This window comes from Homalodisca vitripennis, chromosome 4, assembly GCF_021130785.1.
Source record: "Homalodisca vitripennis isolate AUS2020 chromosome 4, UT_GWSS_2.1, whole genome shotgun sequence".
Classification (NCBI taxonomy): Eukaryota; Metazoa; Arthropoda; class Insecta; order Hemiptera; family Cicadellidae; genus Homalodisca; species Homalodisca vitripennis.
Window position 1 is genome coordinate 166,473,284 of NC_060210.1, and position 56,717 is coordinate 166,530,000.

Below are 56,717 nucleotides of genomic sequence, written 5' to 3' on the forward strand. Positions count from 1 at the left end.
TCTTCGCGAAGCCAATAGAAGCTTTTACTCCGGCTATTGGCGATCACCTTGGAAATTCCTTATGTCCAAGTTTCAGTCCACAAGAGGTATTCGATAAGCTAAAAAAGCTTGATGAGACCAAAGGTTGGGGACCTAATGAGATTCCTCCTATGATTTTAAATTTGCCGAACCTTTTAAAAGAACAGTTCGTGACCTTTTCAACGCATCACTGGCTACTGGTGTTTCCCCGGAAGCGTTCAAGTCTGCCTATGTTGTTCCAATCCACAAAACGGGACCTGTCGATGATGTTACAAATTATAGACCAATTTCAATTCTAATGTTATTTTCTAAGGTATTTGAGGCACTCTTCCTGGACCGCATTAAGCTAAAGCTAGCTGGCATAATCTGTTCTCAGCAGCATGGTTTCACAAGCGGAAGGTCTACCGTGTCAAATTTAGCACTTTTCAATCAAGAATCCATGAAGCCTTTGTCTCTAACACTCAGATGGACGCAATATACTTATTTTTCTCTAAGGCCTTTGACACGGTGGACCACACTTGTCTCTTGAGGAAGATGTTTGTCCAGGGATTTGGGATAATGGAAGTTAGATGGTTGTCAAGCTACCTCTCAAATAGACGACTATTTATAAAATTTGCATCGGCCACCTCTTCGTAATTTGTTTCTGGCTCTGGAGTTCCTCAGGGTTCGTTGCTTGGACTTTACCTCTTCTCACTTTTTATAAATGATCTGCCTGGGGCACTTAAGGGGAATTCCCTTCTTTTTGCAGACGATGAAAAAATGGATCAATCATATCGTCAGAAGACGACTGCTTGCGGATCCAGGATGATCTACTTATGATCGAAAGTTGGTGTGAGACTAATAGAATGAAGCTCAATATTAAAAAATGTCAAGCAGTAACATTTCATCGTTGTCATTCATATATATAACCTTTGAGTAATTTGTAAGTGGCGAACCCATAACTCGTGTCCAGGAGGTAAAAGATCTTGGTGTTTTATTGACACCTTCATTGAACCCTGAGCCCCATATACTGAACATCTGCGGCAGGGCGAACAGGATGCTTGGTTTTGCTCTCCGCTTCTCTAGATACTTCTGCAACATATCAGCACTTAAGACTTTATACTCTGCCTTGGTACGTCAAAACCTTGAATATGGCTCCCCTATCTGGAATCCACATCAGAACTCTCATAGATGAACTAGAGAAAATCCAAAGAAGATTCGTCCGAGCGGTGGGCGTCAGGATGGGTTTCACCTATCAACAATTTCCCTCCGAAGACCTGTTCCGTGATCTGGGGCTCCAGCCGCTTGTGAGTTGCAGATTTGCCGCAGACATTATGTTGCTCCATAAGATCCTCAATGGCAAAATCGATTGTCCTGATATACTACAAATGGTCTTACTCAAGACTCCATCATCTACCCGATCTAGCGACCTGTTTGTCAGACAACATCACTGCACCAACTACGCTGCAAATAGTACGATGGTCCGTCTTCAAAGATACGGAAACAGTGTTTCCGATGTTATGGACTTTTTCCAGGACAGTACAAGAACACTCAAGACGAAGATTGCAGGTCTTCTAATTGGAGTAGAAATGCATGAATGACTTTTCTACTTACTTTGTTACCTTTATATTGTTATTTTATGTTGCATATTTATCTGGTTATATTTTAATGTTATTTTTATTTGAAGTTTATTTATCTCTTTTTCACTACCTCTAATTGCTAATAAGTAGTCTAAGGTACGGTATTTCATAAATATTTCACTTGCTATCAAAGATTAGGGTAGGTACCTGCATGTCCTAAGTTATTATCATCAGTTTCTGTTTTTGGCTTTTTCATATTTAGTTTAGTCTGGTTTTCTACCGTTAAATTTATTAGGATGAATTATCTATTTTTCTTGTTTTGCTTGAATGGGCTCTATATGTTTACTGTTTTTTAATTGTTGATGTTGTATTGATATATATTGTATCTTTTTGTAGGCCTATTCATTTTTATATTTATATTGTTATACATTTTATTGCTAGATGTATCTTTAAATTTATATCCTTATACTTGCATGTTACATTTATTTAAGTCTTTATTCATTTTGCACTATTACTTACTAATTGCCGAATAATGATGCCTTTCACTTAAATCAATCTTTTGCTACCATTGATCAGAGTGTACTTGCAATTTTTTTATAACTATCAGTCACTATTTTTTATTTATAACTAGGATACAGATAGCAATGGTTTACATGGTCTAACTTTTTCATAATTTTAGTTTAGCATCTTGAGTAGAATTATCTAATTCTTTGTCTAATGTTTGTAAAAATGGATATATGTCCGTTGATATGAAAAATAAAAATAAAATAAAGAATGCTAGGTAATCCATCAACGACCTCCGCATATTGAAAAAGTGACTGTATGGTTTAGCGTTGCAAGTTTTGGTGTTATTAGGCTTTGTATTTTTGTTACTGTACGTAATTATTGTATATATGTTAAAGAGAAAAAGGATAATAACAAGATTTAATACAGAAAACTACTACAACATTACTAATAATAACTTGGCTACAGAACTATAGCACTAGTGTACACTGAGGCTTCAAAAAATGATATTTAAGCCTGCCACGAGGCAAATGTGCAAAACATTTCTTACTCTATGTCATAGAGAAAATAAGTTCGTTACAAAATAATTCCACCAGACATGAAACAGGCAACAGATTCAAATTTAAAGTAGTGTTAGAGACCAGAGTTAGAGTTCAGCTAGTCAGCTGATCATAGTTCTTTCTAAGGTTCAAAGGACTGAGAATCAAGGAATAGGAAAAGGATTTTAACTAGACATTACATTGTGGAGAAAGTAAGTGGTGGGTGAGACTTGTAGTATTAAGTTTTATACCTATGTTTTAAACACATATTTAATTTTGTTTAACTTTAGGTACACTCTAATTTTAAGATTAAGATGTGTGTGGTGTAGTAAATTAAACTAAACAGGTAAAACAGTGATTAGGCCTAAACCTTTGAGTCATTTGAATTTGGCATGTCTTATTTAATTTTAGTTAGGACTAAAATGCTAATTCAATATCTACACTAGTTCTAGGTTACATAACTTTTTAACTTGATTGGATATTTTGAAGGGTATTACTTAACTCTTTTAGTTCCAAGACCATTTATATAGGTTCAGCCTGTTAAGTCATAAAACGCCAAGAGCCTTTATTTAGGCTCTCAACATTTTCATGCAGTACACAACCATTTATTGACTAGCCTAATATCAATAACATTATTACTGATTTATGCATTTTATGTGAAACTAGCTGTTTCCCGCGGCTTTGCACGCTTTTCGTAAGCTTTGCCCGTGTATTGGTTTAATTGAATTATATTTACAACGCCGATGTAGAGTTTGCCTTGTTGCCACGATCAAGAAAATATGTTTATGTTTATAGCCATTGTGCACGTACATGTACTTTATTATAAAGTGGTCTAACACTCAAACTTTAAGTCAATCAGAAATATATCTTAAAGAAAAATATACATAATAACTTAGCGCCTTCAAATAGTGTTTGGCTATGTAATATACGTAACTGTCTTGTAATTGCAGTTTATAGTGTGCAGGCGCTTTGAAACCTTTTATCCTTTGCAGCGCCGCTTGGAGCTGAGTTACATCAATGGGCATAGCTTATCCGTGGAAAAATACGTATACATACAAATTTTCATAATGATCGGTCAAATATTGTACGATTCCATAAAGGACAAACACACAAACATTCATTTGTATATACATAGATGTACTATAGCAAGTAGCACTGCAAAGACATTCATAATATAATATTCAAACAAAATAACAATACACAGTAAAATGTTTCATCTAACGACACACGCGTTTCTATGGTAAAAGTCAGTTTTGTACTTTGTTTTCTAATAAATATATAAATTGTTAGTATTATTTTACCAAATTTTCACAGGACTTTCTCAATTAAATATATTACACTATAATACAGAGTTTGTTGAGTAAATATTATTTTCAGGTATTTATTGAGCTTTTAATTTACACACGAAAATGGAAAAAGTATCTAACAGGCATACGATTTTAACAGATCAACATTTCATAAATTCCATTACATGTCATTGTTCCCCTACGGAAAAAATTAGGGCAAAATTCATTAGATTATCATAAAATTTAGTGAAATGAGAACGATTTATAATTGTATAAGTGTGTCATAATTCGTAAATTTGCCCGGGCGCTACTGCGACATACCCTCCGGCTATGCCGCAGCGCCCGACGGGACAACCCGCACCAGTAACTCTGGCATTATGTGACGCGACCTGCCCAATATGCTTGGCACTAAAAGGGTTAAGACGATCTAAAACCAATAAAAAATGCCCCATAGCTTATTAATACTGTTTCAGTCCAAGACGAATTTTACAAATCATATTATTGCACAAAATGAATAACATGTATGCTATTTGAAATTTATACTAGACTGCAGTATAGTAAGTGCCTCTACCACAATCGAATCAAGGTATTAAATTATTAATTTGAAATAGGTATTAAATTATTAATTTGAAATACCTAAGTTATTTAATATCAAAACATTCTAATTACTATATTTATTTACAATTACTTTTTCCCAATTTTTTTAGTATTTGAGTTGTAATATTGTTCCAAATTAATTCAAACAAAGTAAAATCATTTGTATGGCATTTGAGTTATGGCAAACAGTGAAGATTCATGTGTTATTTGTGTCACAATCTGTTGAACACGTTTGTCCCTCAAAATAGTAAAAAGTAACAATGTTAACATTGTTTTGTTTGTTACATGTTATAAATACGCTTAGCCTCTAGGCTTCTAGAGATAATTTTTATTCATAACTAAATTATTCCTTTTTTTATATACAAAAACCACTGAACTACACAGCAATTTAAAATATCCATTAATTAATAATTCAACTTATTGGTTTCTGTAGTTTAGATAATTTTGAATAGGTATCGATTATTTGATTGTGGTGGTGGCGGCCGCTTAGGAGAGGCTTTAATAAGCGGCCTACACTCGTTATTTGATTGCTATTATCGAACAATTCGATATATTATCCAACTTCAATGTATGTAAAAATCGTACACAATAAGAGTTATAATAAATTAGTACCGTAACGAGAAGAATCTCATACATTGCCATTTTAAATACACAAATTTTATAACAACATTACAAAATAATAAAACCAACTATGGTCTAGACTTAGATATCACAGAAACCTTACAATATTTATAACTTGCCCAGCTAGATATCAATAAGTAACCGCTTTTGTGAAATGGAGCCCATGTGTTACCAGGAGCCAAACCCACATGTTGAAGCTTCTTAAACAAATCTCGTTACGTTTGAGAAATATCTTACATATTTTTCTCATATTCATCGCCATTTTCAAAGTCTCAACATATTTACTTCTTGTTGTTTATTGTTTACATTAAAATTTGTATAACTATGAAGTTGAAATCATATAAGTAAAATAAATTGTAATATTGAATTATCATTTGGATACAAACAATCGAACCATTTGATAATAGCGATCAAATAACGAGTGTAGGCCCCTTATTAAAGTCTACCCACTGCTTATTATACTGTAACCTTAGATTATATCCCAAATAGTCCAAGCTTATATATCAAGCCTTTGATATTTTACTAAGATTTGCTACTGTCTCAAGGGATCAGTGCCAGCTGGTGCAAGAAGAACTGTGTAGACTTTAATAAGCTGCCTACACTTGTCAGTCAATTGTTTTGATCGAACGTTTCGATATATTGTAAACTTTGATATTATATAATCGTAATTCGATATATCATTGTTAATTGTAGGTAACAAGAATTATAATTCACTAACTACAAAAATAATACGACTTTTAAATTTAACAATAACATAAAACACCACAAAACATATCATATAAACTTTACAATACAGTATTTACTTTATAAAATGAATGAAAGCACTCTTCATAGACAGACAATTCCCTGCAGTGAAGGCATTCACAGACAGTCTGCCAGTATCCAGATCAAATGAAAATTGCCAAAGTTGTCCCAGTTTTCAAGAAGGGTGACCCTCATGATGTATCTTGCTACCGTCCTATTTCTCAGTTATCATGTTTTTCAAAAGTCTATGAGCGAGTAGTGTACAACCAATTTGCCTTTTATCTAGAATCTAATAGTTTATTTGACAAGGAACAGCATGGTTTCCGATCTGGCAAGTCTGTGATTACAGCTGCAACTGATTTTGTGCAGTCAATAATTGAAAATATTGATAAAAAGAAAAAAAGTGGCTGCCATTTTCCTTGACCTGAGCCGAGCATTTGACAGTGTCTCACATCCTAAATTACTACAGATTTTGGAAAACCTCAATATTGATAGAAAAACAGCTGCTTGGTTCAAATCTTATTTAACAAACCGCAAGCAATATGTTGAGATAACAAAGCAAAATGGAAAACAAATCAACAAAATTCAATCAAGACAACAGTTCACAAAATATGGCGTCCCCCAAGGTTCCATTTTAGGCTCTTTGCTGTTTATATGCTATTTGAAGGGATTGCCCAGTGTGGTCATGGGAAATGGGAAAATTTGTTTATATGCAGATGACACTAATCTTCTTGTAACAGAGGACAATATAAAACAGCTTGAATTATCATCTTTTCTTAATATTTCCAATCTTATTCAAAATATGGCCCAAAAAATGTATTAGTAAATTATGAAAAAACACACCTTATGCAATTTTTTACAAAACAAAATTCAAATAAAGAGACCAACCTTAAAATCCTAATAGATAATCATGAACTGGATCAAACAGACAGCACAAAATTTCTAGGGTTGACGATTGACAAAAATTTAGACTGGACAAACCACGTAAATAGAATTTCATCCAAAATATCATCTGGATTTTTTCCACTCTGAGAAGAATGTCAAAGCTGAGCAATCTCAAAACATTGAAAACAATTTATTATTCACTCATTCATTCTCACGTCACCTTTGGAATTAGCCTATACGGGTGGACAGTCCAAGCAAATCTCAATAGAATTCTGAAATTACAAAAACAGGCTGTCAGGATCATGTTAAATCTTAGATGGAGAGACTCAGTTAAAATTTATTTTGCTCAGCTACAAATTCCAACAGTATTTGCCTTATATATTACTGCCACAATCTTAACTGCAAAAGAATGTATTGAAATATCAGATCATCCTACTCAAAAATACAATACCAGGAATTCCAGATATAGAATAATTGGGCATCATAATCTTGAGTTCTATAAAAAAAGCCCAACCTACGTGGGACTAAAATTTCTTCAAAGATTACCTTGCCACATTAGATCAGAACAAACCTTGCCAAAATTTAAGAAAAAATTAACAAGTTACCTGACAGCAAAGGCACTTTACTCAATAGAGGAATTTTATGAATCAGATGGCCCATTAGTTACTTCATTAATTTGAAGCTTATTTTTAAGAATTTAAAGTTCTCTTTAATTTGTAATATGAACTTACAAAAATATAATGTTTATAGATTAACCATTATATATTATGTATGGCTATTTTAAATTGGAATATATACCCAGAATTCTAATTTGTTAATGTAAAGATTAGTCAACTATATTGTATATACAATGCTGACACTATTCATGTATAAAATGTATACAACTATGAATAAAGAGATTCTTATCTTATCTTATCTTAGTATTCCACTTCTCAAACTTATTTTTACTGCTCGCCAAGAATTTCATAGTTTGGGTATTTGTACCAGTTAATGGATCAATGAAGTATTTAGAATGGTTTACAGTAAAATGATCAAATCCATGATCAGTTAAATGAAAGTAAGACTCCTACAAGTCTGTGACTATTATGGTTTCTGGTTTGACATGTTTCAATATCAAAGGTATCAGAGTTTCTGCGTCTCTCTTGTTGTTAGGACAGATCTCGAGTGTGTATCGATGCTCTCTTCTATTCCCTTCAGGTACAGTTTCTATTAATCCTAACACCCAAATTCCTTCAACTAATCTCCCACGATTAGTACTTTCTTTTGCCCATTTTACATTCATCAACTTCTACTATAACCCCAGGGTCACCCAACTTTTCCTCCCTGTTAAACTTATCATCTAGCCAAATAAAACATTCTTCTCTACAGAAAGAAAGCCAGTCACATATAGTTCTACACAATAGTTTTGCTCGACACATTATACTTTTCGTCACTGCATTCTAACATCAAAAAGTTATAATTTGTCTGGTTCATAGAGAAATAGTGCATGAGAGTAACTATTTCTCATGCCAAACTTAGAACCTTCAAAGAACATGTTGGCAAAAGCGTTTTTCGTGGCAGTATGAGCATTCTCATATCTTTTTTGGTATCTAAACACTAAACACCACCATGTTTGCATCTCTGACACGAGTCTTCATTTCACTATTGCAGATCATACAAGATGGGTTTTCAGGAGCCAAATCCACATCTTGCAGCCACTTAAAACAAATATCGAGTGTGTGGTATATATACACTCACAAATGACCTTAAACTTACTTTAATAATAACAGAACAGACTAATAGAAAGATCTACTGAACCTAAAACATGTTAACCACATGAAAAATTAACTGTAACCTGATTGAGGTTATGCAGCTGGTAGATTTGTAAAGGCAGATGATAAACAAAACAGGCAGTGTTGCCACCCGCCAACATAAAATTACCAAATGTTCTGCTCATACTATTGTAAAGTAACACACGAATGAGGGTATATACTTTAACATATACCAACATGAATTTAAATAGTTTTTTTTGTAAAAATTGAGAAGAAAACCAAAAAAATATGCTTTAGTCTAATAATTTGGCCAGCACTGTACATGTGTGCAATAATATACAATTCAAAAGGGTATAAATACAAATTTATTTTACAGAAAATGAACCATTCAATAATTTAATATTTGAGATTCAGATCTTAACGTACAGAAAAAGTAATGAGTAACTATCCCACCACTACAACATGCCCCAATACACATTAGAAAGCTGATACAACACTGATATCACAATCTTGCCTAGGTCATTATTTTTAGGAATAGTGCAGTCGTAAAATACGATAAAGCCCCCATCTCTCTCTTGCGAGAACCTGACTCTATTCTCAATATACAAGTTCACATATGCAGACTTGAAACAAAACATTTGTATCTTGTCTCCATATTTTCCACTTGGTTGGGAAACAGAAAGCATTGTATTTTGTGTACAGAAATATACAGACTTGTATTTAATTATTTAAACATAACCAGGTATAAGAGAAAACATCTTCCTGACAGTCAATATACAATTACAGAGCCAACCAGATATGACAGGTTTTACTGTAAATATTTACATGATAAGCTAGATATATGTTGTAGATGGACAAAAGAGTAAATTTTATTTTAATGTAATTTATTGATAAACAGAATAATGTTAACAAGGACTGATCTTCAATATAGGCCAAAGGCACCACTAAAACAGCATTGATCGCAAGGAGTATTTGTGATCAGTAGGTACTTTCTCATGTCAAACCTATATTGATATTTCATGATTTGATCATGGGAAAGTTCCTATCACAAATGCCTATGAAGCCATAAGTGCTGCCTTCAATAGCATTCTGCACACCTGACAAAAATCTTAAACCTTTCCTTGACATAGTATCCATAAGTAAAGATCAGATTATGTGTACACCTCAATCCATCTTCGAGTTAGATGAGATAAGAAGTGGGAGAGTGATGGCTTCCTTACTGGATTTTCATGTTTCTTACTTCCTAAAGACTGCCTGAAGTTGATCCCATAGTTGCTTAGGATTACACAAGAAAACACAAAGAATTGATATTTATTGTTTAAGTTTTGACATTTTTAATATCATTCCAAAATTTAAGTTTTTTATATGAAGTGTTTTCAATCAAATACGTAAAAATTTTACTCTTTAAATACAAGTACAATAATCATGTTCAAGTCTTGACCAAACTTAACTAGAAATGTCATGTAACAATTACTAGATTCTAAAGTATTACTATATTTTAGTTTTAGGTAACTGAAGATTATAATTTCTCCAAGATCTTCTGCTGCAGAATATGAAAATTTTGCTATCTGGAAGATTATTGAATGTTCAAGCAAACTGAAAAGATGGATGGCAAAAACTCAGCTCGTAAGTTTTAATGCATTTATTATGAAAAAAGGTCGAAACTATTTATTTATTTAATTTAAATTCTCTTCAATAATACAGCACACTTTTATTTTAGATTTGGCAGCAATAGCAATTTCTAATATATTTTGTAGCAAATATAAAACATACCCAAACTTAAAAATCCCCACAAAGGTATTGTCAATAAGAGAAAAATGTTATGGTGCTATCTGAACAATATTTTACTACTAAGAAACTGTTTGCAAAATATCTTTTTTATATCATAATTAAAAACAAGAGGATTACAATTTTTGTATCTGGAATAAAATTAAATGTAAACAAATTAAACATAAACGTTGGTGATAGTTAGCTGGTTAGGGGAAAGAGTCAGTATAAAAACTGCCGACACACGCATCTCAGTGTCTTTTTGAGTATCTTTTATTTCAGTTTTATTCTTGGTGTTTCGAATTAACTTATTACTCTACAAGATTGCGCAGGATTTTGTGGATTATTGTGTTATTTTTAAACAAAAAAGAAATAAGGAGATTGGATTCACGTAATAATTAACGCAAGTTTTCAAGGTAGTACATGTCGTTGCAAGTATTTTTCAAAGTAAACTCTTCAATTTTAATATTATTTAAAAGTTACTTGTAATAACCATTTAGTATATAACAGAATAATTTTCATACATCAAGATATAAAGTTTTTTGGAAATATTTTTGGTGAAACATAGTTAAATTACAGTATTAATAAGTCTATACTAATAGTAACAGGTTGTGACACACATGGTACAAAGAATTTTTCAGGAAGTTTTTATAGTTCAGTTTTATTTACCTTTGTTTATAATAGAGAAAAGTACATTTTATTTTCAATTAAATTAGAAATCTTATTTCATTTGAGTTTAAAGGAAGTTAAAATTTTTAGTTCGATTTTAGTTTTGAAACAAGAAGTTAACTTAAATTTAATTTATTTTATTTGAAAGAAAAACCTATTTACAACACAACTGACCGTGTATGCTTTTGGGAATGAAATCGAAATATCTAACAAGTACAAGGATTGTTTTTTTAAGTCCAATTTAATTTTAAATTACTGAACTGCTAACTAATAAACAATTTTTAAAGTGATTTGAGAAAGTATTCTCCTGTCTATCTCCTCTATGAAATAGAATTAATTAGTTTTTAAAACTGGATAATTAATTGCAGTTAAAAATTGTGCAAAGGGATTTTGTGAAACTTGCGGATAGTAGTACACTAAAAGTAATAGATAAAATTGAAAAGTTAATATGCTAGCAGTTGTATACTGTGAATTGTTTTTACACAACTAATTTTGATACAATAAACAATTTTGTAATTTACTTGATTCTTTCCTGCATATCAATAAAGTCTCCTGATTTTTAGGAAATTTAATTCTAAGAAGGAGAGAGAGCATAAGGAGAGACCCTTGTGGCTTGTGTATTTCAAATAGTGTAGGTAAAGCAGTGATCAGTGGTCCCTGAGACCAGATTAGTCCACCATATAGTTGTGGTGTATATTAGATCTGAAAATAAATTGGACATATACAGAGGCAACCATTAGGTACAAAATTATTATCTAAACAATCAGATGTAGGTAGAAAAAATCTGTGTAAAGTTCATCTTTAAATTATGTTAGTAAATTAACACAAATAATAAATATATTAATTTAAAACTTAGTGTGATTACTATATAATATTTTATATAGTAATTACTATTGCAATTTTATATAGTATATATTCGTATATAGTCTCCCTTAGGGCAAGAAGCTTATAAATTGCACTTAGTCCTGTAAGAACCTTAGCACTGCTTCCGGAGTGATAGGATATTCAGGATGGATAAGGTTAGGGGGTAGGGGCCGCCTCCTATCGAGATCCATGAGGAAGAATTAGGGCACTAATCTCAAATTCATGTCTCCCTGGAAGAAGGGGAGGCCAGCTCTGAACCAGCCTCTTCAGCCAAAGTAGGCAGGGGGTGGTACACCCTTGTAGAGGCTAGCATGAATTTTTAGTAACAGGTAACACAATAAATGCACATATTTATCAATAACCTCAATTATAAATATGTATATTTTAAATTTATTCAATTTATAATATTTAAATTGATAGGTAGAACAAGCTTAGTGCCTTGTAATTTCAATGATAAAAAACTATACATATTACAAGAAAAATCAAATAGTCAAGTACTAGGGTGTAAAAGGTTAAATCCAACTGAAAAACTTACATTACTAACAACAGCTGCTATCACATTTGTTGTTTTCCTGTAGTCTGAAAAAGCATGCATCTTTAAAGTTGGTGTGTTTGACTTGTAGCTTCTTTCCTAGAACTATATCAACATACTCGTTCTGATGAATGAAATTTGACTTGTTTATCTATGAAATTTTTTTTCTTCTCTAAATCTGTCAGTATTTATAAGACCAATTAGTTATGTGTTTAATTTTATAATACATTTTACTCAGTTTACTATCAAATTAGTCTAGGCTGTTATTTTGATTAATGTTCTTTGAGATCTTTCCTATCAAATGATGTTCTTTTTTAGGTGATAACAATCTGTTAATTGACTTCAGCAGCCCTCGGCCAAAGTACAAGCAGACAAAATTACATGTACAAAGTCCTCGAATAGACAAAATAATTGATTTATCAGTAACAATTCAATCAAATTCTGATGTAAATACCAATCAGATTTCACCATTTAAGGATCCCTTTGAAGAAGTATTTGCTAATGCTTATTTGAACAATAAGATAGAGGAAGATTCTACTAAGACGGAAGATGAAAAACAATCAACTACTCCTGATAATGTAAAACCAGAAAGCAGTAAACATGATCCAAATGTGTCTGCAAAAGAAGAAGACATTGTTCCAATTGAAATAACTCAAACAAATGTTGAAAACAAAGAAGTTATTCCCAGTGACATAAAAACTTGTGTCAAGAATATTGAAGAATCCAAGAATACTTTACAAAACTCAGATGAAAATGTTGACAATTCTTTCAGATCAGAAGAAAGAGAAAACTGTACAAAACAGGAAATTGTTCAAGAAATTAAGGTACCCACAATAATTAATGTTAAAAAGTCAAACGAAGTTACTGAGGAAATTATCGAGACTGAAATTGTTCCAACTAGTGTTGGAACTGAAGGAGACACCACTTTTACGAATATGAATACAAATAACATTACTCAAACAAAAATTACTTCAAAGTCAGTGGTTGTTACAGATGGTGAAGATAGTCAGTCCTGTATTTCTGTTGATTTCTCAACAGATGAGGGTTTGAAAGCAACAATTGCCAAAAGAGTGAATCGCTGCATTCAGAAAGTGCTTAATAACAGCCTAAAACAAAAAAATAAAAATGAAGATATTGGCATGAAAAAGACTCTAAATAAAAGATCATTGTCTTTTGTGTCACAAACATCTAAAGTTGTGAAGTGTAACAGGCTGAATAAGAGCTGTGAGCAGTTTAATTTAGAAAAAGAAGAATTGGTTAATCCAGAAAGCTCAGGGGAATCTCATGATATTAGTCTCCTCAGCAGTGGATCAGACGAGGTAAGTATGTATTAATAATGTTTAACATTGCTTTGCCTTTTTTGTTCTTGTAGAAAAGCTCAATTTAAAGCAGGGGTTTGTAAATAATTAACTTAATATAAATTTTAATTTTAAAACATTGGAATCTATACTGATGTCACAGCTGATTATGTTGCTGGAACTCGAGTCTGAAACAAGCACAGCTTTTGTTGTATGTTTATTGACTTTCCTGAGTAATACTCTAATGCCGTCTGTTATAATATGTATTTATATAATATTTTAATATTATAATATATTAAAAGTATATACTATATAGTGTGTGTGTGTGTGTGTGTGTATATATATATATATATATATATATATATATATATATATATATATATATATAATATACACTAGCTGACCCGTCCACACTCACTGTGGCTTGGTTATTTATGATTAATATTATTTACAAATTATGTATTATATTAAATTCAATTACAATAAATAATATGTAAGTAATATCACACAATTTTTAAAACAGTCAAGCCTATTTTTAAAAGTACTTATGGAGTAACATGATATTTTTTTAAACATAAGTAGGCATACAATCATATATACATGGGTGCTGAAAAGTCCCGGGACGGTCTAATAACTTTTGAAATAATTACAATATAAGAACCAAAATTTACATCAAGCTTTTGCTCATATAAAACTATTATTTTATGTATTTCACCATGATATCCTGCTTATGGGGGACGTCCCGCTAGGGGTTGGTGAAAATTCTTAAATAGAAGCATAGGTCGAGTCCTACATCAAATTAAAGCTCTTTTTAATTGAAACGTTTTGGCGAAAATCTGACGTAAAACAGTTGACGCATTACAAAATGGCGGACACTCAAAGATTATAAAATACAGAATTTTTCAAGTGCAAACATTCTGGTTGTTAGAGAAAACTGAGACACTTAATCTTTTATTTTACTTCTTTTACTTCAAAACACTTACCAAAACAGTTATAACAAATGTTCGAAGTGTTTGCCTTCAGTTTGCTGACAATATCCCAATCGATTGTAGAACGCTGATATCGCATTGTTTATCTGGAAATTCCTTATGAGCAGGTAAGGTTTTTACCTTTCTTATCTGGGAAAAGTATCATTAAACAGAAGCCGTACCTCATCACATGATCTAATACGGTCACCAAACCCGCGCATCATTAATAAAGTTATTCTTTTCTCTCTCGGAAAGCGCCATAGCAAAATAAACTAGCACTACTGAAACTACTTGCAAAATTAGGGCTTGAAGACTTCTAAGTGACTGAGTTGATAAAACAACTGTATCTGTCAGCTGGCAATTTCATTGTTGTCTTTTTGGTCTTGTTTGCTCCAGCTGATTACCTTCCAGATAAGGAAGGTATTCTTATTCACTTATTCACTGTTTATTTACTTTCGTTTGTACTGTTTCCTTTTATATTTTTATATAATTTTTGCACCTGAAGACGGTTTTCACCGAAATATAGTGCCAATGTTTTAAAAACAATTTGTTTTAATTGTAAAGTAATTCACAACAAATAATATATATATATATATATATATATATATATATAAAATATGTGTGTGTGTATGAAGTAGATACTAATATGGGTTCCTAGCTCACTTTTGGGACAGACTAAAAATCAATGTAAATTTCTGTCCAAAGTACCATAAGAAGAAAAAAGTAGAGAGAATCTGTTAATAATAACTGAAAAATTTCTCCAAAACAGTATTGTGATTCTCAGGAGAAACAACCCACTCCTTTACTCATGATAATCCCCTTTTTCATAAATAAAGGTGATTCTAATTGTGTGAAATAGCTGTTATTTCGATAAATAAAAAGAATTTTCATAGATATCATCAGAATTTCCCTAGGTAAAAGTTTTCCTCATAAAAATATTGTCTCTTTGACCAAATAAAATATTAAAATGAATAAGAATGAAAATAGTACACATTTCATGAAACAAATGTTAAATACATTTTTTTTTATTCAATATTGAAGGTTGTCTAGTATAAAAAGCGTGAAAATTAACTCCCAAAAATCACTACTGCCCTGGCTGGCAACTTTTAAAAAAAAAGCAATTATGAAGTCGAATTGCAAAACTGTTTTAAAACATAAAGTTCTCCTTTTTTAAATGAAAATAAACCCTTTATTGAACATGAGTTGAGAAAAAATTAAGTTAATGTACAAATCGTAAGAGAAATAGATAAATTATTTCAAAAAATGTTTGAGGATAATCGTTTTTGTTAGGTGAAACCTTTCGAGTTGTTAAGTGTAAAGATGGTTTTTGTGTGTCAACAAGTTATCGCAGTGAACCAGTTGGAAAAATTCTTCCCTAAGCAAACTCTGTTTGAATAATCGTAATTATTTTCATCAAGACATTCATCATTTCTTTTATCCAAATGTACTATGGAATCATAAAATATTTCAGGTATTATCTTCTCATAGTAAACATGTTTATTTACACCAACAATCTGATATATTCTTTAAAAAAATAGATGATTTTTGAATATCTTCAAAAGTTAATTCAAAATCTTTATTCTTCAATATACATTTTTTTTATCGTGTCCATATTGCAATTTTCTAAGCAAACTATGCAATTGTGTTAATTTGTTTTTTATTTTCTTAGGTTTACATCTTTCATACAAGATTAATTTGCAGTGTTTACAAACTAGATATCTGTTATCAATAATTTCTCCTCTCTCTGAACCTTCATAAGTTTATCCTAAAGACTTCTTTGTTAATTTTATGTCAAATTTTTTTCTGAATGCAAAGAGAAATTATAGAGCTAAATCTACAAAGAAATAAATTTTTCAGCACAAATGTTTGTGTTTATATTTCTACAACCAAAATAAATATAAATGATTTTATTTTATTATTAAATTATTTAGGTCAGCACGTATTGCTCTCATTTTCCACCGATTGTTGGTCATTTCAAAAAATTTGTTCCAGTCAAAGACTTGGATGCTTGCCAGCATTTTTCAGTAAACTGTGCAGTTAATCAACACTAAATTTTGGCAGGTTTTGCACCTTCCCGTGACAGGAAATGATAATAACTCATAGCTTATTTGTTGTACTGACAGGAGCGCTTTACTTGACAAAAAGCAGAATGTGATATATACATTTATATATGAATAAACCGTATCAGTAATTCGGGACAACTCATCTCTTTACAAATATTTTAATAATATTTTTTCAAATATTGTTTTAGTATTCCAGTATAACTTAATGAATTGTGTCATTGTGATTTCTTTTTAAATATTCCAAAGTTTAAATAATGTTACAACTATTTATATATATATATATATACTAGCTGTTTCCCGCGGCTTCGCACGCTTTTCGTAAGTTTTGCCCGCGTATGAGCATTTCTGGTTGAAGTAAATTATATTTCCAACCCCGATGTAGATTTTACCTTGATGTCACGATCAAGAAAATATGTCAAAAATGTATTGTACATGCATAATGTATTTTATTACAAAGTGGTCTACCACTCAACCTTTAAGTTCAACCAAAAATTTAGTTTAGACAATTATACATCATAACTTAGCGCCTTCAAATAGTGTTTCACTGTTTAATATACGTATCTATCTCGTAATTGCAGGTTATAATGTGCAGGCGCTTTGAAAACTTTTTCTTCATTTTATTCGTTTATATTCACGACATAAGCGAATAATTCAGATAATAAACTATCCTATCTTCTAAGTTAGACTAAATTACGGATACATGTGAAATTTGATTGAAATTGGTTCAGTCGTTTTGGAGTTTATTGGCAACATACATCGTGACTCAAGATTTTTATATATATAAGATATATAGTTGTAACATATATATATATATATATATATATATATATATATATATATAAAACATTTGAATTTGCATGTAAAACAACTAGATAGGCTAACTCATAGCATTGTTTCACAGTTTTAGAAAAATAATAAAACCACAGTTTTTATGGGAATGTCTTCAAATTTGGGATATTGTGCATAATAAGTATAACAATTAAGTATATTCAGCTCTCAATAAAATTTATAAAGTAATGAAATTTTTCTGAACATCAACTAAATTTCTATTTTCAACATGATTGGTTGTTATTTGCCAATTGAAGGCATTAAAAAAATTGTCCATAAAAAAGTTATATATGATCCTCAATGGGTTAAAAACGTGATTTGGGTTACTTGTTGCAAAATAAAAATGAATTATTTAAACTTTTTTATAGAATAGTTTTTAGTTTTTTTATGTTAAGTTATTTAAGAAATGTTTGAAGTGGATTTAGTACCAATTTAAATTTTATAGACTCATCTGGCAATTAGAAGTTTAACTGTGTTAAAAAATCTTTTAAAAAGAGCTAACAGATTTTTTTCTTGAATTTAGGTGCAATATAAATCATTAAACATTTTATGTATTAGAAAAATATTGAGTATGCAATTTTGAAAGCTGGTATATGGTTGAGCTGAGATATTTAATACGTTTGTAGTATTTAAGTTTTGTTATAATATACGCATAATATGTTAGTTATAATTTTGTTGTTTGTTTATCAAACTGCCAACTGTTCACAGGAATCAAAAATGGAAGATTCTGTATTTCTGCCAACTGAAAAAGATCTTGTTTTCAAAGAAGCTAATAAATTAGCTCGAACATTTAGTAAAATAGCCGAAAGTTTCTGTAACATGTCAGGTAAGCAGTACTCATTTATCAGTGTTATTCTTATATTAAATGATTAACACATTCACTATGATAGAGGTTAGAGTAGTAGTATATCATGGCATTGGAAACTGTACAACATTCATTGTTTAATGTGTTATACACTCATTTATCAATGTTATTCTTGTATTAAATGATTAACACATTCACTATGATAGAGGTTAGAGTAGTAGTATATCATGGCATTGGAAACTGTACAACATTCATTGTTTAATGTGTTATACACTCATTTATCAATGTTATTCTTATATTAAATGATTAACACATTCACTATGATAGAGGTTAGAGTAGTAGTATATCATGGCATTGGAAACTGTACAACATTCATTGTTTAATGTGTTATACACTCATTTATCAATGTTATTCTTGTATTAAATGATTAACACATTCACTATGATAGAGGTTAGAGTAGTAGTATATCATGGCATTGGAAACTGTACAACATTCATTGTTTAATGTGTTATATTTCAACACTGCCCTAACTATAGACTACAATAAAACTTTGGCTAGTTATCATTTAACTGTACTGTAGTATACAATAGTTTCCAATTTGTCAACATGTATGAAGTTTTGAGTAGCATTTCCTTTTCTTTGGTCTGTGAATTGTAAGAATGTATATTTCTGACAGCTACAGCTAATATAGTGGTCAAACATAGTGTGATTTAAATGTGGAGTATTTATGTGGAAACAAGCATAAAATAAGTATATTTGTTTCTTTAATATTTTTTTCATAACAATACCATAAATAAGTTATTTTGAAGTGAAAACGTATTAACCCATTGGCCTACAACTACGAGTTATCTCGTAGTTGTGTAATACGTTAATCAAATCCAATATATATTATTAATACAAACAAAAACATAAAAATTAATGTTTGTCTATTAATCTACATTACTTTATCTATTTAAAAAAGGTTTTGTAAACGAAATAAATTACGTCATTGATGAGTACAATAAAGTATAAACAATGCAACAGCCGAGGTCAGCTGAGAGCAGCGGACAGCTGTGTTGCCGTCTACGTCGCAATTCAGTAGGTCTAAAAAAAAAAAAAAAACCCACAAAACCTTGTAAAGTCTGCACAGCCAAAAAAGAAAGGTCAGAAACCCAGTATACTGTATATGCATAGCATGTAATGTGGCGTTGCATGTGGATGAGTGTTTTGAGCAGTACCACACTGTTCAGAACTATGCAAATTAACGAGGTGAAGTGTTTTTATTGTAAATATGTAAATAAACTGCAGAAAGTTTAAAATATGTAAATAAACTGCAAAGAGAACATTTTTAGTGTGTGTCATGTGCTAATGTGAATGGCCTTTGCTGCTCTAAACATTCTGTGTATCTCCAGTTTGGTAAGAATTAAAAATTCTTTTCACTCCATATACTAATTTTGTGGCATATTTAAGTTTATTTATGAATAAATACAACTATTTTGAATGGTAGTTTATATAGGGCATGTAAATAAGAGTGGTAAATTTTAGTATACTAAACAATGTGTAGACTGAATTTGTTAAAAATCACAAACATTTTTATTTCATGTTTAAAAAATATTTTATGCAGCAAAATTAACATTTGTGCCCCATTTTTGCATAAAAGTATGTTTAATTTATAAAATAAATTAGTTTTTAAAGGGCATAAATAATTTTCAATGTAGAAAAATAAATATTTGCTTTAAAAATTTATGTTTCAAAATATATAATTGTAAAATTGTTGATTAAAAATTTAAAAAAATCTTTTCTTAAATAATTTGTAAATTTGTCTATATAAAAGTCAGTGTAAATCTGAACAGTTTAGTAAAAGTTTTATGTAAATATGTTAATATTTACACTTACCTGATAATGGTGGATGTTTGATGGTCAGAACTCAAAACTTTGTTTTTCAAAAAACACTTTTATATTACGCCATTAAAAAAAAACTCAAAATAATTTTTATTTAAAAATCTAAAATATGCAAAATGTTCACTTACTGTCTTATGCACAAAAAGAAAATACATAGTTATAAACACTTTTATTTACAAATAAAATTACCGAACAGCTGTTTGGAACACTAACAGTTGCCGAGTCGCGTCACGCGGAAGTAGTCGGGTGCTTTTAGCGGCCAGTAAAAGAAACAAATATTCATATATATATATATATAAGTGAATACATTATTAGAAGGCTTGGGATCTTGTGATTTAAAGTGATATAACTTTTATGCGATTCGAGCGGTAATTATCGGAACTATGACGTAATTAGTAGACGATGTTTAATGAGTCGTATATTACGACTCTGCCAGTTCACAGCGGGAAAAAATGAGTCGTAATTTACAACGTTGCCAGCCGGAGGGTTAATACTTTTTTTCATAACAATACCATAAATAAGTTATTTTGAAGTGAAAACGTATTAATGGTTAATAGGAACATTGTTTACATTATTTAACATGTCTTAACATCGTTCTAGTGAATACTTTTCAGAAAGTAATTATAGACGAAAGTGTCTTATCATTGTTAATAACAGTAGCCAGAGTTATAGCAGTGTCAGTGAGCGGTAGAGGTGACAGCAGCTATTAGTGTTTTATTCACAGTCTGTATTACATAAGTTACATTATATAAAAGTTGATTAAATAATTTTTTGCAATATTCTTTTTACTACTAAAACTTTACTTTTGGTAATTTTATTTTATTTCATTTTAGAAAAATGTGTGATACGTGATATTTAGTTTAAATTTTATGATCTTTCACATGTTATTATTGACAGGAAAAAAAATATACATAATGTTATATATATATTTTTTGTATATATTAGTTTGCTTATTTAAACGCGTATATGACAGATACGGCCAAATACAAAATAATTGAATCGTAAAAAGTAAGGGCTCTGTGGTGTAATGGTAGCACATTCACCCGGCAAGTGAGAGATTCGGGTTCGACTCCCGGCGGAGCAAGTACTTTTTGTGATTCAATGTTTATTGAAATTAAATAAGGCTATTGCCACTTATACAATTTAATGTACATATAATTATATATATAGATAGATAAAAAATTTGTTTAATCATCTTTCTTTTTATGAACATTTTTATAAATTCTTTCTTGAAACACGTGTTTTTAATATTTCTGTCTCAAATTTAATAGAATACTTTTCAAATTCTGTACTGTATCACCAAAAATTCTATTGGATGCTTATTGTACAATAGCTTTTTTCCTTTATCTACATTTATGATTTTATGTAAAATTTCAAATGGTTCTCTATTAGCATAATGTATTTAGACGGTTGCTATTGCTTGATAGAATCTGATAGTGATGATGATCTGCTGACATGCCAGCCTCGTTGGACCTACGCAGAGAGCAGTGAGGATGAAGAGGAGAAACTACGCAAAGATCCTGCCCTCAATATCCGTGTTAGTCTCACTAACTCTGTGACTAAAACAAATACTCGACCTGACTCAGATGCATTGTCAGCGTTCAAGTCTAGACTTCGGCTCAACAGCTCTCAGTCTTCACCGGTAACTACAGACATGTCATAACGAATTAACCCAGCATTAAGATTTTAAGTGCTAGCCGATTAAAGATGAGTTGTAATATTTTTTTATTAGAAATCTTAGAAAAACTCATATTTTTCTTAAAAATGTAGTACTCTATATTATTTTAGCTAAAATTATTTTATTTTATACAAAAATAGTATTTGGTTAGTTTTATTTAAAAAGTTTCTTTTTTTAAACAATTTTAAAATTTAAAACCTACATTAACACTTTGTACCCTAGGCCCTTAATACATGTTTCGGCGTGGCTCCCTGGGGGTTTTATGATGCTTTTAAAAATTCTGTGTTATTACAGTAATTATGTTATAAACTCATACTATATATCATTTTAAAGATAGAGATACATACTTTTTTTAAATGTATACAAAAATAAGGTTTATTTTCGAAATAAAATTATTACATAATATTGAATGTTATGTAAAAAATACAAAAAAAGTTTTTGCTACATAGCTTGTTAGTTCAGGTAATTCGCCTTAGTGTGGTAATTTTTAAAACACAATGGTACACAAAGTGGCACTGTACAGTCTGGGCACCGCCAGGATGTTTCCTTCCTTCCAGCTTTTCTAGTTGCTTCCTGTTTTTTTGTGAGCATACTTGCAGTCACGAATTGCAAAACTTTTTGATTTCATCACCCAGAAAAATAATAAGTAAAGAATATAAAATAAAATCAACGGAAAGTCGAGAAGAAAGAACAAAGCGAGTGTAAATACAAAACAAAACACACGGATAACCTCACATTGTTTGCATTTGCCTTTACTTCATTCAGTAAGAAACTAAAGTTCTAATTATTTACAAACAGTTAAATTCACATTTAGAATACATTATAATAACATTTGCTTCAGTATTTATCGGCAAGATTTGTAGAAAACTTAGTAAGACATCACTAAGACTCACAACAACACACAACGTGAAACACTACAAAGCAAACTGACAGTACCGACGATCAGCCGCTGCGCCTACGATGAGCTGTCTAGACTCGTTTGTAGTACGACGAAAAATATACGTATTTCATCACTAAAACGTGACCCAGGGATCTCAAAACCAACAAATACGAACTTAGACAACCAATGAACATAATAAAAATGTTTGAATCCAAAAATAAGATGACTGAGCTAAATAATACAATTAAATAACACGACCCGAGCGATACTCGGGCGCCGGTAGCAGGCCCTGCCGACGCGGTCCAACCTATACTCGGGCTCAGGGTACAAAGTGTTAAAATATGATGTAAAATAATTGTTTTCCATGTGGAGTACTATGTTAACAAACTGTAACCTATGTTGTGTTTTATCCCATAAGCACAATGTTAAATTTGAACAATTTTTACACCTTATTTTTGGTCGTACAATTATGGGAGTTGTCTTGTTTTAAAAATGTAATTACGAGGTGTGTTCAGAAAGTAAGTACCGTTTAAAAAAAAGACAAGTAAAACAATTTTTTCAGCACAATGAAAGCCCAAACCTTAAACTATTTTATGACATAGTTTCCACCGATGTACAAACACTTGTCATAGCGGGTTCTATGCCCTCTTCATAGAAGGTTCCCGCCAACAAATGTAGCCAAGACTCCGCGGCAGTTTTTACTTCAAAGCGTTGGCAGGAACAAGTGGTAGTCAGACAGTGCCAAGTCTGGGCTGTAGGGCGGGTGATCGAGCTGTTCCCAATGAAATTGTCAAACCAATCTTTGAGTGTCACAAGCGGTATGGGGCTGAGCATTGTCATGGAGCAACACAATTCCTTTACTAAGCATTCCTCTCCGTTTGTTTTGAACTGCCCGCCTTAGTTTTCTTAAGATTTCGCAATACCTTGCCGCATTCTTGAGAGAAAATCAATCAACGAAACACCTTTTCGATCCCAAAAGACAGTGCACATGATTTTTTGTGTAGACATTGTCGTCTTGAATCTTTGTATCTTCGGGGATTGCGTGTGTCACCATTCCATTGACTGCTGTTTTGATTCTGGTGTGATATGACGGACTCAAGATTCATCACATGTCACAATTTTGTTTAAAAAATCCTCACCATCATCACTGTACTGTGTGAGAAAAGTCAAAACACTTCTGAGTCTCTTGGTTTTGTGCACGTCGGTGAGCATTTTTTGAACCCATCGGGAACACAGCTTGCGATATCCTAAACTGTCTGTAACAATTTCATACAAAAGAGTGCGTCAAATTTGTTGGAAATCGTTAGATAGCGTTGTCATAGTAGAATGTCTGTTCTCTTGGATTTTTTCGTTAACTGCCCTTACCAGATCATCGGTGCCGAGAGAAGGCCGACTATTCCGATTCTCATCATACAGATTTGTTCGACCACCATTTAACATTCTAACCTACTTTCTCATCACTCCTTCACTCATCACGTCTTCTCTGTAAATATCTCTAAATTTAAGTTGACGATAAATTTCAGCCGGTTTCCTTGTGTTAAAAAATTTTATTACAGAACGAATCTCACAATCGGCGGGACCACTAATTGTTTTAAACGTTCAGAGAAAACTGAAAACACAACGTCAACTAAAATGGCGTGAGTTGATATCCAGTGAACAAGAACAACTTGTACGCATGCGCCGATTGCAGTGCTGTGGCGGCAGTAGAATAAAACAGTACTTACTTATATAGAACACGCCTCGTATATAATTAATAAGCATTAATTAATAATAATCTATTTTTTGTTAAGTGTAAATTTCTCGCATTACTGTTAGCAAAAAATTTGCTAGGCCACCACAGCTTCATGGCATTTCCTGCAAATACAGCTGGTGATGAGAAACCATTACTATTGCATTCGGTGTAAATTGTTAAAAACACTATTAAAGTTGTTTATATTTAGTTTGAAAATAGATTGTAGAGAATCAGATATTTTTGACCAGGAAATTGAAAAAGATTTCAAGTAGCCATCCTGTTTAACTTTTCTTTTTTATATTAATAAAACAAATCTTATGATACAATGTTGCATTAAGTATCTTTTGTAGCATCACTGATTATTTTTACAAGATATACATGTATCACTATAACAAATTTATATTTTGTTATTTTGCAATAATTGCAAAATACTTACAATTATTGTAAGTTTACAGCTGGTTGTTGGTGAAAATATAAGGAAACAGTTCTAGTCAAGTTTAGGAGACAATTGGATGGCAATATATCATGTGTAGTTGGTATCATATCCCATCAGTTTTCAATTATATTAATTGCAATTCATGATAAAATTTGTTTCATTATATTGATTTCAAAAAATGATAAAATTTTCTATCATTAATTTAAATGTGTTTACATACGTATTTTCAAACACAAAGATAATTGAAAAGACGTCAACTTCAGCTTAGGGTGCACCAACACTATACCTAGTTCTTCTTTTCCAGAGAAATATCACACCATATACATAAAAGCAAAAAATAAGTTAATTTTTTTCGAATTATCGGTAAAAATTTTGTTTACACTGAGAACAAAATTTTGAGAAATGTAAAGTGCCATTGTAATTTTTTCTTGTGTCATTGATTTTATTAATGTAAAATCAATATTTCTTTATCTTTATGTTTTTAAATAATATTAACATGAAAATTCTTTTCAGTGAACTTTTGTACGTTTCATTGGCCGCATAAACAGGGCAGTATAAAACAGTAAATTATAGATTTTTTATAATAGATTGCATGTTTTTGCCTTGGAATTTCCAAAAATTCTTTGGGCAAAATTAAGCTATCCCAACATTAATAATTTAGTCTGAGATCTAGTATCCACACTTGCATTTTATAGTGTTTTTCTGTTGCTTACAGGAGGAAACAGATGTCAAAAAGAATCTCCCGGTTCCTATACCAATTAAAATGCCAGCTATACCCACCAGTATTTTACCTTCAGGTAATATATCTGTACTTGAACTGACTTGAAGTTAACCATATCATGTGAAAAATCTTAAAACTAAATATTTGTCTTATTTTATGGTAATTTATGTGAATCGATTGGAAAGTACAATTAATTTGTTCATCTAATAAATAATACTCTTGTTTGTAATAACTCGTAACAAATATTTGATATAAAATTGCATACCGGTACTCATCTTTTTTGTAAGTTAAAAATCAATAACTGATGTTCTTAAAAATGATGTATCCACACATCCCCACAGATCACTAGGCCATACAAGGTGATATATGTACAGATTTGTAATCTGTCACAAGATGGCATATGTAGATTTCCAAGCAGCATCAACTTTACATTCAATAACTAATAGTTGATTTATAACCAAGGATCATACTAAATGCTTATAAATTAAGCTTATCGTAAGAATTAACTAACATTTGTTCAGTATATGTTCTACATTTGTATTCTGTTTTACAATGTATATTATATATTTTTGCTAATTGAAAAAGATCCTTAAAATTATGTTAAACCCATGTTATTTTCACATTTTTCTTGCATAACATGTTTTTAGATTAATTAAATGTGAAACTACGAATTTATGACTGCAGTTCAAGAACTATACAAAGATAATAAAAGGAATCAGGAAAATGTAGTAGAAATATAAACATGCTAGTTCAAATTAGGTTATAAATACATAAAATATATAGGACAGATAGAATATTTTTTACGTTTATGTTAACACTATTAGCTGGTATATATAGTTTCTGCTGTTCTACTCTGTACCACATTAGACTGGGTATAACAGGTTTTAATGTAATAAACGCATTGCCGATTTTACTTGGAACAGTTACTGTGCTCTTCAACCTTGTTTAGTGACAAAATGCAGGCTTTTACTAAAAACGCTTTTCTGAACTTATTTTAAAGTGTTTAGAAGGGTTTTATTCAAAAAATAAGTTCAGAAAAGCATTTTTAGTAAGAGCCTGCATTTTGTCATTAAACAAGGTTGAAGAGCACAGTAACTGCTCTAAGTAAAATCGGCAATGCGTTAACTTGATACTGAAAACAGTAAGCTGCTTTTAAAATCTAATCCGTTTTATCATTTGTAGAAATTTTAATCCAGATTTTCCAAACACTTTGCTTTCAATAAATATTATTCCAAATTAAAGAAGTTGGTCAAACCTTGATGATAGCTTTGAGTCTCCCCATGTCATTTACATCCCACAGCTATACATTTGTCATATATTATGTAGTACAAATTGTATGTGATATAGAGAGATTTAGTTACAATTTTTGTATTCAAAACTAGAAAACATAATCTACCCTCCCTTGCAGCCGACTATAATATTGTTTGCAGATCTGTGAAAATAAAAATGAATCTGTGTAATTTCTGTAATCTTGTTATCTAAAATGCTGGCATATTTTAAATGTTGATATGTTTACAGTTCCTGTCCCTAAAGTGAAACTGGAAGAGAAATCCATTAAGGTAGAGAAAACTAACAAAGAATCAAAACGTGTTCCTATGAAAGCAACAATGCCTGTCCAGTGTATGACAAAAGATTCCATCTTAGATGAAGGTAATAACATTGTCTTGTTTGATACTTTAGAATTAACGTCTTAGTTCAGTCTAAAACTCTAATATTTTAAAGGTAAAATTGTAATATAAAAATTAATACCAAAATAAACATGTAAATTTATGTATATAAAATAATACTTTTGTAATTCAAACATTTCTTATGATTTTTTCTCACTTTTATTATGACTGTATAATGTATAATCGGGTAGTTAACAATAGAAGTAGCACACTTACGTTAAGATTATGTACCTTTAGAACAAGTAAATATTATCCAATTTCAGTTAAATTGTTACAAAAAGGAAAATGAAACTTCTTTTAGTATCTGGATTTATTAAAAGTTCCTTTGGTTTGAGATTTCTTTATTTTTATTGTATTACTTAGTGGCTAAAACTGCTGCCGTGGACATCATTTTATTTATCGCACCTCTTTATTTTCTTACTTTAATAGAAGTGTTTATTTTTGAATTAATTTATTACTTGAATTAAAACTTGTATAAAACTTATTTACATTATAAAATAACATCAAATTAACTTTTTAATATTAAAACATGCAAACATGAAATAAATTTACTAATTTTTATATTATATTTATAAAACAGTTATGTGAACGCTATTTCTAAAATCAGAATTTTATGATTCCCAATATACATTTTTAATTAATTTGTTTCTTTACACACTTAAAATTGTGTGTAAAATATAACTAAGGTATGGTGGCAATTTTTGAATAGAGTTTTTTATATTGTTTGAAGCATTGTAAAATTATAAAGTAAAGTTTTTGTAAAGAGTAAAAGAATGTTCTGTGTTCCTTTTAAGAGTAAAATCATGTATAATATGTTCGAGCATTAGTTGTGATTGAAATAAAATTTTGTAAAATAGAATGTTTGGCCTAAATTCTGTCATTACAGTTACTTTCTATGTCACTTCTACACTTAAATTGAATTTTGTTTTGAATAGTTCAAAAATTTGTTATTGATCATGCATTATTTCTGAGCTATAAGTCCTAAAAGTAGACAAGTTATATTATAATGCATCTTCGTACTGACTACATCTCTGTTCACGGTTGCACAAGCCTTTGCAGTATTGGCTGATAAGGATGAGTCACATGATGTTTGTATAAAATAGTCCCTACCCTATTGCATCACTTCTGATTTGTTTTATTTCCACAAATTTATCAATTTAAGGTATCTGAATGTATTGTATGTTCTCGTACTTTTTTACCCATCAAATCTCAGGCTTCTGTTAGTAATCTCAGTTTAAAATTTGGTAGTTCCTGATCTATGTTTTCTTTGAGCCAATGGACATCATTTCCTTATTGCACAAATAGACAGGATGTAGCCACATGCATTCCACTGATTCTTCTGCTTTCCCAGAGTTTAAATTCATTAGTCCGCGTATCACCAAATTATTAGTCCTCTTAGCATACCAAATACCAAGTTATGTATCCTTCTTACCTAGGGAGTCTAGTCCAGTGTTTTGAATAAGGACAAGTAAACATTGTCTATTCTCTAAGATCTGAATTTCTTAATGAAAGATCTTTCTGAAGAACAAATAAAAAAAATATTAGAAATCTGTTGAATGGCTCAATTACTATTAGGGGTTTTCATGTGAAAAATGGATGTAATTGTTATTTCATTCCAGGTAAAACAAAGAATCCACCTTCACCACCAGTGAAAAGGAAAAATTCGGAATCGTTATTGAAAACTCCTACCAAGGTGGGTGTTACGTTTTATTATTGTTATTATCAATTAATTTAATAAAATGTTATTATCAAGTTACTTGATATTTCATTGAAATTATTTTTTGCATTAATTAATACAATGTCTGTAGATATAACCAATAAAAATGTTTGAACAGAATTGACTCTCAACTGAGTTATATGTAAACACGTTCAGCACAGGAGAGGCAACATTTAGCTATGAATCTTAACCCTTTGGATGCCAACGTACCGGTATTACGGCCGTCGGCTACTCAACTGAAAATCGCCAACGGCCGTAATATAGGTACTTCACGTTTTTCACCTGTAATTTTCTTATAGTTCATCTTATTGCCGCGAAATTTTGACTACTCGATAGTCGATTAGTTGCTTTGCAACCACAAAGTAGTTAATTCGTTTATGGACTGTTTGTTTGGTCGTATTTGAGCTTCGCAGCTGTTGAATTGTTTGGTCGAGATTGAGGTTACGTTCGTGTTGTTATGCGTTGTTTACGTTTGTAATTCTCTCATTACTTTTGTTGTTAGGGCATTTTTACTATGCCCCTTTTATTAGATTCATTGGTACTTTGGGATTATACAGACCACACCCAGACATGAATCGTTATTTGACATTTAGCTTCAACTGATTAATAGATTAGCGTAGAACAATATTTCGTCGATATAAAACAGGAATTGTCTTATCGCAAACCCCTCCCCATCCTCAGACAGAGGTCAAAGTCGAGCGGTGTAGTAGATAACGTGATTGCAGAGTCTCGCCGCCCGTTTGCTTTGTTGTACTTTCGTATTTTACCCCTACATTTCTCCAAACACAAAAATTCAACAAAAACAAACATTACCAAACAAAAAACTAAACTCTTTATTGAAAAAAAAACACACAAAACTTGTCATTATTCTTGATCAAACTCCGCCACCCAAAATGCGAGTGCCTCCGGCCGAAGCTCGCGCTGATGTCAACGAAAGAAAAAACATCCCTCGAGATAGTATCTATCAGTAAATATAATTCTAGAGGGGCTGATCAGTAATATAAATTGAATTGTAATGGAAAGGCAATTATGTACCGTGCAAAAAAACTTAAATAATCATGTGATGCCGCGCGGCATGCCGTAATCGGGATTCTCGAGAAAGATAAGATAACAGCGACCACAATACCGATCACAATACCTGGAAATGCTAGTTGATTGATGGAATGTTAGTTCTGATACTCAAATACATCGTTTTATAATGTTCTAAGTTCATTTAAAAAAGTTTAAGCGAATCTGACCTCATTAACAATTGATAATCTTTGTAAGTTTGTAATTTTGTAATTAAAAAGTTGTTTTTTCGTTCTACAATGTTTGTTTATAATATATCTATAAATTTATATTTTTGTGTTCTTCATAGTGGTGTGGTTGGTATAATCCCAAAGTACCGATTTGTATAGTGTCAAATATTGATTTTTGAATATAGTGTAACATTACATACAACGTCCATGCAAATTACAAAAACTGTGCCGTGTCACATTTAGTGAAAAAAATCATAACTGGACTTCTATATAAGGTAGGCTTTTGAAATTTTGTAATTAGGTTAAGGGTTAGATATAGTTTACTAGGATATAACAGGAAATCAGCATACATTTTCTTTTAAACCACTTATTTGTGCTAAAAAAAAAATGTTTTTTGGAAAATTTAATTTTTTTTCTTAATTTTTAACTTTTTTATAAGTTTAAATTACATTTATGCAACTAAAATTTACCAACAGAACAAGGGCATTTCATAAGCAAAATAATGGTAAAAAAAATCATCAATATCTGTTAAAAAAATAAAAAAGTTATGATACATTTAGTGAAAGCTTGCAAAACTGCTGTAAATGCCCCTGGCGTTTCTGGGTAGTACTTTTGGAAAATGGGCTGGCATCCAAAGGGTTAACAGTGCTGTTAGAGGATTAATTCTTAATGCATAGATGTTGATGCTACGTATTTAATTAAAAAAAATGCTTTTATGTTTATAGGATAGGTATTTGTAGCCTTTGGGGACATAATACATTAACATAAGTAGTTCAGTAGTACTCAAGAAATAAAACCCACCATTTATAAATAAAACATTTTTACCTCTGTTTATTGTTTGAAGGATGGAAACCAGTCAGAGATACGGCCTGTGGCTTCCTCCACTCCAAATAAATCGGTGATCATTGGATCGCCTAATTTGATGTCTACGTCTGCCATCATCCCTCCCAACAAACGGCACTCTCTGGGCACCGCTAATGAGTATGATAATCCATTATGTTATGTAACTTAAATTGTGAAAACATTTAAATTGATTAGAAGATATAGCAAACACAACCATTTTGTAACTATTTACCTCAACTATGTAACTAGATGCTTCTAGTTGAAGCGTGTGATTTTTAGCATAGATTTCAATTATTAGGGTTTGGTTAGGGTTATTTAAAATTCAATTCTGATCTTACATTTTTATTTAAAGTGAGTAATTTTTAAATTAGTCAAAAGAAAATTTTGATTTTTTTTTTACTATTTATGTCCCTTTCCCATCCTTTGCTGGAGGTTTGTTGTCCTGTCCTTTGTGGGACTGTTCCACCAGAACTATTTCACTAATTACTATTATTAACGGGTGTCTACGTAAGGTACAATGTATAGATTGTCATGTTTATGTGTTATTGTTCATTCCAGTATAAAATTTCTAGCATGCAGAACAGTCTGGTCACCAGCCATCTGTTCAGCGCAGTCTTCAGTTTCTTTCCTTTCTGTGTCTTAATCTCTAATGGCAGTAAGTTATATAGCTTGCGTCCCATGTATGACGGCTTCTTCACATATAGTGAGAGATTGTTTGCAGGCAGGATATAATTGTCATCATGATGAGTGTTATAGTATGCTCCCCGAGATTGTTCATTCCTTTCAGCAAACACAACCACTTCCTGGATGTATAGGGCTACAACTGTCATAATCCGGAGATCCTTGAATCCTTCATGGCAGTTGTCCCAGACCTTTTAGGGAGGATTCTTAATACTTTCTTCTGGATTAGAAGGATTGCTTGTAAGTTGACGGGTGTGGTACTAAATCCAGATTGTTGTGTGTTATTTCAATGCGACAGATATTTTGATCGTCAGTCAACAGCCAAGAATCTGATTTTGCAGAAACATGATTCATTTTCAGAACTTTGGTGAAATGTCTGTTCTATGTAAGGTAATAATATAAAGACTTTATTACACTAAACTATTAATTGTTGTTGTGAATTACTGATTGAGTTTTAATTTGACGTGAAGGCACAAGATTCGCACGCCTGAAGCTGAGACTAGGCAGAGGTCGAACTCAGCATCTGGCATTCCAACTCCCAGACAGGATATTCAGAAGAAAGCTCACAAAGCTTCACAGTTGAAATTTCCAGCGAAACCCAAATCGGCTTCTAGCCTTCATCGCATTATATCCAACAATTCTTCTCAGGTTGGTAATATTTTATTTGATTCTGTATTTTTACTGAGTATGAATAAGTCAAATTCATAAATAAAATAAGATGGTTATTATCTGTGGCAAGGTTAATTATTGCAATTTTATACCAGGAAGTATACATTCTTTATTTCTGGAAAAAATATGAGAGCAGCAATTTTCTATAGCTGAGAATTACTTTTAACATTTTGAAAGAGGTACCACGGTTTTATTTTCAGAACAGCAAAACTCCTGAAGAATGTAAATCCCGTAGTTTTACATGATAGAAATTTGGAGTGAAGCAGAACAAACAAAGTTCGCTTGTTGTTGGTGCTTTATCAACTTCACTGTTGTTTTATTTTGTGTTATCAACTATGAGCACTGAATTAGGACTACTCACTGAATATAATATATGCTGTTCACATATTCATGATGATGCTGGCCAACTTTCCAAATTAAAAAAGCATTTGGGACAAATCCTTCTTCACCAACTGCATGCATGATGACGAGCCTCCCTTCTCATGAATTCGGTGTGAGAATTTGGTTTAAAAAAACCTATCACTGTTCTTTTGTTATTATTGTGGACAATTCAAAAATATTTAACCACATTACACCAAGCAACACATAGATATTTTTGGATTTCAATATTTTGAGAAAGAGTATTTAAAATAATTTCAAACTTTTCTATGTAGTGTAATAAATGTTTCATTGTTATAAGTGTTTAATATTGATAAACAGTTTAAATGTTGTATAATTTCAAAACTGCTTGCTTCACCATGTCTCTGAGTAAAGAGAGGAACAATTTTTTTCTGATTCAATATATCTTAATTAGTTATATTCCATTGTTATAGTTGATATCACTTTGGCTTAAAGAAGTATCAATTGTAGTCCAATTAACTTTAAAATTAATATTTTAATTGATGAATATATTGATAGAATGTTTTATTCATTTATCCTCATAAATAACAGTTTAGTTAATGTACAAAACAATTTATAAATATATTATATTCATTCAAAAGTATCTGAATTGTTAAATCTCTGCTGATAACCATTGCAGGACAATGAAACTTTGCAGAGTTGAGGTTTGTACACTATCCGATTTACAAGGTTTGGCAAACTGTGTTCATTAGTTCCCTCATACTATCTGTTTGTTTCCACCCATATCAAGGTCTTCTTTACATTTTGATATGTTGTAAAATGTCATCTTGATTGTATCCAGTTTTTTCAAAGGCTTTGAGATATAAAGATTGATGAAAAGTTTGCTTTTAGTGATGACTGTATTAGTCGTAACCAAGTTCGAGTTGTTTTACGTTTCAAATGTCATAGAAGTGACGAGCGGTGTGGAAGAACCACAACGAATTGAAGTAAACATTGAAAACAACTCAACAAGAACAACAATTAACAAGAACAAGAATTAATGATGGCAAATAACTCATTAGCTTTAGAAGAAATCAGTCAGAATTTAGGAATCAATGTTGATTCAGTTTACTTAATTTTTACAGATGATTTAGGTTTGAAATATAGTTCTGCAATTTGTCCTGTAATCGCTTTCATCTCAGCAAAAAGAACTGCTGTGAAAAGTATGAAACTTTTTTTTTACTGTCACTAATGATGACAAACATAGGTCCGAAATAAACAAATATGAACAATTTCAAGATGTAACGGAGATACAACAAAATACAACAACTTTTAGAGATTCTGAAAAGTAACTTGCTTTGAACAGCACAAACTGGGCCGGAGTTCGTGTGTGGTATCAGAAGGGAACTACTTTGAAACCTTCTTTTATTAATAAGGCCAATCTGAATACATTTTGAATGGACCTCATAGTTAACACAAATAAATTTACCTTGATATAACACTAAACACCCTGCTGAGGTTGGCAGCTGAAATGCTGACTCACATATACTTCCTAGCTGTCCACTTATGTCTGTTACTCAGCAAGTGCACTATTCCACACTAAATGTATTAATTTCATTCATTATTTAAAATAAACCTCCGTTGTATTTATGTCATTGACTGTTGTAGGTATTTTAATTAAAATATTGTGTATACAAGGTATGGCTATTAAATAACGGGACTGATATTGTAAAAAAATTTATTTTCATTTTAAACATAATTACTTATTATCACCTTCAATATACACCCCTTCTCTATCCCTGCAACGCTCCATGCGAATTTTCCATTGTTGGAAACAACGCTGAAAGTCATTTTCTGTCAACTCTTTCAGGAGTCTTGCCGCTTTTTCTTGAACAGCTTCTACGGATTCAAATCTCGTACCTTTCAATGCAGATTTCACCTTAGAAAATATAAAAGTCTCATGGTGCTAGGTCTGGCGAGTAAGGTGGATGTTCTAACACTGGGATGCTGTACTTGGTCAGGAACCGCTTGACAGATAACGCGGAATGAGCTGGCGCATTGTCTTGGTGCAAAATCCATGATTTGTCCTTCTACATTTCGGGTCGTTTTTTTCTTATTCTTTCACGTAGTTTATTAAGTACCTCAAGATAGTAATGTTGATTAATTATTTGACCTTCAGGAACCCAGTGAAGGTACACAATCCCACGAATGTCGAAAAAAAACAATCATCATTGCTTTAAATTTTGACTTGCTCATTCTTGCTTTATTGGCTCTCGGTGAAGTTGAGGTCTTCCAATGCATGGATTGGCGCTTCGTTTCCGGATTATAAGTAAAAAACCACAATTCATCACATGTTATTATTCTTTCCAATAAATTTGGGTCATTTTCAATGGCATTCAAAGTGTCAGTACAAACATTTTTACGAGCTGCTTGTTGATCAATCGTAAGAATTTTTGGTGCCATTTTTGCACACACTTTTCACATGTTCAAATTGTCATGTAAAATTTGCTGTACACATTCTTTATCAATGCCTACAGATTCAGCAACTGCATGAATGCTTAATCGTCGGTCAGACCGAATCAAATTAGCAACTTTTTCAACATTGTCTTCCGTTTTTGATGTTGAAGGACGACCTGGCCACGAATCATCTTCCACGTCTTGTCGACCATCTTGAAAACGCTTAAACCATTCAAAAACACGAGTCCGCGATAAACATTCACTGACATACACTTCTTTTAGTAAATTATAGGTTTCGGTAGCGGTTTTTCCAAGTTTAACGTGAAATTTAATAACAATTCGTTGCTCTATTATTACGCTAACCATTTTTCCAGCAAAACAAAATAAAAATAACAACACTTACATAAATGAAGGTTATGACACAACGATGTTGTTTACAGAAACGAGACTAACTGCATTCTGAAGAGGAAGTCTCAAACTACACAGCTGTTGGTCATTGTTGGTTGGCGCATGCGCACTCGTTCCACTGCAGCGTCAGTCCCGTTATTTAATAGCCATACCTTGTACGTGTAGTAATACTAATTTCATTCTTTAATAAGTACATGTTAATTACAGATGAGCAGTCCGCATGAGAAAAAGGCTGGTAAAGTGATGAAGACAAGTTTCAATCCCAGAGCTCTGAATGAGGTGAAGCTTCAACGCAAGTCTCCGATATCCAACCGTGTCAAGGGCATAACCAGTGTAAGAGGCTTTTTATATTTTTGTAAATAACAAGGCTAACTTGGTTATAATTCTTATATATATATATATATATATATATATATATATATATATATATATATATATATATACATATAAATCTTCAATTGTTCAAATTAAACAGTTTCTATATTTCGGCTTAAGTCATCTTCAGGATATATATATATATATATATATATTTCTTGCGTGTGTATGTCACTGAACTCCTAAACAGCTGGACTGATTTAAATGAAATTTGTTGTGTGTCTTCAGGTGGATTCGAGAATGCTTTAGATTTACAATTCGGTCCAGTTTAAATTGTTGTTGATTTTGGTATGTTTTACCTTTTATCCGGCAGATTGCGCAATGACACATAATACAAAGTGAACTGATACTTAACAGCTGGTAATACTTTCAGCTGAAGTTCATCAAAGAGGCAGAAACATTTGTTTACATTTAAAATTTAGAAAATTATTATTGTAAAGTGCTTGATCAGTAGTGTAATGCAGATAAGTTATTACCTAATTTTAAATTTAGATTGCACCAATGATCAATGAACTATCTACTGCAATGAAAATACTATTAGACGCTGTTATGAAAACCACCTCATAGTACAAAGCCATGAATGTTTGCACATAAGGTAATCGAATTTGGTTAGATTGAAGGTAAATGAAAAGAGCCGAAAGTAGACGCTTTATGGTCGAAATTGGTTTTCTTTGATTCATTTTCTTGTTGATCGGAGCACAAGGCAAACTCCACAATAATACTGGAAATATCTTAAGAAAGAAAATTTATTTTAACAGACCGAATTTTATTCTTTATAACCTGATTAGTTTATCGAGATTCATCCATATAAATTAATTATACTGAATAACTTATTAACACCTAGCAAAAACCCCAAAAGATAGAGGCAGGAAATATTGTACACACCTTCATAATATGCCCAAGAGGCTCACGAAGGAACGACTATCAATTATCTCAAAAGTGTTTAGAATGTGATAGAAAAGGAATACGTGAATATAGTGTACTGTTTTTAAACAGGAAATTTGTGTGCAAAGCCGTGGGCAACTGCTAGTAATTATTATTTTTATCTTTCTCTTTACATGTAGAAAGAGAAAATCAACATAAAAGGTTTTTAAATTGAGCTTGAAATCAGTAAATAGAATATGCTTCTAAATGTCTGATGTATAGAATATAATACATTGACATATTATAACAAGATTAAAAAACCGGTAGCAACACCAGTCATATGGTAATGAGATAAGTCTTACCCAACGAACTATAATAATGGAACGCGCTCTGGGCCGGAGAAATCGAGCCGAAATCATGGGTTGCGTTCCGAAACTGCAGGCGCTGGAAATGGGCAAGAACTCGCTCCGCCCATATGGCAGGCATTATAGTAATGATCTAACACCACTTTAAAACGCTTCTAGACTTAATAATACTATTAGATACCACTATTTATTTATTATTACAAATGTTAATAACTGATTTTTACCGTAGATTTTTATTTTTGGTTTAAAAGACAGATTTTTGTACAATATCAAAATAACTGAGATTTTGACTTGGTGTTTTACTTATAAAGTTGGAATCGAAGATGCCTGTAAGATTAAAATATTTCCCAAGTGAAAAAACAACATTTTTATTGACAGTATTTTATTTCAATGTAAACTACATAAAATTTACAAACATGACATACTTAATCTACGTGTTAGGAAAATAAAATTATTTTTACAAATTTTGCCTTATTCCTAAGTTGGATGTTTTTGTAATGTCAAAAGATTTTTGTTTTGCGATGTGATGAGATATTATTTTAAAAATAGTTTAATTACAGTTTTAATTAAAAATAACCCGTGGCTTCCAGTGAATTCGTCATAAGTTAAATGCCCTTGAAAACACTACCAGTAAACTGGTTACAAACTCTCAATGTCAATTCAGAAGTGGTTGCATTTGTTTGAGATAACTTGAGCAAATAACAATCTTTTACAATTAATTTTCAATACATCATTACTTGATGTAATTAATTTACCCTTAGATTTAAAATCAATAAAAAGTTAATGTGTTGTAAAATCAGAATCATTGGCATGAAGTATAGAACTACAATCGTTACACTTAATAAATTTTTCAATACGTCTTACAATGACGTCACAAATATAGTATAAAATTTCATCCTTAAAACTAGAACTATCATAATTTTCCATGATATACATGGCACTCTCAATTTTATCATTCAAAGACAAATCCAAATCACACTTATCAGCATTAGGTAGCTCAATGGATGCCTTCTTTCTGACAATAATCCTCCTTCGTTTCTCCAGTGGCTGTTGTATATGAGATGGAAAATAAAACATGGTTGGAACTGCTTCACTTTTGTGACATTTTCTTAGTGTGTTATGCAAAATTAAATGGTAATCATGTTCTCTATAATGTTTACTGCATAAAACAGTATGTTTTTTGGCTTAAAATTGTTTCTCTTTGTCGCAGTAATCCACTTTTTTAGTAAATTGTTATCATTCAATGGAAAGCCAAAACAAAACAAACAAATAATAAAATACAGGAAGCTGAAAATAACAAAGTTCCCATAATTATGAAGTAGAGTAGGTCAGTATATACTGTTTTTGGCAATGACTTATAAGTTTATACATTCATAAGTGCTATAATGACAGACATTGATATCTTGGATCAATGCGGAAAAAATAATTGAGTGATAAGCATGTTTTATTCAACTATATAATTATTGTTCATGATTAAAAAACGATAGCTTATTAATGTGTTCATTAAAAGTCGTACCGCACTTTTAATTATTTGGATAACCCAGTTAATATTGGTGAAAATTACTATTTTGGAAGTTAAAAAATAAATAATGACTTGGTTGATATAGTAAGAACTTACTTGTGACAAGAAATGTGGCTGTCTTTAGTCCAATCTGGACGTGCAGTTGTACGCAGAGCAACTCTTCACCATGTCACGAAATAACAAACATTACTAATATTGACAAATAAAAGGAAAACAAACTAGTTGAGTTGCTCAGATCAGACGTCTTGACGGAATAAACAGGAAGAGTTGCCAACAATGCAAATAAAAACAATGATTTGTGTTTCGGCATGAAAAGGCGTGATGCCGTATCGTCCCGTTGATCGCCGCTCAACTCGGTGAGTTCTTGCCCACTTTAAGCGCCTACAAGTCCATAGATACACTAGTAACGCACAGCTGTGTGCGACCGGAAAACACAACATGTGGCTTATGGGCAGTGCGCGTTCCAGTAGTATAGTTCGTTGGTCTTACCACAAACTTTGATTACGTAGTTATACTGTTGTCTACTAGATAGCAGCACTGAACAAGTTGTAATACAGTAATACAATATTACAGGCATTTCCAACATTATCCATCATGTAATTTTTCTGGTTGGTATAACTGTTTAAAAATAACATTTATTTTTAAGCCTACTGATATTTGTTCAGGTTTTGATGATCGCATGTAGGAACTCGCAGTGTGGTTAAAAATTACAGAGTTGTGTATAGGTTCAAACAATGTTGCAGTGAGTATATGATTGAGTGTGTATATTATGAATGGTAATTATTGACAAATGATTTAAATCATTAAATAGACTTGAATATTTGTTATTTTTTTATTAATTTATAAACTTTCCACCCTCTACATGATGAAGTTGTGCGTACAGATCTACACACACTTAAACAGACATAGGATTTTGACATCAACTGGCAGGAAAGGATAAGCGTTAACAAATTTATTCAAAATTTTGTAGTGGTTAATTTTGAATATGTGAACAAGTTTTAATTAATTCACTTGTAATATGAATTAAAATTGAAACACACACAGATTGTTTCTGTTAAGAATTGAGAAAGGTTCAGTTTTGTTTCTTAATACTTACAAATGAACTAAATCAGTATAAATATTGACTAAATATTTACATACCTGCTTTTTAGCCATGTGAATTATAACACAAATGATTAACTTTTACTGATATGTTTCAGGCAATAACTGGTTTAGTAGCGGGAAAAAGCAAGAAGAGAATTGCTGTTGGTGACAAAGAAAATAGAGTTCCGTATTAAACTATGTATTTTAATGTGACATTGTGTATACTGTATTTAGGTATTGAATTCATGAAACAAGGTACAAAAGTTATGGCAAACATCATATCATTTTTTAAATAAAATAAAATTAGTATTTGATTTTTTTATTCTTACCACAGCAAAACTGCATTTAAATTTTAATCCCAGTTTTAGATTTATAAATCATTATTTGTTTTAAATTATTATTTCCAAATTTATTGTTAAAAATATTTATTTATTTTGTTTTGCCAAATATGTTATCTTTGATGTAATGAAAACAACAATACTTCATTGATTCTCTTGAATTGTAATGTTCAGTTAGTTTCAAATTGCTCTCTATATTTAAATGTTTGATTAAAATTAAATAGAATGTCTACAGTGACTCTAAACTGCATTAATAAAGTGTTGTTGCTTTCACAAAGGAAGTCCAATTTTGCATTTATATTTTAATTTTTTTAATGTGTTGTTTTTGTGGATGAAAAACAAAATAAATTTATATTATATTAAAATAACAAGTGAATTTTAACAATATTTTTAAATAAGTACTTATTAATGTAATGGTTAACTAGTTACTTTTAAATTTATTTAAGACAGTTTTATTTATTCTTATCTTGTAATCTTAAAATGCCAGTTTTGTTAGATCCTTTTGTAAAAAATATATGTATTTATTACTTTTATATGACAAAAATTTTGAATAAAAAGTTTACTTAATCATTAAATGTAGTGAATTTCCTGGACTCCTAATTAGAAATTATAGTATGACACATATCAATGCAAGTCTTGGTTGTGGTACGGTGTTGCTAGCTGTTACAAAAGATTAACTAGTTATTGGATAATTGATTGAATTCAACAAACAAGTGATTGTTACTGCTCTTCTTTACTTCCCTTCTATCTTCCTGAATCATTTACTTTCACAATTTTAATTAACACATGTTTACACTATGACACAGAACATGAGAAAAATAATAAAATAAAAACATGCAGAATAATCTAACACAAAACGGAAACAACTGGAACAAAGCGAGATGTCGTCACATCGCCTCATACTGAGAATCAGCTGGTATGACAATGTGATAGCCGCTAGATGAAGGGGAAGTAGGGTGCGGTAACTGTCCATACGGCCAGGTTTGCAATGATATGTCCCTTAATATAGTTATATAAGGCTACAAAAGTTTTTCAATATACAGTTGCAACCTATGTACAATGTTATTGTAGCTGTTGTCTATGTCATAGTTGCTTTGTTTGCAGAATAACAATTAAGCTTTTAAATGATCATGAGAAGCTATATTTTTGAATAACATTAGACAATGTTTTTTAAGGCTAAATATACCAGAAAATATTAGGAAATTTATCTTGGCAGCACCCTTGTTGTCAAATTTATTTTTCTGTTTTTTTTCTTTTAATTATCAACCGATTTGGAAACTAGATAATTATAGAATTTGATGTAAGTAACAGTAATTGAGCTAACAGTAAATACGAGGGGTATTAGAAAAATAAGGTTCCCATGATTTTTTTAAATAGACAGCTCTATATTTCTACTTAGTGTTATACATCAATTTAACACGTAAAAGTTTAGCTATTTTTCTACATAATCACTGTTTCTGTTAAAACAATTTTGTAGACGATGCTCCAACTTTTCTATCCCCATGTGTAGAATTCTGCCGCCAATCCTTTGAGTAACCTCTTCCTTGGCTTCATCATCGGTACTGAAACGTTGGCCACCCAAGTGTTCCTTTAATTTTGGGAATAAGTGATAATCACTTGGGGCTAGGTCTGGGCTGTAGGGGGGATGGGGCACAATATTCCAGACAAAATTTGTCAGCAGTTCTTGAGTTCGACGTGAGACATGAGGTCGAGCGTTGTTATGGAGAAGCCTCACACCACTGGACAATCTTCCTCTCCGGCGGTTCTGGATCGCGCGTCTCAGTTTTCTTAATGTGTCGCAATATCTGTCAGAGTTTACTGTTGTTCCTGTGAATGGTGATTCTCCGATCTTCAAGCAGTACTGTCTCAACTTTTTCAACAACTCCATCTGAAACTGAAGGCCGTCCACTTCGGTTTTCATTGTGAATTTTCATGCGGCCTTCACTGAATTCTCTACACCATTTCCGAACGTGTTGAACAGATATGCAGTTTTCCCCATAAACTTTGATTAACTGACGATGAATTTCAATAGATGAAATCTGTTTTGCATTTAAAAAACGTATCACAGCACGAATTTCGCATCTGGCAGTAACAACGACAGGGAGCTACATCTTCTATGGCAGCTAGGCCGGCACTGTTGGACGTAGCGAGGCGCGAGTGGTATGGATAGAGAGAGGGATAGTTGACCTTTTTTTATGGGCTTAAATTGTGCTGCTCCAATTAAAAACTTGAAATTAAAAGCTAAAAAGTTCATGTACTAGATGGTATCATGATGGTCTTGTTAAACTTAAGTCTGAGCTGGATAGGTTATATTTTATTACTCAAAATACAATTAAGGATAAGAAGGATGTAATGGCAAAATATAGAAGTCTCAAAGCAGTGTACAAACGTGAGATAAACAGAGCTAAACTTTGTTATAACAATAGTGTAATAGATAGATCCAAAAATAAAAGCAAAGCTGCTTGGGGCATAATAAAAAAGTCAGCCAAAGTCAACAGCAGGCCGGTTCCCAAGTCTCATTTTCTCAAGTCCTGACACTTTTAATGATTTTTTTGTCTCTTCTGTGGAAGATACTTGTAAAAAACATTGGTAATAGTACCTATGATTATTTTATTATCTTGACAAGTCCTGTAACTCAGAGACTATAAATTTTAACTTTAGTTTTAAGGAAATTAAGGTGGAGGAAACCTATGGAGCTATTCTTAGCCTAAGCAATAGCACATGTTTGGATGTTTTTGGTATCAATGCACATGTACTAAAAGCTGCTGCCGAACATATTTGTGAGGTCTTGACTTACTTGTTTAATGAATGTATTAATAGTGGAACTTATCCTTGATATATTTAAGATTTAGTAAGGTTATTCTGTTCATAAGAAAGGTCCTATGGACAAGCATTGCAAACTATATAGACCTATTTCTTATTATTCCAGCTGTGTCGAAGGTTCTTTGAGCGGTTGGTACATGGGCAGATTGTGGCTTATATAGAGTCAAATAAGTTATTCAGTGACTGTCAGTTTGGTTTCCGTTCTAATCGCAGTACCATAAAAGCGGTACAGGACTCTTGTAAGTGCTTGTTTTGATGGCCTTGAACAAAAAAATGTTGTTAATTTTAGAAGTTATGACCTTTCAAAGGCCTTTGATACTGTTGAACATAGTATTCTAGTCAATTAAATTGAAATTTTATGGTTTTAAATCAATTAGTTTTAGATTTTTTTAACTCTTATCTGACAAATAGGTCACAATGTGTATATTTAAATGGCTCTCATATTCAGTAACTAAACCTGTTAACTTTGGAGTGCCGCAAGGCTCAATACTGGGGCCAACATTATTTATTCTTATATAAATGACCTCCCAGGAAATCTAAATGACAGCTGTGTAAAATACTTATCTCTTTGCAGATGACTTGGGGCTATTGGTTAGTACTGAATCAGCCTTGGATAGTGTAAATAAACTTAGCGATAAGAATTCTACTGTCTTGGATTGGTGTTCTGCAAATAAACTTTGCATAAACATTGGAAAAGTTCAGACCTACCTCTTAATTTGTACAGTAGAAGTAGCGAAAAATAGTATTAAGTTTCTTGGAATATATGTTCAGTCGAATCTCAAGTGGCATGATCATATTAAACTATATGGCCTCTCGAGTTGCTAAAAGGTGTTTTCTTAATTAGGGCATTAAAGGGCACAATTTCAACTGATTATTTATTGTTTGTATTACTATGCTTATGTTCATTAGCTTTATCACTTATGGAATACCTTATGGGGCAATACACAGTATGCATCAAAACTTTTTATTCTGCAAAAAAGGGCTGTTAGATTGATTGCTGGTGTATCTAACAGAGATCACTGTAAAGCTTGGTTTGCAAAGTTTAATATTTTAACCCTGCCATCCGTTTATGTATTAAGTGTTTTGATGTATGTTAAAGATAACTTGAATGACCTTGTTAGCCTTAGTGATAACCATAACTATTTACGAGAAATAGGAATGATCTGTTGCTGATGAAGTGTAAATACACAAGCACGCAAAGTAGCTTTAGGTATCTGGGAATCAAATTGTACAATGCTTTACCTGAACATATAAAAATATTATCTAGGGCCTAGGTTTGAAACCTCCATAAAAAACATGTTGCTTAAGAAGTGTATATATAGTGTAAATGAATTTTACAATGCTAGTAATAGTATGCTTCTTTAACTAGTTTCACATGTTATAACTTGTTGACGTTGTTATACACTTTTGTAGTGTGTCCTGACAATAAATGATTTGATTTGATTTGATGAGTAAGACAGTGTTGCCAGATTTCTCCCAACATATCGCATTCTGTCTCGGCGGTATAGGGAACCTTATTTTTCTAATACACCTCGTAGCTACAATAACTAGTGTTTGCAAGTTCTATTTTTAATGTTTGGTCAGGTGATTCAACAGTATTAGTGTGTATGTCCTTACGAGGGAGAAAACAAGCTCAAGCCATGTTGAATGTGAACTAATGCACAAGTGAAGATTACAAATAATGAAGCCATAGTCTTGGACTTTAACTTATTATGCATTATTAGTTTAAACTTATTTTTTACAAGACTGGTGGTGCTATAACTAAAAGGTTTTCATGTTAATATTCTGCAACACTTTCAAATATTTATAAACCTTACGGGTATGTGCAAATACCGGCTCTGTAAAAAGTTTAGTCTGGGTATTAAGGCAGTTAGTTTTTATGTTCACAAGCTTGCATCTTATTGCACAAGCCCATTCATACATATATTTTAGGATGATGGTAGTTTTGGGTCCTGGAGGCCATGATCGAAAAAAAAACTACTCTGAAAATTTCCACATTTCTGTGATTGCAATAGACAGATTTCTATGAAATTAATCTAAATTTATAAATATTATTTATAATACAATATTTAGTTGTGAATTTTCATTATGATAACAATCTAATTTTGTAATTCAGCCAGGCATACTTCCCACATTGTGTTTTAAGATTTGGTAATTTTTAATTAGAGTATGCTTCAATACTCATACTGTACAATGTCAAGGTTTCTCATACTTCCGCTGTCAGTCTTCTAATTTTGTCAATAAATATTACATAACTCCTATCCCGAATATGGTAGATCTATGGATCTTAATCAATCCTCCAATTAACCCCCGATAATAAACAAAAACCATCTTTAACTAGAGTTACATTCATCTTTTCACTACACTATTTCATATTTACACAAATAATGTGAGAGAACTCTTTACTGTGACAAATACTTGTGTATATTTAATGGGACTTCACTTATACCAAGTTGAATGTTAGTGATGACTGTAAATTGACCTTATAGAGTTGTTTGTTTTATTGTTTCCAGTATTCCTGCCAAGTGCATAAAAGTTTTACTATTTATAGTAAACATTTATTTCAACACAATTTCATTTATTTCAAATGTTTTGTTTTCTGGTCAGAAGCTTGAGAATATTGAAATTTCATCATATTATATTGGTCTAAGTAGGATTAAGGATTTTTTTGACAAAAATAATCTTTTATTAAATTCAGATAAATCTAATTATATTTCTTTTTCTACAAAGCAATCCAGATCAAATTTAAACTGTGACATTTTTCTAGACAATGAAAGACTTAAACAGGTATACCACACAACATTTTTAGGACTTATAGTAGATAAAAATTTAGCTTGGGATAAACATGTAGATCATGTTACTAAGAAGATGTCTACTGGTCTATATGCATTGCTACAAATGGCAAAAATTAGTAATTTACATACACTGAAATTAATATATTTCTCTTTGATCCATTCACATTTAGCTTACGGAATAAGCATTTATGGAGCAACAACAATAAGTAATTTAGATAGGCTTTTGGTCCTACAAAAAAATCTTTGAGAATCATGAAAAATTTAAGATATACAGATTCTGTTAAACATATTTTTTCTGAACTTGGAATTCTGACAGTATATGGTTTACACATATTTGAATCAATAATTTATGTAAAACAATTTTTTGATCCGATACTACAAACCAATAAACATACGTATAATATTCGTTTTAATAGACATGTCGATCAACACAATCTTGAATTTTACAAAAAGAAAACATATTACAGAGGTGTTAGATATTTACATAATTTACCAACAAAATTTATAATGGAAACAGATCTGTTAAAATTTAAAAAAGAAGCCAAAGATTATTTAACTAATTTGTCTCTATATTCTTTTGAGGAATATTTCAATACAAAAAACCAATTAATTCATTTAAAGAAAAATTGAAGATGTTACTGTGTTAAGATGTTACGATTGTATTTTTTTACTTATATTTTAAAATTAATATTAGTATTTAGTTTCATTGTAGTGACGCTATTCTTTGTACCTTGTACATATTACAGAATAAAGTAGTTTGACTATTGACTATTGACTATAGTTGACATTAGTTTATTGTGGACAAATATAATATTACACATGAATTTTGTTTATAATTTCATGGCCATTCCCCCCCCCCCCACCCCCCCCCCCCCCCACCCCCCCCCCCCCCCACCCCCCCCCCCCCCCACCCCCCCCCCCCCCCACCCCCCCCCCCCCCCACCCCCCCCATCCTACTGCCAAATTGAAACTCTGCATCACCCGAAGAAAACTAATAAACCTCCTACATGCCTTTTTCCCTCCCATTTTAGTCTATGGAATTACTTTATGGGGAAATTTTGTTGCCATTCCAATAAAGTGTTTGTTCGGCAAAAAAAAAGCAATAAAATTAAAAAAAAATCTTAATGAAAGGGAATTTTTGCCTCAAGCTTTTAGGATTTAAATCAACGTTCCCCTGTTTTGTAATATATTATTGTTTCCCTGAATGTAAAAGCAAATCTTAAAACAACTGTTAAAAGAAACCAAAACATACTTATAAAAAAAAAAAAAAGTACATGTTACAGCTCCAAAGGGACCGGGCTTGAAAAACAAAAGGTAGTCATATCTATATGAAAATAAAACTATTTAAAAAATTTCCCAAAAAGGGAGAAGGGATTTTAAATAAAATGGGTTTTTAACCCCTCCGAGGGGTAAAACACCCCCTGCACGTCTATTAAATCTCTTTCGCAGGGGCAAAGACCCCTACGTCTATTAACCAAGCCTCCTTGTTCCGGGTTTTTTTTCCGATGTTATGGCGACTTAAACGCTATAATTGGGTAGGGGTTTTAGAAAGCCCAAATTTCAAACTTTAATTTGACAATTTTTTTAGATATCGGGGACTAAGGGAACTCTTAAAAAGGGTTCACCACCACTGTACTACCTTTCCGGACCAAGTGTGGGTCTTCTCACGGATTGCTTATTTACCAACTTTGTGCAGTGTTTTACACACCAAAAAAGGGGGTAAAGTCACTTTTTTGGTGCCCAACTTGTAATTTTGGGTTCATAGGGATGTTTTCCCCTTACCTGGAACATTATTGGAGGCCTCTCAAACCGAAGAAGATGAGGAATGAGGGGTTTGGGCCCGATAAAATGACTAAAAAAACAGTAAAAAACGTGTACATAAAAGTTTTGATCAGCAAATGTGCGTTGTTTTTAGAAAATACTATAACGGATAATATTTTTTTTCAAATTAAATTTTAAACAAAAGGCTATTTGGATTGGGGTGTAAAAAATTAATTTAAGGAACTTTTACTTCAGCCTAATATAAAACAAAAAAATTTGAATTTTTATTTTTTTGGAATTCAACCCATTGGTTTTTTACACCAATCCCCGGAAGGTTTTTTTCCTATTAAAATTAACCAAATTTTACCTTTTGTTAGAAATTTAAAAAACGAGTATGTATTCATACTTATATAATATACAGGATTTTTAAATAAATTTTCTTTGCGAACATACAAAATCATAAAAAAAAGACCGCCACCTCCCGGGGGGTTTAAAAAACGATTTGTAAGCAAATGGCTTAAAGAAAAGGCATTTTAAACCTGTAAATTAATTTTGGGGCCCTGTAAATTTTTTTCCTTTAAAGTTTATAAATTGTCTAGTCAAGTTTTGAGTTTTAACTTTTGTTTTTAAAGTTTGGGGAATTTTATTTTTAACCACCTTTACATATTTTAAATTTTTATATTGTTACATTTTTTCTTGTGTTTTAAATTTGATATTTATTTGTGTTTCTTTTTCACTTGTTTTTTATATATTTTACCCTAAAAGCTTTCTTATTTCATAAATAATTTTTTAATACAACCACTCTAATTTTTAACCATTTATTAGTTTAGTAAGTTCTTATTTCTTTTTCAACATTTCCTGTTAAAATTTTAAAAAAAGTCCCAAATTCTAAAATTTTTTTAATTTTTTAAGTATTATGCCCCAAAAGTTTTGGAAAAAAAGTCTATTGTAACTTATTTTGGGTTTCTTAATGACTAATAAAGACATCTTAATCTTGATAAAAGAAAAGAGCCCAAGAAAAAGGGGAAAGGGTTTTTTTTGTTTTTCATTGTAACAAGACCCCCCCCCCCATCCAGCCAAAGGGGCATTAAACTTTTCATCAAGCTTTTTTAAAATTGTTGAACGAAAGCATCTTAATGAAAAGAAATTTCCCCCGTGATGAAATAAAATTAACCATAAAAAGTCCCGCAGGGTTTGAATAGTTAAGGACCACACAACACCTTTAAAAAGGTCAAAGATAAATCAATCTTAAAATTTTGTTCCTAAAATATTATTTTTAAAATCAAAACCACTCACCAATCCCAACCGAAATTTAGTATTATTAACTTTTTTGTTGCTAGGTATTTAAAAACCTTAGCAGTTGTAGGGTTTACTTTTACTTAGAAGGTTTTTAAAAAAATTCTGTCCTGTATCCACAAATATATTGCTGTTGAAAATCAAATAATTTAGATGCAATACGAAACAAATAAAAAAAAATTTCTTCACTTTAAAAATTATTGGGTTTTTGAAATTAAACTAATACAGATGTAATTAAAAAAAAAAGGTAAAAATATTTATAGCGGGGAACTACTTAACAATGTAATTTTTCCTAGTAACGTGATCAGTTGAGACATGCAGCGCCCATTTCAACACCTGGACGGCAGTTGACTACCAGAGCAACCGAGTGAGGTCAATTAATCATTCTATCGCATCGGGGATTTCGAAAAATCCTTAACTTTAAAGTTTTAAATTGCAAAATAATAACAAAAAGCCACAAAATGTTAAAATCGATATGCAAAAAAATTTTTAACATAAAGACTTACAATGGTATGTCTTTTTTTAAAGTGGAAATGATTGGGTTTGAAGACAAGTACGTTTCGGGACTCCCATTAACCCAAAAAAAACAATGTGCAAAAAGTAAAACAAGGTTTCTTCAAACGGCGAATGACTATTTCGAGAGCTATGGGAAGATCTTAAAATCTTGTATGGTTCCTTCAAAACCATTTAACGAATAATTTGAAAATAAAAACAAGGAGTGCCAAAATTTTTTTCTTACATTTTTTGTTTTAAGAACAGAAGGAAAATCGAGTGGGTCTGCACAGAGTCGAAAGAGTTCTTAAAATAACCCAAATTTCATGGCCAAAATTTTGTAACTGGAGTTAAAAGTTGGTCTATGAATATAACCCAAAATCCAAAATCAATTCTAAATGGAAAATCGTGATCGCCTTGTCCTAAAAAGGGCTGACAAAATCAAATTCGAACATCAAATCATGTTCATTGTTTTTTTTAAATATGAGGCAAGTGTGATCAGAGTTCTTCCAAGGGGAACAACTTTGAACTCTGAATTTTTAAGGCAACTGAAAATGGTTTTTAAAATGATGTACAAAAACCAAAAAATGGGTGAATGGTTTTCTTTTTCATCATGACAATCCACCGGTCACATCTACTTCTCACTTAAAAATTTTTTTGGTTTGAAAAAGTGTTCCGTCGCCACATCCACCATATTTTCCCAATTTAGAACCAAAAAACGATTTCGGGGCTCTTTCCCCAAATTAAAACGTCAAAAGGGAAAAAACTTTTACATTGGGGGGGGCCACGACTGAGCAACTAAAGGCTCTTTCGAAAGAAACCTTCCAGAAATGTTTTCAGCCTGGCTTAAAACTTTAAAACACCCCCAAGGCTTTTTTTAAAATTTTTCTTTTGTTTTAATTATAATTTTTTAAAAAAAAATTTTTCTGTATTTTTTTTATCACACAATCTTATAACTTTTGTTTGGGGCACATTTTTATATCGTTGTTTTCCCTCTCTTTTCTAAAATTTGGGTTAGCAAAATCAAGCTTACAAGTTTTTCTTCAGGGGGTTTTATAATTCACAATTTTGAACCCACAGCTTTAGTTCCACAGTTGGGGAGAAAAAAAGGGGCCAACAAAAGTGCCTTTAAAAAAAATTTTAACTTACTAAACAATTAATTGTGTTTATATTTTTAGAACTTAAAACTAGGACCTTCTATTAAATTTTTAAAAACCGACATAAAATAAAAAAACATTAACCTGTTTTATTATATCGGCGCATGCACCAAGGTATAGGGTTTGTAACACGCAACGTTACGGGTTTGGGAACATTTCTGGGTTTGTTTTCACCGCAATACTTCGACCTAAGGATATTGCTTTTAACATCAGCAGCTGTGGTAAGTACTACGGAACATCACTGGGCCCCCAAAAGGTTTTCAAGTATCTGCTAATCGTAGGAGGTTCAGTTTTGTTTCGTTCTTTAAAAAAACCCTACAAGTGCTTTTGCGGGAACCCCTATTTTTCCTTTCCGTGACATTGAAAACCGTGTTAAGTTTGTTTTTTGTTTTTCTCATGGGAAATTTTCGATTTATTTCAAACCTAATTATTTTGTTGCCAATGGGGTGGCCGTACCACTTTAAATAATGATAAAAAATGCAAATTTTTTTTGGATTTGGGTAGTAAGACGAAAATTGGATAATTTTTTTTTTTTTATAGTGATAAATTAAAAATTGAAACAAATTTTTTTTTATTTAAAAACCAAAAAAAAATCTCAAAAATTAAAAAAATAATAAAATCTCATTTTTTGAGCCCTGCGCATTAAAAAAAAAACTCACTAATCAAAAGTTAATTAGATAATATCATTAATCTCTATTTAAACAATTTTTTTTTATTTAAAATATAAAAAAACAATCACGGAACCGCACTTAATTGTATCACTGAATGGGTACACGACGGATTGTCTAGTCTCGCTCGTACTTGGAAAGAACTGATTACTGTTTACTGAAGCACCATTCTTTTTCCCCCACCCCTCCTCGACTCCATGAACCAATCAGACTAAATTTCCTTAAAAGGGGATTAGTTTTTTTTTAAAGTTTTTGGGCCATGGAAATGGCTCCCTAATTTCTACTCCGGTGGAATTTTTATTTAAAATCTTAATTTTTCCCTACTACGTATTTTTATTAAAGAAAAATCAACTTTATTTAATTCACTCTATTTTTTAAAATTGATTTTTTATTTTTTTATAAAAACTAATATAATATATTCATTCTTTCAATCCTTACCGAAGATAAACCAAAAAGCATTAAAATATGTTTTTTTCCATTACAATAAATTAGGAGAAGTTTAGATATATTCCTAGCCAAACACTTTACATTTAAAAGGAAGACAGTAGTTTGTGTGCAACTTTTAAAGGCTTATATTTTTTCTCCATAAAACAACAGCTGATTTTCTAATCTTTGAACAATTGAGGATTTTTAAACCTTGTCAAAAACTAGAAAAAAAACTCTCTGCATTCTAGACAATCTCCACCCTTTTATGGCGAGGAACATTTTAGTGTGTGGGCACCTTAAAGTGTACATGTTTTTGATTTCCCCACACTAGAACTTAAGGGACATGTTTTTAATTTTTTTGCTACCACCAGAGACTTGTATCACACGGGATAAATAAATTGGTCTTTCGATCAACACCCTTCATTTTGGATTGTAGTGATTAAACAAGGGGGTTTTTTGTTTCATTTGTCCACCGCCTTTTTACTTGCTTCCCCCCCAGTCTTTTTTAAAAACTCGTTGATATATAATTGACAAACCTTTTTATCTTCCACTCTCCTACCATAACCCCCCCGCAAACGTTCTCCTTTTTCCCCCTTTTTGAGTGTAATATTTTTTCAATCTGGTGGGTTTTTTTTTTCTGTCTTTTCTGAGAGTTCCAGGGCAATAAGTACTTTTTACAAAAGTTCCCAAGCAAGTGTAGGACTGTTTAAAAAAAAAATCCTATATAAGAATGCCCCTTTTCAATTTTTCCATCATAAAATATTTTCCCCAACTTTTGAAGTATGACCTTTCCCTGACGGGATTCCTCACTCCCACTGTAAACTGTAAAATTAGAAAAAGGCCATCGGGGTTCATCAAAGCAAAAATTTTTTTAAATCCCATACTTGTGTTTTTTTTGTTTTATTATGTACTGCCTGAAGTTTTTACCTGCCCCTCCACAATATCTTCCTTCATCAAAGGAGAGATCTTTGCCAAGGTAAACCTGCGCCATTTATTATTAAATGATCAATAAAGGGAGGGGTTTACTTTAGACAGCTTGTCATGGTTTCCAGATATTATTATTGAAATACAAACACCTCAAAATCAAAAGAAACCCTTTTCGACTCATTGATTCCGAAGACCCTTAAAACAAAAAGAAATTAGCTCCAGTAAATCTTTTAATTTGTTTAGTCGACAGAAAACCCTGTGCAAAAGATTCCAATAAAATTTTAAAATTTATTTACTTCAGGTCTTTTTTAAACATTTATTTCGCTGAGGTTCCAAGTTGGGGGGAAAAAAATAGCCCCCCGGGATAAAAGTTTAAAAATTTTATTATATTTTCAATTAAGTATGTTCAAACAAAACCCAAAGCCAACAACTGGCCTATTTTGTGTTGGTTTTTGGGCCAAAAAAGTTTTTTTTTCCCCCCTGTAAAAAAGGGAAATTTCGAAACCAATGTAGTAACTCAATGTTTTGGAAAACAAACGTACTTTTTTCACCTGAGTCGGTGTCTTTCTTCCGGGGCCCGCTTCGCTGCTTGAAAGTTCATTTTCAGTCTTCTAATTGTTACCAAAGTTTCCGCCATATTCATAACAAAGTACTCAAAAAAAAACAAACTTTTCACTAAACAAGCACAATACAATTAAACAATAAATAAGGGAAACACTGAATTTTAGAAGGGAACCTAGACGGCGCGCCCCAAAGAACAAAGGGGAAATATCTGACCTGACTGAAAACAACCTCCCACTCCCCAAAACCAGCTCAACGACCAGTAACGGTGGGAAAAGGGGGAAGCTCGGTAAACCCCCCCGGCCTCGGCCATAACACGCAAGACGGGTATACCCACGCGCCGCACCGAATTTTAACAAAAATTGTAAACCTCCCCAGATCAGGGCCAAAAAATAAAGATGCAGCAGACTACTCTTCACCACTAAATAAAAGACAGGACAAAATGACCATAAATATGAAAAAAAAGGAATAAAAGAAAAAAAGAAAAAATGCAAAACAAAATGTCAAATTACCAACTCCCCCCTCCCCCAATACACATTCCTTGTTTTAGATACTACAGAAAATGCTGACATTTGACTTTTTTTAGTGTTTTCCCCTTTTTTTTTTAAAAATTTTTTGGGTTTTTTTTTTTTTTTTTTAAATTTTTAAAAATTTTAAAAAACCCAAAACCCCCTTTTTTTTTCCCTTTTTTTTTCCCCGGGAAAAAAAACCCCCCCCCCTTTTTAAATTTAAAGGGAAAAATTTTAACCTGGGGGCCCTTCCCCCCCGCCCCCCCCGGGAAAAAAATTTTCCAAAAAAAAAATTTTTTTCAAAAACCCCCCCCAAAAAAAAAAAAAATTTTTAAAAAAATTAAAATTTTTAAAAAAACCCCTTTTAAATTTTTCCCCCCAAAAAAAAAAAAAAAACCCAAAAAAATTTTTTTTAAAAGGGGGCCCCTTTCCCCCTTCCAAAACAAAAAAAAACCCCCCCCCTTTCCAAAAAAAAGGGAAATGCCCAGGCCCCCCCTTTTTAAAAAAAAGGAAAAAAAAAAAAAAGGGGGGCCCCTTTTCCACCCCAAAAATAAAGGGGGGAAAAAAAAATTTTTTTTAAAAATTTTTCAAAAAAAAAAGGGGAAAAAAAACCCTTTTCCCCCCCTCCCCCCCTTTTTTTTTTTTTCCCCTTTTTAAAAAATTTTCCCCCGGGGTTTTTTTTGGGGTTTTTTTTTTTTAAATCCCCCCTTTTTTTTTTTAAAAAAATTTTTTTAAAAAAAAAAAAAAGGGGGGGGCCCCCTTTTTTAACTTTTTAAAATTTTTTTTAAAAAGGGTTTTTTCAAAACAAAAAAAACCCCCCCCCGGGGGGCCCCCGGGGGTTTTTTAAAGTTTTTTTAAAAATTAAAAACCCTTTCCCCCTTTAAAAATTTTCCCCCCCCCCTTTTTTTTTTGGGGGCGGGGGGCCCCCAAAAATTTAAAATTTTCCAAAAAATTTTTTTTTAAAAAAACCCCCCAAACCCCCCTTTTTTTTTAAAAACCCTTTTAAGCCCCAAAAAAAAAAGGAAAAAAAAATTTAAAAAAAAAAAAAAAAAAAAAATTCAAAAAAAATTTTTTTTAAAAAATAAAAATTTAAAAAAATTTAAAAATTTTTTTTTTAAAAAAAAAATTTTTAAAAAAAAAAAAAACCCTTTGCCTAAAAAAAAAAAAAAATTTTTAAAAAAAAAAAAAAATTTTTTTTTTATTTTTTGGGGGGGTTTTTAAAAAAAAAAATTTTTAATTTTTTTTCTTTTTTTAAAAAGGGGAAATTTTTGGGGTTTTTGGGGGGGGGTTTTAAAAAAAAAAAAATTTAAAATCCCCAAAAAAAAAAATTTTTTTTTAAAAAAAAAATTTTTGGGGAATTTTAAAATTTCCAAAAATTTTTTAGGGGGGGGGAAAAAAAAAAAAGGGGGTTAAAATTTTTTTTTAAAAAAACCCCCCCTTTTTAAAAGGGGGAAAAATTTTTGTTTTTTCCCTTTTAAAAATGTATGTTTTTAAAATTATTTTTTAAATTTTTTAAAATTTTTTTTTTTGGGGGGCCCCCCGGGGGGGGAAAGGGGGGCCTTTTTTTTGGGGGGAAAAAAATTTTTTTTTTTTTTGGGGGTTTTTGGGGGGGGGGAAAAAAAAAAAAAAAAAATTTTTTTTTTTAAAAAATTATTTGTTTTTTGGGTTTTTTAATTTTATTTTTTTTTTTTTTTTTTAAAATTTTTTTTAAAAAATTTTTTTTTAAAGGGGGGGGTTTTTTTTTTAAAAAGGGGGGTTTTAGTTTTTTAAAAAAAAGGGGGGGGTTTTTTTTTTTTTAAAAAAATTAAAAAAGGGGGGGTTTTGGGGAAAATTGGGTTTTTTTTTTTTTAAAAAAATTTTTTCCAAAAGGTTTTTTTTAAAAAAATTTTTTTTTTTTTTTTTGGGGTTAAATTAAAAAATTTTAAAAATTTTTTTTTTTTCCCTTTTTTTTTTTAAAAGGGGTTTTTTTTTTTTTTTTTGGGGTTTTTTAAAAATTTTTTTTTCCCCCCCAAAAAATTTTAAATTTTTTATAAAATTTTTTTTTTTAAAAAAAGGGGGGTTTTTTTTTGGGGGCCCCTTTAAAAAATTTTGAATTTTTTTGGGGGGGGGAAAACCCCAAAATTTTAAAAAAAAAAATTTTTGGGGGAAATTTTTAAAAAAAGGGGGGGTTTTTTTAAAAAAATTTTTTTTTAAAAAATTTTTTTTTTCCCCTTTTTAAAAATTTTTAATTTTTTTTTTTTTTTGGGGTTTTCGGGAAATTCGCCCCAAAAAAAAATTTTTTATAAAATTTTTTTTCCAAAAAAAATTTTTTTCCCTTTTAAAAAAAATTTTTTTGGGTTTTAAAAAAAAAAATTTTTTTAAAAAAAATTTTTGGGGGGAATATTTTTTTTTTTTTTCCCTTTTTTTTAAAATTTAAAAAAGAAAAAAAAAAAAATTTTTTTTAAAAAAAACCCCCCTATAAACCTTTTTTTTTAATTTTTAATTTTTTTTTAAAATTTTTTTTTAAAAATTTTCCCCCAAAAAAAAAAATTTTTTAAAAAAAAAAAAAAAAAAAAAAGGGGTTTTTTAAAGGGGGCCCCAAACCCCAAAAAGGGGGGGGTTTTTAAAAAAAAAAACCCCCAAAAAAGGGGGGGTTTTTTTGGGTTTTTAAAAAAAAAAGGGAAAAAAAGGGGTTTAAAAAGGGGAAATTTTGGGGCCCAAAATAAAAAAAAAATTTTTTTTAAAAATTTGGAAAAAATTTTAAAAAGGGGGGGGGAAATTTTTTTGGGGGGAAATTGGGGGGGGGGAAAATTTTTTTTTAAAAAAGGGGGGAAAAAGGGGTTTTTTTGGGGGGGAAAAAATTTTTGAAAAAAAAAAAATTTTTTTTTTTTAAAAAAAAATTTTAATTTAATTTAAAATTTTTTTTTTTTTAAAAATTTTTAAAAAAATTTAAAAAAAAAAAAAATTTTTTTTTTTTTTTGGGGGGGTTTTAAAAAAATTTTTTTTTTTTTGGGGGGGTTTTTTTTAAAAAGTTTTTAAATTTTTTTTTTTTTTTTTTTTTTGGGGGGGGGGGGGGTTTTTTTTTTGGGGGAAAAAAAGGGGGGTTTGGGTTGGGGGCGGGGAAAAAAAAAAGGGGGGGAAAAATTTGGGGG

The 56,717-nt window shown here is 31.3% G+C and overlaps 1 protein-coding gene across 2 annotated transcripts; it reads left to right on the forward strand.

Moving 5' to 3' along the window:
• Window positions 1–2,681: 2,681 nt before the first annotated feature.
• On the forward strand, window positions 2,682–40,237 carry LOC124360546. Of its 2 annotated transcripts, none has more exons than XM_046814257.1 (12): window positions 2,682–2,832; window positions 10,007–10,130; window positions 12,655–13,655; window positions 18,202–18,319; window positions 21,607–21,821; window positions 25,621–25,702; window positions 27,145–27,276; window positions 28,913–28,986; window positions 31,093–31,229; window positions 32,243–32,420; window positions 35,832–35,957; window positions 39,950–40,237. In XM_046814257.1, the coding sequence occupies exons 2-12, from the start codon at window positions 10,088–10,090 to the stop codon at window positions 40,025–40,027; spliced, it is 2,184 nt and encodes a 727-aa protein (XP_046670213.1). In that variant the 5' UTR covers window positions 2,682–2,832; window positions 10,007–10,087; the 3' UTR covers window positions 40,028–40,237. The 2 variants fall into 2 exon arrangements, with proteins under 2 accessions (XP_046670213.1, XP_046670214.1); XM_046814258.1 differs by having other exon boundaries at window positions 2,710–2,839.
• Window positions 40,238–56,717: the final 16,480 nt, after the last annotated feature.

Bases quoted from the DNA above. Each gene is read 5' to 3' on its own strand.
- LOC124360546 (XM_046814257.1), top strand. From the start codon at position 10,088: ATGTTCAAGCAAACTGAAAAGATGGATGGCAAAAACTCAGCTC. The intron at 21,822-25,620 runs GTAACTACAGAC...TGTTGCTTACAG, and splicing joins ACAGCTCTCAGTCTTCACCG to GAGGAAACAGATGTCAAAAA. The intron at 35,958-39,949 runs GTAAGAGGCTTT...GATATGTTTCAG, and splicing joins GTGTCAAGGGCATAACCAGT to GCAATAACTGGTTTAGTAGC.